The sequence below is a fragment of the Leptodactylus fuscus genome, chromosome 6 (assembly GCF_031893055.1).
Source record: "Leptodactylus fuscus isolate aLepFus1 chromosome 6, aLepFus1.hap2, whole genome shotgun sequence".
Lineage (NCBI taxonomy): Eukaryota > Metazoa > Chordata > Amphibia > Anura > Leptodactylidae > Leptodactylus > Leptodactylus fuscus.
In genome coordinates, this window is record NC_134270.1 from 153494778 (window position 1) to 153556927 (window position 62150).

General features: G+C 44.2%; 1 protein-coding gene across 1 annotated transcript; it reads left to right on the top strand.

The window, feature by feature from the left end:
- The first annotated feature begins 38577 nt into the window (after positions 1 to 38577).
- DDX6 (DEAD-box helicase 6) lies at positions 38578 to 54363 on the top strand. Its single transcript, XM_075277596.1, has 13 exons — positions 38578 to 39016; positions 42347 to 42410; positions 43789 to 43893; positions 43986 to 44115; positions 44784 to 44930; positions 45383 to 45477; positions 46554 to 46676; positions 46807 to 46935; positions 47659 to 47775; positions 48425 to 48488; positions 48576 to 48677; positions 49738 to 49917; positions 50851 to 54363. The coding sequence occupies exons 1-12, from the start codon at positions 38820 to 38822 to the stop codon at positions 49908 to 49910; spliced, it is 1446 nt and encodes a 481-aa protein (XP_075133697.1). The 5' UTR covers positions 38578 to 38819; the 3' UTR covers positions 49911 to 49917; positions 50851 to 54363.
- Positions 54364 to 62150: the final 7787 nt, after the last annotated feature.

Genomic DNA, 62150 nt, shown 5'->3' on the forward strand with positions numbered 1-62150 from the left:
GAGATGGGGGGACATGAATCTGGGGACAGAGATGGGGGGACATGATTCTGGGGGCAGAGATGGGAGGACATGAATTTGGGGGCAGAGATGGGGGGACATGAATCTGGGGGCAAAGATGGGGACATGAAACTGTGGGCAGAGATGGGGGGGACATGAATCTGGGGGCAGAGATGGGGGGACATGAATTTGGGGGCAGAGATGGGGGACATGAATCTGGGGGCAGAGCTGGGGGGACATGATTCTGGTGACGTCACTCGCTTCGTCCGGCGGCAGCGGCGCACAGTGTCCGACTCTCACCTCTCCTACAAGCAAGAAGGACAGAACTGGGCTCCTCGCTGGTGAGTATTCTTCAGGGGGGAGAAGGAGGGGGGAGAGAGGGGAAGAGGAGGAGAGAGGGGGGAAGAGGGGGGAGGGGGAGAGAGGCAGGGGGGAAGGGGGGTATGGAATTTTCAGCTGTTTTTATTAGGGGGTCTCAATACAGGCTATGGAGAGCAAGGGCCTCTGAGACCCTTTAATAGTGTCTCAGCAGAGGCTGTGCCAAAAAAGTAACTACTGTTAAAGATCTAGCAAAACTTAGCATAAAATGTTTAAAATTGTTTAGAAGTTTACAACTTACAGAGAAGCAAATTTTTCAAAAGTTTCCCTGATATCTTGCACTTTCTCTGTTTTGCACTAGTGTTTTTCTAAGTTTACATATTTTTATTTCTAAATAAAATATTTGGGTCTCTGTGGTACCTGCTTTTTTACTGTTGCCACATGATTTGCTCCACAAGGGGCCCACTGAGGGTCGCCCAAGGGCCCATAAAAACCTGGAGCCGGCCCTGGTACGTATGATAGGAAAATCACCGGCAGTCTGCACCTTCTTAGCACTTCCCCCTTTTGAAGACATTTTGGAAGATTTTGCAGGTATGATTTAAGGAAGTGTAGCCTACAAAAACTACTAAGTTGCCTCTTAGGGAATTATGAAGGGAGCATGGCTAAAAGGAAGGCTATGTTCACATATGCACCAGAGTCTCCGCCACGGTGCCTGCTGAAAATCAGTAGAGGAAAAAATCCTGCACATTTTGATTTTGAAGGGGAAATCATCTAAGTCCATGGGACCCCCTCCACTGGGGCTATCTGACCTGACAGGGACAGGAGAATTATAAATCCTTCTCCTCTCCCCTGCACATGTTCTCCAGCACACTGGTGTTTGCAGCAGCCATTTCAGCTTGATATATCTAATAACTGATGGACACAGTAATATTTCAGGATTGAAATGAGGTTTATTGTACTAACAGAAAATGTGCAATATGCAATAAACCAAAATTTGACCGGTGCAAAAGTATGGGCACCTCAACAGAAAAGTGACATTAATATTTAGTAGATCCTCCTTTTACAAAGATAACAGCCTCTAGTCGCTTCCTGCAGCTTTTAATCAGTTCCAGGATCCTGGATGAAGGGGTTTTGGACCATTCCTCTCTACAAAACAATTCCAGTTCAGTTCAGTTTGATGGTCGCCGAGCATGGACAGCCCGCTTCAAATCATCCCACAGATGTTCAATGATATTCAGGTCTGGGGATTGGGATGACCATTTCAGAACATTGTAATTGTTCCTCTGCATGAATGCCTGAGGATTTGGAGCGGTGTTTTGGATCATTGTCTTGCTGAAATATCCATCCCTGGCGTAACTTCAACTTCGTCACTGATTCTTGAACATTATTCTCAAGAATCTGCTGATACTGAGTGGAATCCATGCGACCCTCAACTTTAACAAGATTCCCGGTGCCGGCATTGGCCACACAGCCCCAAAGCATGATGGAACCTCCACCAAATTTTACAGTGGATAGCAAGTGTTTTTCTTGGAATGCTGTTTTTTTGGACGCCATTCATAACGCCTTTTTGTATGACCAAACAACTCAATCTTTGTTTCATCAGTCCACAGGACCTTCACCCAAAATGAAGCTGGCTTGTCCAAATGTGCTTTTTCATACCTCAGGCGACTCTGTTTGTGGCGTGCTTGCAGAAACGGCTTCTTTCTCATCACTCTCCCATACAGCTTCTCCTTGTGCAAAGTGCGCTGTATAGTTGACCGATGCACAGTGACACCATCTGCAGCAAGATGATGCTGCAGCTCTTTGGAGGTGGTCTGTGGATTGTCCTTGACTGTTCTCACCATTCTTCTTCTCTGCCTTTCTGATATTTTTCTTGGCCTGCCACTTCTGGGCTTAACAAGAACTGTCCCTGTGGTCTTCCATTTCCTTACTATGTTCCTCACAGTGGAAACTGACAGGTTAAATCTCTGAGACAACTTTTGTATCCTTCCCCTGAACAACTATGTTGAACAATTTTTGTTTTCAGATCATTTGAGAGTTGTTTTGAGTAGCCCATGATGCCACTCTTCAGAGGAGATTCAAATAGGAGATCAACTTGCAATTGGCCACCTTAAATACCTTCTCTCATGATTGGATACATCTGGCTATGAAGTTCAAAGCTCACTGAGGTTACAAAACCAATTTTGTGCTTCAGTAAGTCAGTAAAAAGTAGTTAGGGGAATTCAAATCAATAAAATGATAAGGGTGCCCATACTTTTGCACCGGTCAAATTTTGGTTTAATGCATATTGCACATTTTCTGTTAGTACAATAAACCTAATTTCAATCCTGAAATATTACTGTGTCCATCAGTTATTAGATATATCAAACTGAAATGGCTGTTGCAAACACCAAAATATTTAGAACAAAAAATGATTAAGATTAATAGGGGTGCCCAAACTTTTTCATAGGACTGTAGATAGATAGATAGATAGATAGATAGATAGATAGATGAGAGATAGATAAGAGATAGATAGAGACGTAGATAGATAGAGACGTAGATAGATAGATAGATAGATGATAGATAGATAGATAGATAGATAGATAGATAGATAGATGATAGATAGATAGATAGATAGATAGATAGATAGATAGAATATAGATAGATAGATAGATAGATAGATAGATGATAGATAGATAGATAGATAGATAGAATATAGATAGATAGATAGATAGATAGATAGATAGATAGATAGATAGATAGATAGATAGGAGATGGATAGAGACATAGATAGATAGATTATAGAGAGATAGATAGATAGATAGATAGATAGATAGATAGATAGATAGATAGATAGGAGATAGATATTTATCATAAAAAGATAACTAAACCACATGCAAAGGAAAGCATTTCTAAGTGAAATAGCAGAATAAATTATTCTATATCATACGTGGAAATTTTTTATGACTGTGGGTAACATTACTAAAAATCAGTGTTCTCTAACCTCCCCAGCTCTTGTGAAACTACAACCCCCACCGTACCCCGGTATTGTAGGTGCCATACACCTAACAGCTGTGAGCTGAGCACTCATTTGGCGCTGACACATCTCCCAAAAAGGTGACGAAATTCACCATGTCTGATGTGAAATGGTCGGCTGGCCACAACCAAAATAGGCACATTCAGAGGACACTAATCTAATGTATACGGCCACCTCAAGATCAAGATAGAAAACATCGTAATCCTCAAATTCCTTAATGGTGCCAATAATAGAAGATTTATGTAATAGTCACACGGCAGAAAGAGAACAAGAATTTGTGGCGTAGTCCTGCCTTACTTACGTGTTCTGGATGGGATTGAGCGGTACTATTTTTTGGAGTCCTGCCTATTTTTTAGTCTAGATAGATAGATAGATAGATAGATAGATACATAGATAGATAGATACATAGATAGATAGAAGATAGATAGATAGATAGATAGATAGATAGATAGATAGGAGATAGATAGATAGATAGATAGATAGATAGGAGATAAATAGATAGATAGATAGATAGATAGATAGATAGATAGGAGATAGATAAATAGATAGATAAATAGATAGATAGATAGATAGATAGATAGATAGATAGATAGATAGATCGGAGATAGATAGATAGGTAGAAGATAGATAGATAGATAGATAGATAGATAGATAGGAGATAGATAGATAGATAGATAGATAGATAGATAGATAGGAGATAGATAGATAGATAGATAGATAGATAGATAGATAGATAGATAGATAGGAGATAGATAGATAGATAGATAGATAGATAGGAGATAGATAGATAGATAGATAGATAGATAGATAGATAGGAGATAGATAGATAGATAGATGATAGAAGATAGATAGGAGATAGATAGATAGATAGATAATAGATAGATAGATAGATAGATAGATAGATAGATAGATAGTCATGATGATGATGTCACATGCAGGAATTATGATGTCATAGTAAAGTAATGGAGGTGCATTACATCACTGTTTTTCTTTGACATCACAGCTATTACTAAATATGATACAATCCCGAGTGGTGAGGTCAGATCAGTCTTATAACATATACACTTAAAGTCTATGACTTGCTACATACGTCATGATACTTACATAATACAAATTTGACTGAGCGTCAGTGTTCATGGTCAATGGAGACACTTGGTGCAGAATTTGGCTGCTGAAGGCTTGGAACACTTGTAACCACTGGCTCATGCGAAGTAGAATATGGTATATTACCGTCCTACCTTGCTGTGAAACGTGAAGCACTTTAGGGAAATTTGGCTAGTAATATTGATGAGCTACTATCTCCTGCTTGTATGCAAAGTTTGTGGGCAAGACTCTCATCTAGTGGAAGCCAGAGCAGAAGACGACTCCTTTGGTCTATTGTGTTAAGGGCAGAAATGCTAAGAATATTCTTTCCTTGTCTTCAGATCAGGGGCTGTCATAGTGATAGGTAGACAATAGCAGCGATGTCACAGCCGGTGGTAAACCATTGAATGACAGGCGCTGTTCACACCATAGTTTTTTTCATGAAGGTGAGGAAGAGGTTTTTGCAAGAAATAGTGTTTATTTACAAAGCGTCAACAATTTTCCCATTGTTTGTAATTGGTGAACAAGAATGACTACAAAAAAGTAGGAAGAATATACAAATCTGTCTCCCATGATGTTAATATAGGGAGACGGTGCCTCAGTCATGCAGCCCACTAGGGGCTGACGAGATCCAAACAGATAGAAACAGCTGTCCTCGGCTGAGAGACTGACTTGGTAACATCCCACATCATTGCAGCAAAGGCCTCTGGGAAGGTTGGACATGATGATATAGGGAGCGCCCCCTAGTGGGCTACATGACTGAGGCACTGTCTCCCTATATTAACATCATGGGAGACAAATTTGCATATTCTTCCCATGATCCCTCACAGTGGAGTGCAAATGGCTTAATAAGTCTCCACACACCTATATGGTGGTCTCTCCCTAAGGAGTGACAATATCCCCTACAAAAAAGTAGGTGACACTACCGTTGTTAATGTCCGTTGCTGTCTTCCTGAATGCACAACTTTATCTTCCATTACAAAAGTGAAGATACATGACGGAAGATAGCTTCCATTATGGTCAATCGGGACGGATATAGAATTAGTCTGTGACCGTTTCTCTGCCACAGTTTAATGTCCGTTGCCGCCATTCCATGATGGAAGACAGCAACGGACATTAATAAGTGGACTCCCTAAAGGGAATACCAAATGCAGATGTGAACCAGGCCAGATGTAATATTTAAAAACACAGTGAAGTACTGTATATTACCCGTGCATTAATAAGGCTCAATGGGTAGCACTCTCGTCTAGTAGCGCTGGAAACCTAGGTTCAAATCCAACCATGGACATACTGATAGGGAATTTAGATTCTGAGCCCTATATGGGACAGTGTTGACTATCTGTAAAGCGCTGTGCAATATGATGGCGGTATATAAGTAAGCTAAATAAATGACTGTATATTCTGTTGTAGGGATAGCGACATGTCTTTCTTGTGTCTAAGTGCAATCTCGGGGCTGAGAAGTTCACCTGCGTCTTTTATGTTTGCTGCAAATCACTGTCCATAGGACCAGTGGCGTAACTAGGAATGGCGGAGCCCGGTGGCGAACTTTTGACATGGCCCCCCCCCCCAATTGACACCGACATCGAAGACCTCGACTGGCCCCCTCCTCTGCACTCTATTATGTCTCTTAGTGGCCCCTGCACACAGTATTATCCCCCATAGTGTCCCTTGCACACAGTATTATACCCCATAGTGGCCCCTGCACACAGTATTATGTCCCATAGTGGCCCTTGCACACATTATTATGTCCCATAGTGGCCCCTGCACACAGTATTATCCCCCATAGTGTCCCTTGCACACAGTATTATGCCCCATAGTGGCCCCTGCACACAGTATTATCCCCCATAGTGGCCCCTGCACACAGTATTATCCCCCATAGTGGCCCCTGCACACAGTATTATCCCCTTAGTGGCCCCTGCACACAGTATTATGTCCCATAGTGGCCCTTGCACACATTATTATGTCCCATAGTGGCCCCCGCACACAGTATTATGTCCCATAGCGGCCCCTGCACACAGTATTATCCCCCATAGTGGCCCCTGCACACAGTATTATCCCCCATAGTGGCCCCTGCACACAGTATTATCCCCAATAGTGTCCCCTGCACACAGTATTATGTCCCATAGTGTCCCCTGCACACAGTATTATGTCCCATAGTGGCCCCTGCACACAGTATTATCCCCAATAGTGTCCCCTGCACACAGTATTATCCCCCATAGTGTCTCCTGCACACAGTATTATCCCCATAGTGGACACCCATAAACAATTATTATACTCTGGGGTCTTTTCAGAACCCGGAGTATAATAATCGGAGACCCGGGGGAATAAAAACATAAAAAATGACTGTTTCTTACCTGTCCCCCGGCTCCTACGCGGTCTTCTCCGCGGCCGGGTTCATGTGATGTCAGAGACGTCAGAAAGGACGTCAGGAAGGATCGTGGAGAGGTAAGTAACAGTGTTTGTTATGTTCCTTTACCTCTCCTGGGCCTCCGATCATTATACTCGGGGGTCTGCAAAGACCCCGAGTATAATGATCGTATTTGTGGGGCCCGCGGTGTCACTTGCCGATCCTGGCCCAGCCATGATCGGCAAGTGAATAGGGCCCGTAACGGCCTATTAAAAAAAAAAAAAAAAACGCAGCGGTAGCGGCTGTCACCGGGCCCCCTAATGGCCCGGGCCCTGTGGCAGCCGCCTCCGCTGCCTCTATGGTAGTTACGCCCCTGCATAGGACATATCAGTCTTTGTGTTTTGGGGGCAGCACTGGGTGGAGACCACAAAGGAAAATGTCTTCTCCTGCAGGTGTGACCACACCCTGAGTGCACTCAACATCTTATTTGCAAAAGGACTAAAAGCCGAATTTCTCAGCAGCAAGAAGAAAAGTATGTTTACTATGTCCCCGCCCGGCCCTGCAACAACATATAAATGGTTCAGAAGTAATTTTGGTAATAGCAAACTCCCTTTAATTTCCTTTATTTTTCAGCGAATTCTTTCATGGTCTGACCTGCTGTAGAAATCTTCCTATATGAGTCATCAAGTAGGCAGGAAAGAGAAAGTTTCAGGTGTGAAACATCTTTACATAGACCGCTAGAAAACTTTCATAAACATGTATCTATCGCTATACCTAATGGACTTAAAGGGAACCTGACACAGCGATTTTAGGCATTAAACCACCTACAAGTCCTTATAGATGGGGCGGGGGGGAGGGGGGGGCTTCACTGTGCATGTATCGGCGGTATAGCGCATGCGCATTGAAGCTGAGGTATACTCCTCTGCGCCGGCGTAAAGGAGTATAGCTTATTTACCATATTTTCTATGGTACCAGCATATTGTACAGCACTGTACTTGCCAATGTTTGCATTGGTTCCTAGGATAGCTCGCAATTTAAAGGCGCTTTCCAGGATAGGTCACCAATATCTCATTGGTGGAGGTCTGACATCTGGGACCCCCACAGATCCATTGTTTTAAGAGATCACAGTGTTCAGGTGAGGCCCAGGGGAGGTGAAAAACCCCCATTTAGGCTGAGGCCTCATGTTACAGAAACGCAGCTTTTTTTTGTTGCAGATTTTGAACCAAAGCCAAATATGACGACAAAAGCAATGGGACATAAATATAGGAAGTTCTTATACTTTTTGCTTCTGCTCAATCTTTTGCTGACTTTGACTCAAAAAAACACAGCAAAATCTGCAACAAAAAAAGCAGCATTTCAGGGCAACACGGTAGCTCAGTAGTTAGCATTGCAGCCTTGCAGTGCTGGAGTCCTGGGTTCGGATCCTGCCAGGAACATCTGCAAGGAGTTTGTATGTTCTCCCTCTGCTTGTGTGGATTTCCTCGCGTTCTATAAAGACATACTGATAGGCAAATGGAAAAAAAAAAATTAAAGGGGCTCTATCAGCAAAATCATGCTGATAGAGCCCCACATATGCGTGAATAGCCTTTAAAAAGGCTATTCAGGCACCGTAAATGTTATATTAAACTACCCCCCCCCCCCGTTTTTGAAAATAACACCCTAAAAAAGAATGTGATCTACTTACGCATCGTGCACTGTGGGCGGGCATTCAGGGTGTGTCTTCTTCATCCACGCCTCCTCTTCCTCCGATGTCCTTGGGTCCCGTCCTCCTCCAGCGCTCGCGAACTCACATTGATAAAAAAAAAATGGCCTGGGCGCGTGCGCAGTAGCATGCGGCTTCTACTACGGCTACTGCGCAGGCGCCCAGGCCATTTTTTTAAAGCAATGTCAGTTCGCGAGCGCCGGAGGAGGACGGGACCCGAGGACATCGGAGGAAGAGGAGGCGTGGATGAAGAAGACGGCGTATCCTGAATACCCGCCCAGCGTGCACGATGCGTAAGTAGATCACATTCTTTTTTAGGGTATTATTTTAAAACGGGGGGGGGGGGGAGGGTAGTTTAATATAACATTTACGGTGCCTGAATAGCCTTTTTAAAGGCTATTCACGCATATGAGGGGCTCTATCAGCATGATTTTGCTGATAGAGCCCCTTTAAAAAAAAGCAGTGTTTCCACAACGTGGGGCCTCAGCCTTATACTTACCCGGGGACTTCTCCCAGGACCTGCACAGATCTTCAGGAAAGCCAGAGCATCATACCTTCAGTGCACACGCACGTGCATTATGTTTATTCCAGTCATGATACAAAGAGCCACTGGAAGGTTTCGGGGAGAGCCCCTTTTATTTGTTACAGACTAGTTTTCGTAAGTAGAAGAAAAACACTGATGTAAATGTCTATTTTCGTCAAAACATCTCTTTCCTATAAGAGACACAATAGGGCAGACTTACTAATGCTGTTTATGGCTCCGTGTGCACAACCTGATTTTTTGCCATTGTGTATCTGTATTTTAAATAGAAAACACATGGACTCCATTTCTATGGCCCTATGCAAATTACAATATTTTGGGATCCAAGAGGTCTGTGAACCCGGACCTATTTCTGTCCATTTCGCTGTTTGGACGACTTCATTCATCCACGGTGCATATTGTGTGTATGGAGCCTTAAAGCAAGACAGTCTTATTGTGTGGTCACATCTTCATCTGAGTATGACCATTGCAAAGTCCGAAAAAAGTTCAGCATGCCCGACTTTTTCATCCAGATATGTCAGGGAGAGAATAACCCCATAGCATTGGGGTCCCTTTGGATCTGTTGTTGTCCGTCAAAAAAGGATCTGTTTAATTTGTCCTAGTTCTATAATGGACCAAAGGAATGACTTAAACAATGTTGATGTGAACAAACTCTTTGGCCCCGTTCCCAAGGAGTAATGCGCCACTCATTTAAACACATATACACATGTCAGAGCGAGGCGCTTCAAAACAGATCCTATTGACTCCAATGGGTGCCGGTCTTACGTGCGCTACACTTTGAAATCAATGAGTTATAAAGCCTCCCATTGATTTCAATGTGGGATCTGTTTTGAAGCACTTCTCTCTGACACATGTATACATGTGTAAATGAGCGGCGCATTACTCCGTGGGAACGGGGCCTTAGGCGGAGACCCCATGTTGCGGAAACACAGTTATTTTTTGTTGTTGATTTTGCTTTGTTATTTTTGAGTCAAAGCTAAGAATGGTTACAAAAGGAATTGGAGAGATCAAGAAAGTTCTTAGGGCTCATTACACGGCGGGTGGTCAAAACCCGCCTGCCACGACTGTCGCGGTTTCCCCCTCCGGAGTTGGCTCAAATGAATGAGCCGACTTTGGAGGTTGCTGCCGCCAGGCAGAGGCCACGGCTCAGCGAGCCGCAGAATCCGTCTAAAGAAAGGGCAGCTCGCTTCTTTTTTCCGCTAGCGGCATGTTGTAAAAATGGTTTTAGTTTCTCAAATTACTCTAAGTATACTATGATTTTGTAAAGAGAGATGCTTCCCCCCTACTTCCAGCTGGTCCAAAGGGAGGGAGTGGCTTAGACTACCATAAAAGCTGGGGGAGTGACCAGGCTACCATAAAAGTAGGGGGAGTGGCTCAGACTACACAGCGGGGGGAGTGGCTCAGACTACCATAAAAGCAGGGGGACTGGCTCTGACTACCGCAACAGCAGGGAGAGTGGCTCAGACTTCCACAACAGCAGGGGGGAGTGGCTCAGACTACCATAAAAGCAGGGGGACTGGCTCAGACTCCCACAACAGCAGGGAGAGTGACTCAGACTACCACAACAGCAGGGAGAGTGACTCAGACTACCACAACAGCAGGGGGAGTGGCTCAGACTACCACAACAGCAGGGGGAGTGGTTCAGACTACCATAAAAGCAGTGGAGAGTGGCTAACACCACCATAAAAGTAGGAGGAGTGTATCAAACTACCAAAGCACTCTGTGCATAGATCAGTCTGAGAAGCTGGTGGCCATTTTACATAACTTGAAAGGGGACTGAGAATTGAAGGAAGTGTGCCAAAAAGATTAAAAATGAAGGCATTCATTGTGAAATTTGTATTGCTTACTGGAAGGTTGCTTTACATCCCAAATGTTCCTGGAATATCCACCTCTGGGACCCGCACCTCTCTCAAGGGCCTAGACCTCTGTTTTGTGGCCGCTGATAATGGAGAGTGCACAGATTTCTCTATTCGTGTCTATGGGAGTTCTGAATAGCCAAGCAGGGGGTCTCATCTATATTCAGAGCCCCCGAAGAAATGAACTGAAACGGTTGCGCATATTGGTAATCTCTGTATTCTTAGCAGCCATGAAACAGGGCTCCGGGCTCTCCATCCTTCAGATAGGTGCAGGATACGCCATGAGTGTGTGAGACATTGCCCACTTGGTTACGTCACCAACGTTGTATATTACGGTTTCCAGTAAATTTGTTTGCACTGAGTCTGAGATTGATCTCTCTGCAGATACAGAATGTAACAGATACATTCACATAAAAGTTACACTGTAACAGATATGCAAAAGAAGTGTAAGACAGAATTGTGTGTAGGTGTTGTCACAGGAAGTTCTTCATACAGGATGTACAGTAGTGTTACATGCCAATGTGTATCTCTGTGGTCAGGGCACAGAATCAAATTTGTTTACTAAAATATATTTTAGTTCTGTAATTTTCATGTGGATACAAAAAAAAAGCAAAAAACACATAAATATTCCCCTAATCTAAGGCCAACCAAATTGTTGGACTAATGTTATACATGAGTTAGAGACGTTATGGTGGGTGCAGCATTGGCTTCAATAAAGGGTGTGTGTGATGGTCTATCCTCAATATCAGATCGGTGGGGGTCCTATACCCGGCACCTCCACCAACCAGCTACTGCGACCATTGGATCTGTACACTGTACGGAGCCAGGACCAGACAGCTTTGTACACCGTGTAGAAGTCATGTCATGCTATTGCAGCTCAGACCCCATTCACTTGAATGTACCCTGGCACAGACACTACACTGTATACAGAGCTGACTGCTTCTGGATCTGTATACTGTATATATCCTGCAATCACATTAGCTGATCGGTGAGGTTACCAGTTGTTGGCCCTCACCAATCTGATATAAATGACCATGGCAGCCAATGGCTTAAAAAAATCGGATGATGCCAAACCCATGCATTAAATGTTTAGATAAAGGGCCAAGATTATGTCTCAACCCTGTAAATATCTTTCCAGCACTGCAATGGTTAAAATGATTGCAATTTTAATTTATATTTTGACTGACTTCTCAGGAGGTTTCACTTCTCACTTGTTACCTCCCTTGGGAAAACTGGCTGCCATATCCTTGTTGATCTTACAACTTTAATTTTTTTTATATAAAAAGATTGAAGTCTTGTCCTTTTTGGGTTCCTATAAGACGTTTATAAAATCTTGACTTTGTCTTACTTTTTTTCATTCCGTGCTTCCAACATAGGACTAACATATTTTGCAGAAATGGCCATCATCTGCAAGACCCCAACAGGGCTCAGAATGTAGTTTCCAATTAGGGCAACTGCAATGAGCGCCGAGCCGTAGACATCATTACAGGTCCATAGGAACGAGGATAAGTGAGTATTCTACTGTATATTTTGTGTGTGTAACATTGGTGGTTTAGGGGGCTCTATGTAGAGCTTGGGCAGCAAAAATGTAATTATGTGGGGGAAACTTTGAACAAGGCCCCCTAATCTATGAAAACGGCCCTGGGTAGAGCATTCTAGAGAAGTGGTGCAACTCGGGAGAAGTCTTGGAGATGAGAGTGGAAGGTTCTGATAATAGAGGATGTCAGTCTTAGGTTATTGGATGAACCATACAGTTTTTTATGATCTGGACCACTAGGGATACTGATATTAATCCCTCTGCTGCCCTAGACCACCTAGCCTCATGGATGTTACTATAAACCCATTGAGTACCCTAGCTAAATATGGCATATTAGTTGTTGGTTCATGTATACACCAGTGCTTGTGCTGTTTTGAGTCACCAAATCTCAAAGGAATAATGACCAAGTTCCCAGTGACTACCTACAAAGACTTAGAGGATGATACATACACAACTGCTTCTCCATTTCAACTAGGGATGTGGGATCAATGCTTTAATAATTGGTGGGAGAGTCCTAGCGCCGGGACACTATCTACTATCCTGTGTTGATCTTAGTACAAGAGTGATTGGTTATGGGGAGTGAAACACAACCCCGAGGCAGCGGGCCTATTGTCTAGGAGTTATAGTAAGGCCAGAGACTGCAATGGATAGATCAGGGACAGATCTATTAGATGGTGGAAACAGTAGTAGTTCAGTCTTAGAGAGATTCAGTTTCAGATAGAGCGAAGACATGATATTAGAGACAGCAGAGAGACAGTCACTGGTGTTCTGTACTGTATTGTTTAGGTAAATATGTTTGTGTCATTTCCTAGCAAAAAGTGCTAGAATTAGTGAGTACAAAAGATGGTGGGTTGTAGACACTTTTTACACTTACTTTGACATTCTGAAAAGTGTGTAAAGTGATGCTGTGGTTGTAAAATGCAAAAAACTTGTGAAAAACTCAAGACTATTATCCAATACTATACTACATTAACCGAAAGTTGTTATATTGCTCCAAGCCATGTGAAATTCTGTCTCACTGCTCAGGCATTGATAACATATCTGCCCTGAACAATGTAGAAGGGTCCTCTGGCAATATCCGGCTGAAATCGGGTTCTGCATTGCTTCTCACAAATATTGCCCACAACCCCAGAAACATAAAGAGGTTGGCTAATTTATATTCATTTTACATTAATAGGGTTGTTAAAAGGGATGTATGGTTTAGATAACCTGTTTTCAAATACCCTATTATGAGTTCATAAAGGGGTCCTCCAATAACCATCTATTAGCTAGAATGGAGAGTGGTTACAAAAAGGAGGACCTGGCATATCTGTGCATTACACATACGGTACATACTATTAATAATTGTGTAATACTTAAAGAGGACCTTTCACCACCTCCATCAACTCCAGTTCTTAGCATTGATTATCACTCCACTGATTTTGACACAGTTGCAATTTTTGTCTCTAGCCCCCACCATTCCTGAGCAATCAGTGCAGTTAGTTTTGATGCCTGATATGCTACTTAGGCTCTCTACTGAGTGTCAGTCAGGAGCAGACAAGGGGTCTTGATAATAGACAATGTCAGAGCTCAGAATCACATCTTTCCCTAATCCATCCTGGCAATATCCATCACAACTAGCAGCATAGATTAATCAGGAATGGTGGGGGCTAAAGAAAAAAATTCAACTGTACCAGAATCAGGGGAGCAGAATCTATTAAATGATGCAAAGAAGTGGATTCGGTGGAGGTGGTGAAAGGTCCTCTTTAAAGGGGTTTTCCAAGGCTATATTGACCACCTTTTCTTATGATATATCATCAGTGTTGAATTGATGAGGGAACGGCTCTCAGTACCCCCACAGTTCAGCAAGTAAAAGGCCACAGTGTTCAATCAAGCACTTCAGACCCTTCAATTGGTGGTATGCATGTGTAATGTCAGACATGCCAAGTCCTCGAGAGGAAGAGACACTGCTTCTGGTCTTCAGGTCCACTTGAGGACCCAATCTTATCTTATCTTATCTTAACTTAAAAGTTTGTGTGTTTGGATGTTTGTTCCTCAATCACAGCCAAACGGCTGAATGGATTGGTCTGAAATTTCACACATGCCTACAGATTGTGCAGGAAGGAAACATAGGCTACTTGCCATCTTGCTCAGTCCACCAAAATCGCCACCGTGAACGGGTAAAATCAACACCGTGAAGGGGTAAAGTTGTGGCCGCCTCTGCTGCAGGAGCTAACATTACGTCAGCGCAGCAAGTCGGCGGCCCTCCTATTGGTTTTCGCCGGTGTGTAGGCGGGCCGCAGGGACAGCAGCGCGGCCCAATACGTTGCCGGGGATGAGTGGGCGGGGAGAGTCATCCTGTGCGCGGCCAAGCAACATGGAGGCTGCCTGCAGCTCCGGCCCACTGCTGACATGCCAGCGGGGAGAGAGGGACCCAAGCCCAACGTAAGCCGCCGCAGTCCTAGCACCTGTGCTGCGGCGACTGACCGCAACTCCGGACTGCCTCTCCCGTGCCAGACGTGTCTGCCGCCGCCGCGCTCCCACCTGTACAGCGGCGAACACTGACTAGCCTGCAGAAGAGCCGGCTGCGGAGGGAGAAGTCCTGGCGGCTGCAGTGACACGCCACCCATCCCTCGCCGGCATGTACGTGGTAAGTCACCCTGGCGGGTGGGGGGGTTAATGTAATGGTGGTCACGGGGGGAGGGGGGTGATTGTAAATGTGGTCGGGGGAGGGGGTTTCTCTGCTGCACAGAGGGTCGCAGAGATGGGGGGGAAGGAAGGGGTGCTGTGAAGGGGCCCAGGGTTTTAGGAAGTGGAAAGGGGGCCCGGGTTGTGGGGGTTAAGAGGAGGTCGCGGGGGTAGGTGGGGAAAGCGTGCTGTAAAGGGGGCTGGGGTATGGGGAAGAGGAGAGGGAGGCAGGGTCATTGTGGGGGGTTTGGGGTAGCAGAAGAGGGTGGAAAGGGGGCCGGGTTCGCAGGGTGGGGGGGAGCACGGGGTCACGGGTAGTGGTGGGTGGTGAAAAGGGGGCCGTGGTCAGTGGAAAGAGGGTCGGTGGGGGGGGAGAAGTCATGCCGGACAATGAGAGGGCCGCTGAGCCGCGCTGCAGGAGGGTCGCGCAACGCGACAACGCTGCCGCGGACGAAGTCACGGGTACTGCTAGTTATACTATAATGGGGCCCACTGGGCTTCCTCCTGAAAAATGCTGAATTTTCAAGCGGCTTCTGAATGGAATTCCGGAACGAAATCCAAGCATTGGTGTGGACCCAGCTTCTTTTACTTACAGCTTACAGGTTAATCTGTCTTCCCTGATGTAATTAGGAAGAAAGAATCTTAGTGATATGGGCCATATCACTGAGATTCTGTCTTCCTAATTACATCAGGGAAGACAGGCTTGCACATTCCAGTGAGCGCCCTCTATTGGTTTGCAACACTGAGGTACCTGACTTCCTAATTACATCATGGAAGACAGATTTGCATATTCTTCCCATGGTCCCTTGCAAAGTGGAGTGCTAAAGGCTTAATAAGTCTCCACACACCTATATGGTGGTCTCTCCCCAAGGAGTGATGATATCCCCCTAGCTTACAGGTTGTCAGCCTAACCAGGACAACAGCTTTGTCCTACTTAACCGGGTAAGGGAGAGCTCAGTGTTTCCTTCAACTAACTAGGATGTTCCATCTCTTCAGCTCAACCAAGTGGTAGGTTCAACTTAAAGCTACACAACACTTATAAAGTGCCAATAAGTGCAAATTAACCAGTTCCTCTCCCAGTTTTTTCCACTGCAATGCCATATATGGTTGACATTCTGTGGATACTATGGGTCATCAGTGTCTGATCAGATGGGGTCTGACAGCCAGATCCCTCATTGATCAGGTGTCGAAAAAGCTAGCAGTGCTTGTGTAAGCACCATTTTTGCCTCACAGTCCTGTGATGTCATGTTCATTTATAAGGGGGCCGACAGCTAGTGTCCGATGCTAATGTCCGCGCAAAATCCGAACAGTGTTCGCTCATCTCTATTCATTATACACTTATAAAATTGTATTCATTTGATATTTATAAACATGGATTACTAGTCAATAGACAATTTTTTGTTTGGGGAATGAAAGTCAGAATGACTCTTTGTGCCTCAGGCACCAATAAGTTTGACTTTAACACACGGTCAATCTTACCGATTGTTTTTCAATAATTTTACAAATGTTTTTGTTTTATATTAATAAAATTTACAATTTTTTTTTTAAAAGTTTGGATGTGCGTTTCTTTTCATGTTGGTCTATTTACTGGCGATTTCGGATTGTGGTTCGCAGCATGTTTACGGTACTCCAAGTGATATGATCATACATAGTGGTGCCCGTCTTTATTATAGGTCATCGATATTCAGCTATCAGAATTTCCCAAACGGATTACCAAATGCAGATGCGAACGAAGGGTATTAAGACTGTGTCTCAGCTATTAGAGGTCTCACTTCCATATACAATGTCCTGCGTTCAAGACCTAGAACAGACCTAATGGAAAAGGAAATATATCTTAGACACAACGTAATGTCAAATTTTGTCTCAGACATGTTATTCCTACACAAGGGTGGATCTACCTGTCGTCTTGAAAAAGACTCTTGTAGTAGATTTCACCTGCGTGAAACCATGTATAATAAAAGGAAATGAAAATGCTCAAAATAGCCCAAGACATTTATTGACGGAGCCACCTAATACATGCAATGGCAATTGTAAACAAACGTCACCCGCTTTTAGAAGCCTGGGTTTTTACACATGGCTGTAGGTGACTTCAGGGGATTTCAGTTCTGCTTTGTGAACATTTTGATTTACATTAAGCTCTTATTTTCCTCTACGCTACGGTGTATACACAAGTTACATGGCTGATCAGTGACTATTTAGAGGGGTTTTCCAGAACTATAATAGCGGTAGGGGTCCAACTTCCAGGAACCCCTGAAATCAGCTGACTAAAAGGTGTTTTCCCATCTCATTCATCTCACCTCTATATAGCTAAAGATATGAACAGTAGGATGCTAGGCTGTATAGCTAGAGGTATGACCAGCAGAATGCTCAGCTGTATAGCTATAGGTATGACCAGCAGAATGCTCGGCTATATAGCTATAGGTATGACCAGCAGGATGCTCGGCTATATAACTATAGGTATGACCAGCAGAATGCTCGGCTATATAGCTATAGGTATGTCCAGCAGGATGCTCGGCTATATAGCTATAGGTATGTCCAGCAGGATGCTCGGCTATATAGCTAAAAGTTATGAGCCGCAGGATGCTCAGATATATAGCTAAAGTTATGACCAGCAGGATACTCGGCTGTATAGCTAAAGGTATGACCAGCAGGATGATTGGCTGTATGGTGGGAGGTAAAACCAGCAGGATGCTTGGCTGTATAGCTATAGGAATGACCAGCAGGATGCTTGGCTGTTTAACTAGAGGTAGGACTAGTAGGAAAAGACAGATTAGGATCCCACTGTGTAGAGCACTGGTGAGACCACATCTGGAATACTGTGTCTAATTCTGGAGACCCCTCCTAGAAGTAGACAGATGAAACAGAACAGGTCCAAATGCAGCTACAAAAATGGTAGAGGGTCTGAAGCACAAATATATATCAGGAAAGGCTTAAAGAAATGAATATGCATAGCCTTGAGGAAAGAAGAGAAAGGATCGAAAACTTTATATATGATAAAGGTATAAATAAGGTTCAGCAGTATAACAGGCAGTGGATTGTGAACCCACCTACCTGTTTGACTTTGGGCCACTCCTAAGGGTGTTATCTAAGTAATCACCTGGTTTTCAACCTTTAACCTCCATAAGGGGGATATGATCTTTGCTACAGGGAGACTACCAGGTTACAAACTCTCAAAGTCATCCCGCTGTAAGTGTCAGCTGGTCAAAATCCAGAGAGATGTTGGTGCGAAGTACCAGGGAAGGGATAGTCCAATATGGGCTGAAGGACTATGGGAGGCAGCAGGAGAGTAAGGTCATAAACAAAACAAAGGGTCAGGATGGGCAGCTCAGATTCAGAAGTCGAAAACAGTCAGATGTCCTACGTTGGAAGACACCAGAACAGGAACTGGGTTAATAACAAATTTGGGTACTTTTCCTTTATTGGGCTAGCATCGCAGTTCAGCACCAGCATTGGGACAGCAGTCAGCTGTTCAGCATCGGGTTCAGCATCAGTCTCTGTTATCGGGCCAGCAGTCAGCAGTTCAGCATCGGTCTCTGTTATCGGGCCAGCAGTCAGCAGTTCAGCATTGGGCTCTGTTATCGGGCCAGCAGTCAGCAGTTCAGCATTGGGCTCTGTTATCGGGCCAGCAGTCAGCAGTTCAGCATCGGGCTGTTATCGGGCCAGCAGTTCAGCATTGGGCTCTGTTATCGGGCCAGCAGTCAGCAGTTCAGCATCGGGCTGTTATCGGGCCAGCAGTCAGCAATTCAGCATTGGGCTCTGTTATCGGGCCAGCAGTCAGCAGTTCAGCATCGGGCCAGCAGTTCAGCAGTTGGCGCTATTCTGGCAATTGGCGAACAAAAGAAATGAACGCGCCCATTCTGTGTGTAGTTTTAGGCAGTAGTTTTGGCGAACGAAAAGTAGTGAAAGAAATGAACTCGCCAATTCTGTCCACTGTCTTCATTTCGGATAGTCTCAGTAGTTTTAGTCCCAGTAATTTTAGTCACAGTTGTTTTGTTTTTTTTAACATGGATTACATGCTTTGGGATTTACCTGTAGATGAGAAATCAGCAATTGAACTGTTTCAAGCAAACGGGATCATCCATACGACCCGGTTTTGTGCTAGAAACCACGAGATGAAACTGTGTTTTTTGGCCAATGCATCACCAAAACGGCGGTGCAGCAAACGATCGTGTGACGAGAAAAAGGGCGTGAGATCGCAAAATTGGTTTGCAAACTCACGCATTCCTTTTCTTACGGCTGCCCGTTTCATATATTGTTAGTGCCAAGAGCTGACATCCGTTGAGTTTTGTGAACAGCAATTGAAGATGAATCACAAAACCTTCGTGGATTGGAATAATTACATCTGAGAAGTCTTCATAAGTGCGTTAATATCCCGACCTTCTACAAAGATAGGAGGTGTAAACAAAGTGGATGAAAACCTGTTTTACAAAAAGGAAAAACAACAGCGGGCGTGTTCTTCCACCACAATGGATATTTGGAGGATAGTGCCGTGAGACGAAGGAACGTAAGGGTGCATGCACACTACGTAACGCCGGGCGTGTATGAGAGCCGTACACGCCGGCATTACGGCAGACTGCCGAACACTTCCCATTCACTTCAATGGGAGCGCTCGTAACAGCGGCGTTTACGAGCGCTCCCATTGAAGTGAATGGGAAGTGTTCGGCAGCCCTGCTGTAACGCCGGCGTGTACGGCTCTCATACACACCCGGCGTTACGTAGTGTGCATGCACCCTCATACATTGAAAGCAATAGGGAAAAAAGCCTCCAATTGATTTCAATGGGGAGCGCACAGATGCCGGCTCCCATTCAAGTCAATGGGAGCTGCTTTTTACGCACTCATTCTGAACGTGTTTTTACGATCAGAATGAGCGCAGCGTTACACCGTGTGAAGGCTCCCCAATGAATTATCCTCTTATTAACTGAGTTGTTTTAGTATGAACATAACCAGATTAAAATTTGAAGACAATTTAATGATCAACATTTTTGCAAATATAAAGAACAATTTTGCAGAGAATGGTCACAGACTAGGGTTGAGCCGATCTTGAGATTTCAAGATCGATTTTAAAATCCGATTTCCGATCATTTTCCAGCCAATCTCGATCCCGATCGTGAAATTTGCTCGATCGCGATCTTCAACCCTAGTCAATGCCTTTCTATGGGAAAAGTCACTTTTAGGGTTGAGCCGATCTTGAGATAACCTCCGATCTCGATCCCACTGGAAAAGATCGGGTCGGAATTCCGATCTCGATTGTGAAATTTACTCGATCGCCGATCGGAATCCAATCTTTTCCGATCCCGATCGCTCAACCCTATCACAAACTGATTCTATGTCCGGTCCCATTGACATTACTGTAAACAATAGCAGAAGATGAAGTCCTGCATGCACAACTTTATCTTTCCTTACAAAAGTAAACGTGAGGGAAGTGTGCAATGTGTGGATATGAGTAAACAAAATCTCATTCACTTTGTTGGTACAATAAAGTGCAGTGGGTTTTTTTTGCAGCCAAAAACATGGAACTCTTTCTGCAACGTGCTACATCTTCACTCCCTACTACTACTACTACAAAGTTATGAGACAATACAGGGAATTGTGGATTATAATATTCTCTCGTGAATACATTGCCCCTAGTCCCCGCAGCTGTAGCTTCAGTACTAGACTGTTATGTGATACAGTGAATCTAGATATTTCACATCAGACACATGACCAACATCCAGATTTGCACTTTCGGTAGACACAACCTGCTGTTCGGGAGTGAATCGGTTTTTAGATTATGCACCGCTATATACGTCTATGGTTACACTCTTACCATATCTTGAAATATTTTACATACTACAGATGTCAAACCAGGCGATAGTTACACGGTTCCAAATTTTTATTGAAGGAAATGTGTACAGTTTTCAAAATTAGCACAACTTTTACTTTGGCCACTAATCATAATAATAGATGGAGGTTTTAATTTAGTAAAGATTTTCTTTTCATAACAGACGGGATTACAATAGAAGATAACACCTTTATCATTAGCTCCTATAGTACCCATCTATGCATTCAGGAGACAGGAAGAGGCCCAAAGAAGATGAGGCCCTGTATCGGAGTGCAGTGTCGGAGCTCAGTAGAGGTGTAGAAGACTGTTTCATATGTTTACACCTCCTCTGGGTGTCCATTTATTATACTCTGGGGTCTGAACTGACCTCATCCTATTAATATTATAAATGTGAAAGTTTGTGAGTTTGGATGTTTGTGGGTTTGTGTGTTTGGATGTTTGTTCCTCAATCACACTTGAACGGCTGAATGGATTTCCTATAAATTTCACACACACCTACATATTGGCCAGGAAGGGGTATTAGGCTACTTTAAAAGTGTCTCACTCACCCCAAAATGCCACCGTGACCCTCCAAAGTTGTCGCCTGCTCCACTATTAGACGCCACTCCTATTGGTGCATGGCGGTGTGTGGGCGGGATAGGGAGCCAGCACAGTGGCCCATAGGTTGGCGCCGAATTGTGGGCGTGGCCAGCACACGAGGACTCCTCGCTCGACATGGCGGCTGCCCGCATGCTTCTGAACGCTGCTGACATGCCGCCCGGCCACATATTGCCTCAGGCCGGCGTAGCATGCAGCAGCATACCCGGCCCGAACAAGCCCAGCCGCACCTACCCTTGAACTGTGTGACCGGGAACACACACAGCACGGAAAGGACCGCACACACGGAAAGGACACACAGCTCCCCAGCATCTACATGATGAGTGCTGCGGAAACAGTGATCGCCGGTTTGCTTAAGGGGGAGAGGGGCGGGGGGGGGGGGGCAGGGCTGATCGGTAGGGGCCGGGGGGGGGGGGGGGGGGTTGCACACCAGAGGGTAGAAGGCAAGTAGGGGGCAGGGGGGCCAGATTGCACATGTGGAAAGGGTGGGGGAGGGTAACCAAGGTCACAGGTGGGTGGTGCTGGGGGGGAAGGGGTAGATGTAGGAGGTGACTGTAACTCTGAGGGGGGCTGGGGACGCGGGTGGGGGGTAAGGGGAGAGGGGAGGGCCGGAGGTGACGACGCTGTGGGAGGTGACCGCGCAGGCCGCAAGGAAAGGGCCGTGGGGGGCCACGGGCCGCACTGCAGGTGGATCGCGCAAGGGTGAGGGGACAGCGGACGAAGTCGCAGGTTATAGCTAGTTGTATAATAATTTCACATTCGTTTTGGACCCAAACGGGACTGTCAGACAAACGTCACGAATATTCATAAAAAGCCATAGAAGTCATTTTTTTCACTGCAAAGTCCTTAAGAGTTTAACAATATAACAAAATAAGTAATATAGCCATGGAGTCGGACATAATATGGCTCCCTGGCAGGGGGGCTATCTTAGTATACTCTCATCCGATAATGAGCGGCAGAAGATTTCCGTCCTCTCACGTAGCGTTCCAGACAAAGGGGTAGAGCTCCGTCCATGAAATCCTGCCCTGTTCTTCTCTAGCACATTCCAGAGAGTCCCCGCACCAGCCCGTGTGAGCCCTCTGCTCCAGCACAATCCAGAGAATTCGGATCCCGGTCAGTCTGCCAGGGAAAGAGTGTTGTCTATGTTCACGAGGGGTGTACACTACATAATACTGTCACACAGCCAATAGTTATAACGTCACATCTAAACAGAAGACCCCCGAGCTGTCTATAGGAATGGGGGTAGTACATGTACACAGGGAAAGCAAGATAAGTGACAAGACACTAAGAATCCTGCAGCCCTAGCCTTAGACAACTATACAGGTATATACTTACATACCGGGATGATCACAACTGACAGTGAATGGGCTACGCCAAAGTATTAAAATGTCCCTATATAACTGAATGAATACAAAGTATACCCCAAAACATGCACAAAACAATATGGCTATACACTCAAATTGATATAAAACAACTCAGAATTATGGAGATGTTAGGTCCATACATCATTGCATAAGTTATATTAACTTCTTCATGACCAGGCCACTTTCCGTGGGTCCAGACTGGTCACAATTTCATTTTTCTGGCAATGTACTCATTGAAGGATATAACATTTTTGCTTGGGTTTTATACAGTACAAATCAGTGGCTCACAACCTGCGATACGTATAAACCCCACAGTCCTCAGGGGTATGTGTCGTGGCTAACAACCACTGGTCTACATTACATGCTGCATTGCCTACAGGTACCCCCTGCCCGTGGCATACAATGACTTTAGGTTCACACCTACGCTTGGGTTTCCATTTTTTTTATTCCACTTAGGGACCTGAAACCTAATCTGCTTACAAAACGGAATAGAGTCCGCCGGGTCCCCCCCCCCCCAATCTACATAAAATAAAATAAAAATTGCAGAGATAAAAGTCCTGTTTGTAGGTGAGTATTGGTTGTTTTTTTATCCCATAATTAACTGCCAAAAAACAGATTTTTTTTTTTACAAAGCTGGACAGATCCTTTACTATCTCCCCTTTCCTCCACGGCAGCTAAACCTGCATAACACTACCATAGCCACACAATAAGGAAGTACAACTCATACTACCGCCATATGCTGATTGAGGTTACACTCGCTCCAATTATTGAGAACTTCCTTGACATGCTGTGCCCTGCCCGTATTTTTTTCAGTAAATACTCAATGGTGCATGACAAGGGAAGCAGATGTCCCAGCACCTCTAGCATGAATGGGACGCAGCCGCCTTGCTTGAGCCCTGCTAGTTCTGTATACTGTATAATGTATCACAGTCACACCTTTGGTTTCTCCAGTCGCAATACAGAGGAACTGATTGTTTTATTCAATAGTTTTGGCGCACTGAGGGCATGTATTTATGGCCTGGAGCATTGTCCCTCCAACACTATTGCAGCCCAGCCTCGCCCCTATTGCTATTGATGGATGCCTCTTTTCTTCTGCCCGTCCCACAGCTTTGAGCCAAATTCCATGCCGGTGACATGTTAGGTGCAAGCACAGCACACTTGCTGAGGAAGCTGAGGATTGCCCAAAGCTTACCTGTTGTCTGCTATGCATGTACATGAGGAGTACATTAAAAAGAAAATTTGATCTTCTTCTCACACTCTTTCTGCCCATGATAAGACTACTGCTGATATGACTACAGTAAGAAGAGGAGAATCTACACCCTCTCTCTTTCACTTAGAAACCGCTCCCGATCCTGCAGCACATATACAGAAAACTGCTGTCCTGTTGTAGCACTGCCAGGTCGCAGTTGCTGGCCTTCACTCTATGCCTACCACCCTGCTCTTGGGGGTCTAGGACACTGTACTCCATTTCCTGCCCATAGCGTACATGCACTGGTTCTTCAGGAACCAGCCTCTACGCGTCGTCTTCCCGCCTGGCTTTCAACGTTCAATTCAGTGTGACTGCACCTGCGCAGGGCAATTTTTTGTGGCCGCTTACTACAAGAGCTCGTGTAAGCGTCCACAAAAAAATGGCTGCGCAAAGGTGCAGTCAGCTCAGCCAGAGGCCCTCTGGCAGAGCCCACTGCGCATGTGTAGAACATTGAAAGCCAAGCGTGAAGACGAAGCGTAGAGGCCGGTTCCTGAAGAAAATGGAGGCGGCGCTGGAGAGTTCTCTCGCAGCACTGGGGATGCCCCCAGTGCTGTTTGAGGGCTGGGGCCCGCCCCCAGTGCTGCGAGAGAACTCATTTGATTAAAACAGAAAACTGAATATCTACCGAATGGTGGCGTGGAGAAGACATCTAAAGGTAGGAGAAGGCTATTCCTACATGTTAGTTAGAAAAAAAGGGATTCCAATGATAGTATCCCTTTAACAATTTTGCTATAATTGTGTTTACTGTTACTTTAAGCAGTTTGTTGAAACAACTGTGACTATTTAAGGCATCTTCTCTCACAGGGAGATTCCTGAGCTAAAGGTTCCTAACTTGGTAGTCCCTGCTCATGTTGATCTGTTTTGTTCTTCATTATTAGCATTGTTTTATCTTGGCTTGTTCATCTGACTATGAACCTGTTCTGCCTTCCCAGACAGTTATGGTTGTGAATACAACAGGCCACCTAACCAGATTAATATTGACCACTCCCAAGGGTATTGTCTATGTAGCTTCATCAATGTTTACCCTTCTCACCAAGACATTTCACCATGTCTAAGTCAATATGCTAATTGGCCTCTATACTATGAGTAGCCAGTACTGAGCTGGAGCAGCACCTATTGAAGGATGAAAAAGGATGGAGCAGGTAAAAGATCCTCTTTAACCTCTGTACAGGGATCTGGATTTTGGTGCATGGAGACTACCTGGTCACTGCTGGAGTGGTCCCAGTTTAGGTGATGGCTGGCCTGGGGCTACAGAAATGCCAGTGTGGAGAACCTGGCAAAACAGTGGACCAGGATTGGCTGAAGGTCTAGGGTCGGCAAGTATTCAAGGCCGTTCACATAGAAAAGGCAAGATAAGCAGCAGCTCAGGTTCAAAGGTCAGAGACAGACCAGGGTCCTGCATAGAAGGTCAGCAGAATAGGTGCAGGATCAACAACAAAGACAGGAACAAGCTCTTTAGGAACCTATATTGCTCAGGCATATGGTCAGGGGCTTATTAGTCTTATACGCATACTGGTAAGAGAACGAGAAAGCCAATGCAATGCAATCTCAAGGAGGAGAACTGAGGGGGAGAAAAGAGCTTGAAAAGGACAGTCCTAGGCTAAGGCCCCATTCACACCTGCATTCGGGTTTCTGTTCGGGGACCTCCCAGAATGGAAACCTATAAGCATTAAGAAGCGGTTAACTAAGGAAACCCGCGCACCCCATAGACTATAATGGGGCCCATGTGATTTCCACTTGGTTTCCATACAAAACATGTGGAAAGAAATGTCCTACAAGCAGCACTTTTCTCTCCGCATATTTCGTGCGGAAACCACACGGATCTCATTATAGTCTATGGGGTCCTTAGGTTACCGCTTTTTAATGTGTATAGGTTTCTTGTTCAGGGGGTCCTCAAGTGGACTCTCTGAATGGAAACCTGAACGCAGATGTGAAAGGGGTGTAAGGGAGGTGCCGATGCAATATACACAACCCATATGCGGGGACCATCACGATCGTCAGAAGGACCCGACACCATTATTACATGGACTTTTGTCCGTTCCTTTGGTGCCACACACTGACATCCCCTGACCGACCTGTGACTAACATCAGGACTACACCTTTTTTTTAAATTATTTGTTAAACATGTAACCTGCAGTCCGTGTGGAAATGGATATAGCAAAGATTTCAGAGTGAAAGTCAGTTTAAACGAGAGGCGAGGGCGCAAACCCCCCCAAAAAAACAATGATAAAAAAGAAGGATTTTCTCTGATAACAAGCACTAGAAAATTTCTACACAATAGCCTGCACTATTCATTTATGGATCAGAACAATAGAAATTTAGCTGACAGTGTAAACAAATCCCAAATGTGTTATCTGAAACTTTTTTTTTTGTTTTATTGGTAATCTGTGTGAACCTTTACATTGTGAATTGTACATAAAACTTACAGGGTTCATGCGAATGAACTGGGTCCCATTCATGCTCAGAGCGGTGCAAAGACATCTGTTTCCCTTTTTATGCATCACTGAGTATGTAATTTACAGTCAAAAAATAGACAGACACAGCATGTAAATCCTGCCGCAGTGTGAATGTGACCTTAATGGGGTTTTCCCAATTTACACCTTTACACAGTGGTTAACACAACTTTGAAGGGTTGGGGTCCTCAGTTTCAATCCAGCCAAAGACAACCTCTTCATGGACTATACGTGTCTCCCCCCTTCCCCGTGTAAGGGTGGGTTTCCTCCGCATACTCCAGTTTCCTCTAAAGGGGGCAAAATGGAGAGGATTTTGACACGGAATCCACCTCAAAATCCTCCTCCTCACAATAGAGTCCTATGTCCACTAGCGGAAAAAAGAAGCAACATGACTTTTCTTCAGGCGGATTCCACTGGCTAAAACCCAACGGGAGTCAATGGGAGGCGGAAAAACCGCTAGCGGTTTTGGCAAAAACAAAAACGCTTCAAAAACCGCTAGCAGCTTTTTCAAGGTCCACTACACTGTGCTGGAGGAAAAAAAACAAAACTAAAACTGCCTCAAAAAAACGCCTCATGTAAAAAAAAAAAAAAAAGCTTCAAAAAATAATTTCCTAATTCTGAAGCGGATTTTTTCCTGACCAAATTCCTCGACACCTAACTACGTGTGAACTAGCCCTAAGGGTAAGTTCACACAGAGTTTTTTGGTCAGGGTTTTGAGGCCGTATCTGCCTCAAAACCCTGACCAAAAATACGGCTCCCATTGAAATCAATGGGAACCGCTGAGGTTTTTTTTCCAGGAGCTGTTTCTTCCAGCTCCCAGGAAAAAGAAGCAAGGTGCTCATTCTTCAGGCCGAGTTGCCTCACGATTTGGCCTGAAGACACTCCCTCCTCCGGATTAGGCCCATTCATTGGGCCTAATCTGGAGCAGAGTGTGCGGGTACCCGGTTTTCGGATTGGAACCTGAGGCGGAGGCCGCCTCAGGTTCCGATCCAAAAAACCCCACCTCAGGTTCCGATCCAAAAAAACCCTGTGTGAACTTACCCTTAGGAATAACACATGGAATCCACCTGAAACCTGCCTCCCATTCATTTCAAAGGGAACCAGCAGCAGATTTTTTTTCTGCTAGCGGAAAATATACTTTTTCCGTCGGTGCAAAATTTTAAATATATGCCTGCCCAATAAAGGCAAAATACAATGGCCCTCTTCTCCAAATTCTGCATCAAAATCCTTGTCTGTTTTTGTCAAGAATCAGTTTCAAATTCCTGAAGCAGAAGTTTTCTGCTTGGCAAATTCAGTGCCAAATTTCTACGTGTGACCTTAGCCTAAGTCTAGGTCCACAAAAATAAATTCCTCTTCATTTTCTGCCACCATATTCGGCTTTGGGATTGCCACAACGGGATGCTGATGCCCCTTTGCGGAGTAGGCCCAGATGAGGGTATGTTCACACGGTGGAAACCTTTGGGCGTGACTTTCCGTGCGGCTAGACGCAACAGGATCTCGCTCCTGATTAGGCCTAAATGAATGGGTCTAATCAGGAGTGAATCTCGAGTCGCAGCTCACTCAATCCGCGGGAAGATACGGCATGTCGCTTCCTTTTCCCACTAGCTGAAAAAATTGCTAGTGGGAAAAAAAGCGAGTGGATCCCATTGAAATGAATAGGAGACGTTTTTGCAGGCTTCCGCCTCAAAATCTGCCTGCAAAAAAATCCGTGTGAACATACCCTGATTGAAACTAATCGGTAAGGACTCCGGAGCTGTGGAAACCCTGCCAAAATCCACGGCAGTCGGATTCGGGGTAGATTCTTAAATCCATGGCAGTTTCCTCCAAGTGAACATGCCCTAACACTCTCGTTCACATGGAGTAAATGCGCATGTATTTTGGCAAAATACACGTATAAAAAATACAAGTTTAAAAATAAGACTCCCATTGACTTCAATGACATTGTACATGTGTATTTTGATGTGTTTTTTTTACACGTGTATTTTGCCAAAATACACGCATGTTTACTCTGTGTGAACGGGCCCTCATAGTGAAAATTCCCAACTGGGAGAGTGGGTGATATAAAGTGCTGTGGAATAATATAAATGAATAATAAACGTAATAAATAATTGATTTCCTTACCCACCTTATATTAGCTCAGCTAGCCCCCTTCTTGGCAAAGCTCCAATTTTTCAGGATGTCCAAGCATTTATAGGTAGTTGACTATCCTGCGTTCAATGGGGGGGAAAAAAAGCACCACACAAATAGAGATTTTATCGTACAAACGTAATTTAAAAATGACCCATTATTTCCCTTCCATTGTTACCCATTCATTGATCATTGCTTCTTCTCAGATTTACCTGCAAAACATGGACTGGCTGCACCGGGCGTGTTCACACCATGTTTATACCATACGTGCCAAGAAAGTTCCCAGGACATACAGTGAGCAATTCAACAGACCCCTTCACCCCTGTTTGGGGGAAACCAGTGGGGTTTGCAGTGTTTCACCACCCACAGACAGGCGGGATAAGGCCTTATTCACACAACAGTGCCGTTTTTTGATGGGTCTAACATCCATTACAAATGGCTATGAACTCCCATTTCCTACATGCACTGTAATAGCACGTCAGGACTCTAAAAATGGCACATGCTCAAGGGCTGAGCAGGCACCATAGCTGCGATTTCACAAGAGATAGATAGTGGACTTCAAAAACTTCCATCCACATGCATGTCCATTATGGCTGAGGGTTTTACCCCACAGAGCTCAGCCATTGCAATACAAAGGTTCAAAGCAGCGAGGGAGCTGCAGAGACATCTACAGGTGAGCTGCAGGTAAACCCTCCCCGTTTCAGGTGTTTTTTGCTGTGGAAAACAATGCCCCTCTGGTCACTAAACTGGGTTTGGTTCTGTGTGCTGCCTAAGGCCTCATGCACACGAAAAGCAGATGAGTAAGGGACGTTTTCTTAACGTCCGTCCGTTACACGTCCTTCTGTGTTAAGAACAATAGGAGTCAATGTGGACAAATGGGAGTCAATGTATAGACCCCATTCACATGTATAAACATAGTTTAATGGAAACCGGATGACAAAAACCGGCAGTCTCATCCATTTTTAATGTTTTTTTTTTTTTTTTTTTTACTGTCGTGTGCGTGTAGCCTTAGCCGACACTCATGGCAGTCACATGACCACATTAAATTCGCTGTTCTCATAGACTCTTAAAATATAGAACATTTCCTATTTTTACCCATTTTCACATATTTTCAATATGGGCCCACACAGGTGCAAAATTACCAGAAAAATGGACATTTTTTTACCATGGTTTTGCAAAACATTCGGGTGAAACTAGGCTAAGGGTAAGTTCACATGGGGTTTTTTAGTCAGGATTTTGAGGCCGTATTCGCCTCAAAATCCTGACCAAAAAGACGACTCCCATTGAAATCAATGGCAGCCAGGCAGGTCTTTTTTCCGGGAGCCGTTTGTCCCGACTCCTGGAAAAAAGAACGGACATGCTCATTCTTCAAGACACTCCCAACTAGGCCCATTCATTGGAAGGGGGGGGGGGGCATTCCTATTCCATATTTTGCAGCCTGGACTGTCTGTATAATTCACGGTCATTTGTACGGGTCCATAGAAATGATTGGGTCAGTGTGCTATCTTGGAAAAACCCGCATAGCACACTGACCATTCATACGTTCATGTGTAAGGGGGGCTTACTTGCATGTGACTGCAAAAACTGGATAACCGCGACTGAAAGCCGGTCACTGCACCGGCATCCAGCCGCGCACTCCGCTCCGGATTAGGCCCAATGAATGGGCTTAACCCGGAGGAGGGAGTGTCTTAAGGCTGAATCGCGAGGCGACTCGGCCTGAAGAATGAGCACCTCGCTTCTTTTTTCCGGGAGCCATTTCTTTCGGCTCCTGGAAAAAAAAACTCCTGAGCGGTTCCCATTGATTTCAAATTTTGGATACGGCCTCAAAATCCTGACCAAAAAACTCGATGTGAACTTACCCGGATGGTCTCAAATGATGTCCTTATGCCTCCCTGATTACAAGGTACTGGCCAGTCAGTTTAAACTGGGGGATCTGAACAATGAAGAGGCGGACCACTAAAACACACAAGGAGTCCGGCATACCTTATTGCAGTCCCCTGAACAGGACTTTTACCTCTGCCGATTTTTGACAGAGTCTCCGACGGATGTGAATGTAGCCTCATTGGTGTAAATGATGCTTGAAATCTACAGCAGCTCTAAGGCGGCATGTTTTAATGCAGGCACACGGCCTAGAAGACAGCACCTGATTTATAATCAGGCACATGCTGGTCTATATCAAATTTGCCAATATCTAGCTGGGGCTCGAAGGCAGAACGGCCTGGGCAGCATGGTGCCAGAATTTTCAAGTGATGTGGGAACTAAGGCTATGTTCACATGGCATAATTCAGCACTGATTTTGACAGATTTGGCAGCAAATTCTGCCCTGAATCTGCTCCCCATTGTATTCAAAGGGAGTCAGAGATCAAAGTAAGGGAGCCTTCACACGGAGTAAACGTGCATGTATTTTTACAAAATACACGTGTAAAAATAAGACTCCCATTGACTTCAATGATATTTTTTACATGTGTAAAAATACGCCTGTAAAATGTCATTGAAGTCAATGGGGGTCTTATTTTTACACATGTATTTTGCAAAAATACACGCGCGTTTACTCCATGTGAAGGCTCCCAAAGATGCAGAAATAATAAGCGCTCTGCTCAATCTTGCTGAGGCTCAGGAGTCCCTACTAATTCGGCCCATTCATCTGCGCAGAGGAATGTGTTGCGACATACCCATGGGATTTCTCTTCATTTTCCACTGAGTGAACATACCTTTAGGGCTTGTTCACATGGGGCAAGAGGGGACGGATTTTGGCGCTGAATCCACGTCAATCCACAATGGAGGTCTATGTAGACCACGAGCTGCCCTTTCTTCAGGCGGATTCTGCGGCTGATTCAGCCCTGGCGTCCGCACCCTCCGGACTAGGCCCATTCATTTGGGCCTGCTCCAGAGTGGGAAGCTACGACTGTCAGAAGCTGCGACAGTCGTGGCAGGTGCATTTTGACCCTATTGCGATGCGGCTTCCCACGTCACAATCAGGACAAAATCCGCCAATCCGCAACCCGTGTGAACTAGCCCTTAGGCAGAAGTCTGCCTCAAATTTCTCTTTCATTTCCGCTGTGTGAACGGCCCCTAAATGTGCTGACTATTTCCCCCCTTTTGGACGTGACTGGCATGTAAAGTGACTGCTAGCCCAGTGGGCCAGAGATTTGCTTCGGGATAGGACTACACGGTGACTTTGGCTGCAATTGGCTTGCGACCAACAAGAGTGCCGCGACCGTGACTTCTAGTTTCGAAAATTGCTTGGACATTTTTGCGACATGGCGATATTTTTGTTGCACACAACCAACCAAATTGATCCATCGATAATAAATGGGTAACCCCAAAAACCAATGCAACTATACCATAACAAAATTTGAGGAACACAAAAAAAATTAGATAAAAATATCAAATATATTTATTGAAAAATAGTAAAACACATATTTTTATCAAATTTTTTGTGTTTCTCAAATTTTGTTGTGGGATATTTTTGTTGCGGCCAAAGTCTCTCTGTAGCCCCAGCCTTATTCAGTAGCCTCATAGATAGTTGGCAAGTATGGGCTTCAGAAATTTTCCCACCTTCCCCCCTTTATAGTAAGTTGTTGCCCAAACAACCAATCACTGCATAGCTTTCATTTTTTGTGCGAAAATGAAAGCAGTTCTCTGATTGGTTGCTATGGTTAAGTCCGTTTCCTATGTGCAGTACAGGACAGTCCACCATATTGGGCAGCCGCCATTAATGTCCTTCCTTAGCGTATCCATATATTTCTTTAAAAAAAAAACGTTACACAAACTGCACGAGCGATAATGTGACTGAAACAACAACTTATTATTTGCCGTTGTCACCGTAAAACGAAAAAAAAACAAACCATTCGTCATAAAAACCCCTCCCCCCGAAACCTTCCTTGGTTTGCCCCGGAAGTGTTTTCCATCTGAAAAAATAGTCCGCGCTGCCACTTCACTGCTGACGCGCCGCCAATCCAGCGAAGCCGACCTCACGGCGGAAGGATCCAAACGCGCGGCGCGGGGAGGGTTTAAAGGAGGAAGGAAGCCATTTTGGAGCTTCGACTTATTAGAAAAACGCACGGAGAGGAAACAAAAAAAAAAAACACAGACGAGAAAAAAAAAATAATTAATAGTGGAAATAATCCGTCAACGACGAGACACAGTCTGAAGACCGGGACATCGCGGCGTGAGGAAGCGGAAGTGTTCGGCCGCGGGGTGCGTTATGTGAGGCCTGTGTTGGAGGGGATGTCATGGGGGAGCGGGTGGGGTGAGGGCTCGGGCCTGGCTGCTAGAGCTTCATGGGCCTGATGGATGGCGGGGGGTGGCGGGTTATGTGTGAGGGGCTTCACGGCCCTGCTCGTGGTGGGGAGGCCGCGCGGGCCTTGCGGGTTGGTGATGACGTCGTTCGGTAGAATGGCGCAGTTTATTGTCTATGGATGTTATATAGTTGTGTTGTAGTACTACTTCTCCCCGCATGGTGGTGCCTGATGGGAGTAGTAGTCCCCCTATACCATTACATTGTGTATGTGATCAGTCCTCCATTATAGTCTATGCTCAGGGTCCTGTATGTTTACTCTAATGTGCTGAGGCCTCTTAGGACTGTGTTCACATCTGCGGTGTGCGTCCGATATCACCAGACGAAAAAAAGTGCTGCTAGTCCAACTTTTTTTTTGTCCTTTGGTTTTATAGGACGGACTCCGATGGATCCCCTTATAGTTAATGGGGTCCATTGGCCTCAGCGTGTGACCGCTGACGTAGTGGTCTGCAAATCCGTTGTTGTGGTCCTCAGGCCGGCGCTAGTGTAACATGTAAACATAGGGCTCATCCCTTTTCTGGTTCTCTTTATATAGGGTCAGTTCACCCATTCCAGTGGCAGCAGTTTTGGTTATATGTATACAGGTTCCTGGGCCGTTTGTTTTGGGTGACGGTGGCCTCAGTGGTCACCTCTTTGCAAATAGCGCAGGATTAGTCGCCGCTATGGCTTGTGAGCGGTCACCTAAACGGCCAGGGGACGTGTATATGGAAGTCCGCCGCTGCAAATGGAGGACCAGAGAGAGGGGAGTAAAGGTCGGTTCAATCTAGTGTTTAGGAACTCTTAAAATTGGCAGACCCCATTATAGTCTAAATGCGGGCTGCAGGTAACCCCTTTTTAAGCGGACAGGGTTTCTGTTTTTCGATTCTCCAAGCAGACCCCAAGAACAGAATCCTGAACGCTAGTTTGAACTTGGTCTCGATTCACATCTGCGTTTGACGGGAGCCCCTCAATGAACCTAATCCCTATAAAACTTTTACCTTAGGAACCTGTGGACCCCATTGACTATAATGGGGTCTGTGTGGTCTCCGCACGAAAAATGCAGAGAGAAAAGCGCTGCTTGCAGGAGAGGGGAACGGAATCCCCAAACGCAGACGTGAAGCGGCCTTAGTGTAAGGGTCTATTTTTATTTCGCTCCTAGCTGCACTATTGCAGTGTTACTCTGGTACATCGCAGGACAACGCTCTATGCAATGACGAATGTGAACAGATCCCAAAGGACCGTTTGTTTTCGTGAAATCTCCAGGCTTCGAGAACATCATCGTCTTGGGTTTCGGACTGGTTTGTATCGGGTGGACAAAACTAAACTTTTGGGCAAACTTACAGTTTCTGGCAGTATTTGTGTCACTGATAGATTTTGTTTAACACATTTTGGATCCTCTCTGTGAAATCCTGCACATGTGTATGGAGTACAGGCTTGGGGGAGGGGCTGTGTAATGTAGCGAAAACAAGGGGGGAGGGGTCACTTCAGTTATATGGGATCTGTGGGTAACTACTTTCTAAGCGGATTGGGTTTCCATTTTTTGGGGGGTTTCCAGAGAACGGAAACCAGAACCTAGAGTAACACTGCAACCTTAGTGTCATATGAAAGGGGAGAATCTTGCAGTTTTATTCTGTCGTGAGATATAACTGAAGTGACCCCTCCCCCATTCTCCACATATTACACAGCCACGCACTCCATACACAGTAACATTCAGTGAGAAGCGGGAACAGCTCTCAGTACAGTAGCCAGGGGGAGAGTGACAAATGCTGGATTTATCAATGATACAAATACTGCAGGAAAACCAATCGTAGTCTGAGGGTTTAGTTCCACTCTAAAGGGGTTGTTCAGGTACTGATGATATACTTGCCTGTCCCAGGTTATTGCTGCCGATGGGCCATGTCACCGCCCCCAGACCTTGTGATCCAGAGTGACCTTAATCCTCTGGGGTCGCTCCATCTCCCACACCCATCTGCCCCTGTGTTCTGGGAATTCAGTGGAGTGTCCTCAGAGGCTAAAGACTACTTCTGATCTCGTGAGCCAGGGTTAGGGTCTTAAAGGGGTTGTGCAGGATAACTAGAGATCCTTACACTAATCTAAACCCCCTCCATCTCCTACCTTATAAATAACATAATTAATCAAAAATGTATATTTACCCTGATATATCCTGGGGTGATCATGTGACGGCCCCAGGGACATTTTCTGATTATCCGGTGACTATCAGTTTCCCCGTTTTTGGAAACTGATTGTCACTACTACTGCCCCGCAGAAGGAAGATAGGAAGACGGGTAAAGTATAATAGGGTTCGGTGGGCTGAGTGAGTTGGAGGGGGTGGAGTGAGAGTGTGAGAACCTATAACTACCAGAATGCATTGCAGCAGGAAGCTACACCAAGTAAACAAATGCAGAAGATGCTAGGTTCTCCCAGAGGAACCCCGAAAAATCTCTCAAAACTCTTAATGGTGTATGGGTGCACTTAGTAACCCATTAATAGCACTAACAGGATTTAAAAAAAAAAAAAAAAATCCTTACCATAAAACCCCTTTAAATGTAAAAGTTGCGGAGACCTTTTTAACTTCTGTTCTGTCATAGGCTGATGTACAATGTAGCAGTGCTGGTCGGGCCTCATGGGAGACACAATGGCGTAGTATACACACAATAGAGTTGGTGGTTTGGCCTACCCCGGCTCCCCAGCCCTGCCTTTTGTTTTCTAGGCTTGAAAGTATTCACAAAGTGGTGTAAATAATGTGAGGAATGCTAAGCCTAAGACTGGCAGGCGACACTTGTAGGTTCACTCTCAAGACTTCTCAAGTGCTTTGGCCCATAATTGAGAATGTTGGGGATGGACCCCTACCAGTGATGACCTAGCCAAGCAAAGTGTGGGGTTTGAACCCTGGGACCCGCTCAACATAGTACAAATTGTAGCGTCTTTGCTGTACCATGTGACTTGTGTATATGACGACCTCTCAGCCGTTCAGTGCTGATCTCTAGGGGTCCTGGTTGTCTGAACCCCACTGGTCACATATTGGTGACCTTTCATAAGGATAGGCTATGTAATATGTCTTAATTTTTTTTATGTAGATTGTGAGCCCCATATAGGGATCACAATGTACATTTTTCCTATCAGTATGTATTTGTAGAAATCCACGCAAACACGGGGAGAACATAACTCCTTGCAGATGTTGTTCCTGGTGGGATTTCAACCCAGGACTCCAGCGCTACAAGGCTACAGTGCTAACCACTGAGCCACCGTGTTGCCCTATATGTCTTAATTCTTGTTATATCCCATTACTAATATTCCACGCTGTAATGTTTGTTATGCTCTTCGGTTGATATCGACCTATTTGTGTAATGTGATCACATTCCGGGGGAGGGGGCCGGAGCTGTCACCATGGTTAGTATAGCAGCCAAGGCAGCCATTTATTCCACTGGTGTCCAGCCTGTCGTCACGTATTCACAAAGGCTGGTATCTTGGTGTAAGAACCTAGGTGTGACCTGCAAACAAATGCACCGAAGGTTAAAATCATATAAGAAAGGATAAGGGGTAACTTTCTGAATGTTGGGAATCTGACTGTGCAGAACTCCACTGACCATGAAACCTGGGGTGCGCCGCTCCTTTAGTTTTGAGTAGAGCAGCGGTTTGGGTAGTGTGCGCCTCTCCAGTCATGTCATAGGAACCACCAGCGTGATGCTAACTTATTTATATGGCGTATTCTGACTGACTGCTAATGGCGGATGGGGCTAAAGAAAGATTAATCTGTTTATTTCAACATGTCTGGTCCTTTGATTTCCACAGTAAGAGGTGGCATTACATACAGGAAGAATGAGGAACTTCAGTACATAGTCATATATTTTTTTTTTTATATATATATATCTGTAGCAGGTTTTTACTGTGTTTTTTTTTTTTTATCAGTTTCACCCTATACATTGCAAAGAGCAGAATGGCAATTGAACATCTGCGGTGTGAACAGATTTGCTGCTTAACAGTCACATTAGCGGGAGCTCCAGATTTTCTGCACACAGAAAAGTGCCTTTGGGTACATGCGTGTTACTAGAATTTGTCTAGTTTGTCCCCCAACTCCTTGCATTTCAATGGGGGCTCTGTGGGTTCCCTGCTTCGGTCACCCTCTGTTCAAACTGGGAAGCAAAATGCCCCCTGTTCTTGTGATCATTAGTCTCACCCCCACTGATCTACAGGTTGCCCCCCTGTCCTGTGGATAGGGGATAACGTGGTCAGAATACACCTTTGAGATTAGAGTTTGACTTAGACCACCCACTCCCCACTGGTGGCTAAAAGCGCTCTGAGCTCCATGCCATTTTAGTTAAGGTTATGGTCATTTTCTGGCAATAAAGTAGCCGGCTCGTTTTTTTTGGAGTATTGAGATCTCCTTACTATTACAGAGTGAGGTGTGATTGAACCTTTTCTGCACCCTGACTGCTCTGCATGGACGCTAGACTGTAAATATTCGCTCTGTCACAGTAATGGAGAAATAAATATTGCATTACCTCCATGATCAAAACTGACACGGCATCATTCACTACATGAGGTCGCAGTGTCGCCTGCACAGGCGTCAGACGGTATATTTACATGGTGAGAATAGTCCCTTGCCTAGACCCAAACAGTGATATGCAGCAGCTCTGTCCATGGCCCGGATCATCAGAGCTGCTGCATGTCTGCGAGAAATCCGTAGCAGCACCCATTAACCTGCTCCTAGTCCATGGCAGAGAACAGGTTAACATGCTGTAAATCTTACGTCATCTGGCGTCCGATTATGGACACTTGTCTCTGCCGCTTTACATTACACAGCACTAATAGATTGTGGCCACTTAGTACAATTTAGGCCCCCTGATCTACCCCAAACTGAGCCCCCCACCTCCTCACTTAAGTATGTTTTGTTAGTACTGCTCCTGTGCGGTGTGTATGACAGCCGGGAGCTGAAGGCTCCCAGGCCTGTGATAGGAAAAGAACCACTAAGGCTTGCCTGCTTTAAAAATTCCAACTTCTTTATTTTTTAAATATTTTACTAAAATCGAATCGCTCTCACTCTCCCTAGTTCACAAAAATAAAAAAACAAATTGGGATCCCCATGTCTCAAACTCTAAAAAATATTTTTTCAACATTCTATATGGTAAACACCATAGCAGTAAAAAAAAAAAAACAAAAAAAAAAACCCTTCCCAATACTGGCCTATGCTTTGGAATATGGACTATCAGAGCAGTCTGACAACCTGGACTTCCTGCTGATCAGCGGTGCTCTGAGTCCTGCTTCACAAGCCAATGAATGAAGGGGACTGAGCTGCCGTTAGCAAACAGCTGATCGGTGGGAGTCCCAGGTGTAAGGACTCTACCATTCCGTACCTATGCAAAGGATAGCCGCTCCCACCCCAAGGGGAAATTGGTTTACCCTGCATATACCTTACATCTGTGTGTATATGTAATATATTATAGAATTTATCTGCGCGTGTCCTTGGCTCTACCGCAGCTTTTGGGGTAAGTTAATACAAAGGATCCTTTTGCGTTCCAGCACTAATACTGTTTTTTTTCTCCTTTTCCTTCTAGGTTGCTTTGACAGATCTTAAGTCAAATCTACATCCGAGGGCTTTAATTTTTTTCCTTTTTTTCTTTTTTTTTTTTTTTTTTAAACAAAGAAAGTTGATTTGGTGCATCAGAACAAGTGACTTCACAGTTCAAAGACTTTCCCAAGAACAAGCACTTGTTTGCGTTGCAATAAACAAGGACTCATTTATTGAGCAAGACTTTATCTCTTCATTTTGAAGAGTCCTATAAACTGTTATTACAGTCTCTGTACTGACTCTCAAACTTTGAAGTTGAAAAAACCTTCAAAGGGACAATTTACTAGAAAACAAAATGAGCACCACAAGAACAGAGAACCCTGTTTTAATGGGTCTGTCCAGTCAGAATGGGCAACTGAGGGGCCCCGTGAAAGCGAATCCAGGGCCCGGAAGTGGGGGAACGCAGACGCAGCAAATAAGCCAGCTGAAAAACGCCAGCACAATCAATAATGGAAGTCAGCAGCAAGCACAGAGCATGAGCAGCGCTATTAAGTGAGTATACGCTATATACCGACTTACAAACGCCAAAGCCGATGGTAAAGCTGGTCGCACAAGGTCCAATACGACTTATTGAAGTATGATGGTATATTGTAAGTCTGACAGATCTTCTTCTGTTGTACAGCATTACATGGGGGGAGGGAGCATATGGGGTAGAATACCTCTAATATGGAGCTTGCTGTGATCATAGTCCAGATGTATATGGAGGCCTTTGTATAGACTATAGATACAGTATGTCCACATGACCTCTGATCAGTTTCTAAAGAGTAGACAAGAACTGCTTCTCACTGGTCGACCCCCCCCTCCCCCACCTTATACCCGCCTATCCTGTAGGTAAGTGATAAATGTCCATTGTGGGACGGCCGCTATAGTGTTTATTTAGTACTACTATAGTATTTTACTTCTGAGTAAGTAAATCCTGCTGCACCCTCTATAACATTCAGAAATGGCCCTGCATCCAACAGGGAGAGGCTAAAGTATGTTTAGGGTTTAACCAGGGAGACACACGGGTCTGCATAGGCACTAGAGAGACAACTCTATTAGTAAAACTAGACAACTTGCATGACTCTTGTTTTTCCCTGTTTCTGAATTTTTTAAGATGGGGGGGGGGGGGGTTGTGCCATGACAAAACCGTATTCCCTAGCCATAGGATAAGTGTGAGGGACCCCCGCTATCGGGAGCAGCAGCCAGAAAGTCTCCCTGTGGGTGAAACACCAGGGAAACTTCTGTGGGGCACCAGGGACACCAATATCTGGTAGCCCCATGATAATAAGTGGTCCACCAATCGTGCACTGTGGCTTCTGGGAGACTTTTGGGCCTGTGTTTTTCTGATCACTGGAGTCGCAGCAGTCAGACCCCTGCAATTGTAATGGCACAACCTGTTTAGAGATTTTATGTACATGTATATCAGGACTTCAGAAAGGTGTTGGTCAGTAAAGATGGCTACTTTACAGAACAGTCCCCCATAACGTGATCGCTGGTGCTGTTTGGTTACTTAAAGCTGCCAGGCCTGCCAGTCATTCTGAGCTGTGTGGCGGGGCTCAGTAGTAATAAAATGGTTTCCCATAGACGACTGAACAGTTGTATTGCTGCAATTGGGTTAGTTGTATGCTCAGAATATAAAAATTGAAGTCGCCCCACCTATTCTCGATTTTAAATAAAAAAAATGATTCCATACGGCAAATGTCTTAGTGGGAAACTTTGCCCATATTCCCCATGTTTTGTTTTTTTTTTTCCCACTGCCTCATCTCCTAAAAATGGTGTTTTTTTGTTTTTTTTAAATAACAAAAATCCTTCAAATTAGCTTGCAAAAATACCTTATACACAGACATATAATGTTTGTGTCAGAATATTTCTAAAAGTTGGGATGTAGGTATTAATTTGTGTGTGGGGGGGTTCTGCTTCCTTCTAACCCTTACATGCTCCTCCTACTTGCCTCTCCTTTGGCCAGGGATCCAGCGGAGAGTCTCCATTCTGGTTCCCTGTGTTAGACTAGAGATGAGCGAGTACTGTTTGGATCAGCCGATCCGAACAGCACGCTCACATAGAAATGAATGGACGTAGCCGGCACGCGGGGGGGTTAAGCGGCCGGCCGACGTCAAAGTGGAAGTACCAGGTGCATCCATTCATTTCTATGGAGCGTGCTGTTCGGATCGGCTGATCCAAACAGTACTCGCTCATCTCTACTACAGACCTTCTGACCTGCTTGTGAGCAACACAGCCAGGATCATATTATCCCTGGAACCCCCCCCCCCCCATTAAAACAATATAATTCTGGTATTTCCACGACTGTACCACCTCTCAGAATATGAACCTTACTGCGTAGTGAACGCCATAAGATAATGGTACAACTGCTTTATCTCCAACTCCAATGTTTGGGAATTTTTTTTCAGCTTTCCAGTACATTGCGCCACGTATTAATTGGGAAGACAAACCCTCATACTGCTAAGGAGAAAAGGGGGTTAAATTGAGTTTACTGGGGTTTCATTTTTTTGGGGGGAAGGGGGGGTTGTTGTTGAAGGCTTTTTTAATAAGTGAGTATTTTTGGTTCCGTTGAAGTCCTTCCTTTCTGAGCAACCTGTTGAGGACTGTATTACAAGGGCTTTCCAGTCCCATGGCGTTTGAGACCTACACTGTGAGATCAAAAGTATCCGGACACCTGGCTGAAAATGACTTACAAGTTGGTGGCGCCCTCCATCGGTAATGCTGGATACAATATGGTGTTGCCCGACCCTTAGCCTTGATGACAGCTTCCACTCTCGCAGGCATACGTTCAATCAGGTGCTGGAAGGTTTCTTGGGGAATGGCAGCCCATTCTTCACGGAGTGCTGCACTGAGGAGAGGTATCGATGTAGGTTGGTGAGGCCTGGCACGAAGTCGGCGTTCCAAAACATCCCAAAAGTGTTCTATAGGATTCAAGTCAGGACTCTGTGCAGGCCAGTCCATTACAGAGATGTTATTGTGGTGTAACCACTCCGCCACAGGCCGTGCAGTATGAACAGGTGCTCCATCGTGCTGAAAGATGCAATTGCCATCTCCGAATTGCTCTTCAATAGTGGGAAGCAAGAAGGTGTTTAATACATCAATGTAGGCCTGTGCTGTGATAGTGCCATACAAAACAAGGGGTGCAAGCCCCCTCCATTACCGATGGAGGGCACCACGAACTTGTAAGTCATTTTCAGCCAGGTGTCTGGATACATTTGATCACATAGTGTATACAAAGCTTATGCTGTGTATAGGTCTCAAACGTCATGGGACTGGAAAGATTACTTATGTAATCTCAATCTGCTCAGTGAGGAGAGGGGGGTCGGACACACAGACCCCACACAGATCAGCTGTTCATGCCACTTCCCAGCAGCTGATGCACAGGGCAGGTCTAGAAGCCCCTCTACTCCAATTCAGGTAATAGATTTGGAGCAGAGCTTCTGCCCTGTTCACAGTATAGCAGTGACTCCAGGGTTCTGCAGTCTTCTACCTATTGCCTGAGTAGTAAATCTGCTTCTTTTCCTCATGCTTTGCAGTAGGTTCTTGGATGTGGCTGGGGCAGGTGATAAATGCAGGGTCGAGGTGTTAAACCCAGTATCTATCAGACACTGATGACCTATCCTGTGGATGGGGTCTTCAGTATATTTAAAAAAAAAAACCTTTAACGTTGGTGCTTGTTGATTCTAAATGGTAGTTCTTGCGACACTTGCAAACACTTTACTTTGGGAAAATCTATAGTTTCACATGGTTTGCTCTGAACCACTGGGTTAAAAATGGCCTGAAGTTCTTGAAAAATTTCTGAAAACAAAAAAATCTAAGTGCTTTTGTTCTACCTTGTAGACCTGGTGATGACTGGAAGAAGACATTAAAACTCCCACCAAAAGATCTTCGAATAAAGACTTCGGTAAGGTTTTTGTTTTTGTTTCCCCCTTCTCCTCTGCCATCATATTTAATAATGTACATTAGTCACTGTAATTGTTACTGTTCCTTTATTTGCATGTATTTAATTTGACACAGATATATACTTTGGTCAATGTAGTGAATATGTCGCAAATGTCCTTAGTTTGCAAAAATTAAAAGCAAGAAGTCCGTGTCCCCTGGCAGGCCGAGTGCTGCTGTGTATTGGAGCAAAACATCTTGTACTGTCTCACACCACAGCTTGTCTACAGAACTCCCGAGTATGCAAGTCTCTTCTTGTTCTCCCTGTCCCTCCAGATTTATAATCATGTCCTCCATTTGAACTGTCCTGTCTGATGGTTGGCAGTATATGGTTTCTGTCGAGTCTCCTCACAGCTGTCCTACCATTTGTAGTCGTCGCTCTTGGCTGCTGTTACAGAAGGTTCTCTAAACCCTCGTGTGTAATGTTTCAGTGTCCTCTGTATGAGGGGAGTATAAGGGCGGGTTCACACCTGCGCCCGGCCTCCGATTTTTGGGCTTCTGCCTGAGAAACTGGATAGGGGACAAACCGGCAGTGAGTGTCCACCTGTGAGCATCTTCTGGTCTCTGTGGCGAAACCATTTTTTTTTAATTTTTTTTTTTTAACTGAACACAAAGTCCTGCATGTCCCACTTTCTGTCCGGTAAAAAAAAAGCATTTCCCCGCAGAGAAGAAGATGCACACGGGCAGACACTTTGCACCCATTCAAGTGAATGGGTTTAAAAACTGACCGCCGGGTTTCCATCTCCTCTCCAGTTTCTCGGGCAGAAGATGGAAACCTGCAAAGCGGAGACCGGGCACAGGTGTGAACCTGCCCTAATTATAATTTTTTTTTTTTTTTTTTTTTTTTTTATTGATACAGCGCCAACATATTCTGCAGCACTGAACAATTTGTAGGGTTCAAGTACAGACAAAAAAAAAGATACATTACAAAAGAAATGGTCAATTCACACAATGGGTCTAAGGGCCCTGATCGCAAGAGCTTACAATCTATGAGGTAGAGGGGGAAACACAAGAGGTAGCAGTGGATGTGTTGGAAATAATACATTACAGTGAGAAGATATTGGTTGGAGGAGTTTGCCAGTGAAAGAAAGGCTCAGCATGTATAGTGTACACGTCACAAGACGTCAGTGTATCTGGCTATAGTGCAACAAGTTCTGGCCACACTGGAGGCAACCAGTAGCATCAAAGCCACAAGCAATTGTTTCAGATTTTAGTAAAGTGAGGGGTATTTTGGAGAAGAAAAATGGCTTTATTCCCACTCACAATCACTAAAACTAGATAAAAGGAGAAATTAAAATCTTGTAAGGTTTCTTCTGACTGAACGGAGTTTCTTGTCTTCCCAGGATGTCACCTCCACAAAAGGCAATGAGTTTGAAGATTATTGTTTAAAGCGAGAACTGCTCATGGGGATTTTCGAAATGGGATGGGAGAAACCCTCTCCAATTCAGGTTAGCTTAATGGCGAGCTTCTCTGTGCCAAAAGACGGTGTATTCGAAACAAACATCTTAATGTATGAATTTATTTATTTTTTTCTTTCTAGGAGGAAAGCATTCCCATTGCATTGTCTGGTAGGGATATCTTGGCTAGAGCAAAAAATGGAACTGGCAAGAGTGGAGCCTACCTCATTCCCTTACTTGAACGGCTAGACCTAAAGAAGGACTGCATACAAGGTCAGAATCGCTGGAAAATCATGCCAAAACTTCTGCATACTGAAACTGCATTTGTGGCACTTATTAAAGGGCTTATATTAACTTTCAATGTTATTCCCTATTGATGGGGTAGGGGTCTGATTTCCCCCCCCCCCCCCCCCCCCCACCGATCATGAAAACTGGTGTCCGGTTCCCCCATCCTGATGGTGTGGTAGTTCGAGCCTGTTCTCTGCTACTCCATTCGTTTTCTGTGGCAGTGTACATTGTATTGGGAAGTCTCCTGCGCTCCCATAGAAAATGAATGGAACAGCAGGGCACATGTCTTTGCTATGAATACGCTCTCTGTTCATAGTAAGAAGAATGATGATGGAGAAAGTGGATTTTACTGAAGGTAGCCAGAATTCAATAAAGTGTATTTACATCATTAACATATGCTGCCAGAAAATCAAGTATTTGAAAAGTTTAGGTACACTTCATGCTTCTCACTGTGGCTATGCAGTGACTTGTAGCCATAATGCAACTAGTCACGGTGGATACAGTCGCGTTACAAGTCGCACAACCCAACAATAATAGTCTGGGCCTGCTGGATTTCCCTATCATTAGTTGTTGGCAGTGCAGCATTTTCTGTCGTCGTATTCTGGGACCTTGACTTTCTAAATCGACTAATTTTGTCTCCCTTCTGTCTACAGCAATGGTGATTGTACCCACTCGAGAGCTTGCACTCCAGGTCAGTCAGATCTGCATCCAAGTCAGCAAGCATATGGGAGGGGTTAAAGTTATGGCAACCACCGGAGGCACCAATTTAAGAGATGATATAATGAGGCTGGACGACACAGGTAAGGTCTATAAAGCAAGGCTGCTTCACTTGTTTGTGTGGACTCTTTATTTCATATGCTTGGCATTTTTTTTGACACTGCTAGTAAATACTATTACATGACAGATGTATAATTATGACGGCGTATGTAATCCAGTGGGTGTACATATCTTATTGTAATGTATAAATATAATGGACCAAATATAGAAAATGATGCAGATGGTTCATATGTCATGGCACTTCTTCAAGCAGATTTACAATGCTCTGCTGTTATGTTCAGTCCCATAATCATTGAAGGTAAAATGCAATGAATATCCTTCTCCCTGGCTACATTTACCATCCTATGGTCGTGCCATGAAGAGGGATGAGGAGTTAGGCCCCCAGTGATTGATCAGATGGCCTCCTGTTAGTGTCTTTGTAGTAAGCTTGTCACATGCCGGTTGCTCTAACGTTTGCTGCTTATGTTTCCCATAGTTCATGTGGTGATCGCTACTCCAGGGAGAATTCTGGATCTTATCAAAAAAGGTGTAGCTAAAGTCGACCACGTTCAGATGATAGTTCTGGATGAGGTAATTACCATTGTGATATCTGGTCACTTTTTTCATGGTTCTCTTACATTGCCCTATAATGAACATGTTTTACTGTAAATGTATCTGCAAATCTTCCATTAGTCGTCAGGTCAGTTCCAGACAGCTAAAAACAATAGAAATTGTTCAGTTTCAGGGCCCCCCCCCCCCCCCAGGCCCCTGACTTGTCCTGCAGTGATGTCACAAACTTCTAAGTGACAGTTTCAGCCAGTGGCTGGCTTTATTGGCCCTGTACCATACCTGCGGGCCTCACGGCTGAGGCCAGTGGTGGGTGACGTGTAGAGATGAGCAAGTACTACTCGAAACAGCCGTTTCAAATAGCATGCACCCATAGGAATGAATGGAAGCAGCCGGCACACAGACTTTGCCGGCGGATAACTGCTTAACCCCCTGCGTACCGGCTGCGTCCATTCATTCCTATGGGTGCATGCTATTCGAGTAGTACTCTCTCATCTCTAGTGACATGTCCATGTGGATGTGTGGTGTGTTTGCCTTTGTCTTCTCGCGCACGGATCAGCTACAAACCTCGTGAACAGTTCTGCTGTCGTCTTACTAGTTCAGTTTTGTTAACAACAAATTGGCTAATAAAGTTGCATGCTTTCAGTAGTCATCATGGCTGCCCGGAGCCTGTTTCTACCGTTTCACTGGCTTTGCTATTGGTTTTTGCATGCACACGGCTGTATTAGGTCTCCATGCAGATGTGTTATATTTGGACCCAGTTTTCTGCACATTACTCTTAGAATCTCTATTAGAGCGCATGTGATTCTGTGGCGCCTCGTAGGTTCACACTAGAGTTCGTTTTTTCACTTGGGAACCTGAAAGATGGAAACCCTATTCGCCAAACAAAAGCAGTTACCTGCGGAAACCCACAGACCCCCATAGACTGTAATGGAGTCCACCCAGGTTTCAGTCCGGTATTCATGGAGAGAAAAGTCCTACCTGCCTATTATAAGTGAATTGATGGGTCACACAACACTACTGACCGTAGCCTTACTGTGTTTCATATGGTCTTTAACCTAAATGTGACTTTTTTTTTCTTTCCTTCTTCTCCTTTCTAGGCTGATAAACTGCTTTCCCAAGATTTTGTGCAGATAATGGAAGATATAATTATTACGCTACCTAAAAACAGGCAGATTCTTCTTTATTCAGCCACTTTTCCCCTCAGTGTACAGAAATTTATGGTAAGTGTCTGGAAGCGATGACTTTCTCCTTTTCTGTAAATACCTTATGGAAGAGCCAGGTTTGCACTTGTCATTCGTTCTCCCCAGCCCCCACTTTATCGATCTCTGTGCTTTTTTTTTCCCATTACAGTCCTCTCATTTGCAAAAACCATATGAAATTAACCTGATGGAGGAGCTAACACTGAAAGGGGTAACGCAATACTATGCCTATGTGACCGAGAGACAAAAAGTCCACTGCCTGAACACACTTTTTTCAAGAGTAAGTATCGCTGTGTCAGCACTTGTCATTCCTTTCTTGTGCGAGGACGTATGCAAAGTTGTGTTTTGCCTCTGGTGATAACATCGCCGGGTTGTGGAATTTGCATACTCTTAATGGGAAATGGCTGCATGTCCTAACCGTTAGAAAACGAGCTGATCTTGTTTCCTGCTACAAGGCCCATGCAGGAGATCTGCTGTGTAAGAGATTGGGTGCAGCGCACCTCTGCCATCTCTAACTACTAGTGAAAGTTGTGCTTTTATGTGGCATGTGAAGGAGGAGCGCATAGACCCGTGACCCACATACACATCCAAAGCACCGAAATGTAACAGGCCTATTGTATACCCCAAGTCTGCCTCAGTAAAGGTCTGGTCATGTAGTGGGGACACGGGTACTAGAACTGCATTTGTCAGAGCCGTCCCTCTCTGAGGGATTAGCCAGGATTACAAAATTTGGCTGCTTTCGTGTGCTGGTCATATGAAATCAAACGAATGGGACTGAGCTAGAGCAAGTCCATGTCGCCGACCCAAGTGATGTCACTTACTGAGAGGAAAGCAGCCATGTTTTCGAACACTGGTTAATCTCTTTTAAAGGGGACCTCTCATGTACTCTGTCATTGGCAGTGTTATATACCATTGTAAAGCACATTGAATTCAGCGCACTGTCCGCTTCAGATTGTTTGTTTATTCCAGACCACAACTATATTGTGTGATTTTTGTTTTCTAGCTCCAGATAAATCAGTCAATAATCTTCTGCAACTCCTCTCAGCGGGTGGAGCTGCTGGCCAAGAAAATCTCCCAGTTGGGCTATTCCTGCTTCTATATCCACGCTAAGATGAGGCAGGTCTGTATTAGTGCTTCAATATAGTATCTGGTTACCTGGCGTGTTACGTATATTGCGAATGGACGGACAACAGAAATTTGGGAGTGAATATGGATCTAGGGCAATACTGGGCTCGCTGACATGTACAGGGAAGGTGTTAAGAACAGTTTTGCTGACTTGAGTACTACCAAGTTGTGAAGTTTACCCCTATCCTGGGGATCAGACCACTGGTACCCTCCCAAATCCTGAGAATGAGGCCCCCAATGTTCATGCCATGCATGTCCCTGCTTCTCTTGCGCCACCTCTGGCTGTCCCATAGAGATAAGTGAGGCGATAATACACGTGTGACCTTTTACTTCATTCATACAAGGCAGTAAACTCCCATTTCTTGTCATCGCTGAGGGTATCAGCAGTTGGACCCCCACCGATCTAACCATTCCTGTAAGTGAAGGGATAATGTCATTACTGTAATATCCCTTTAAAGGCTAAATCACAAGTGGTTAGATGTAGACGACCCTGTTATCGATGTCATGAAACAGCAGACATGCATGTTCTCACTGCTCATAGGACACCCCTATTAAAGGTCAGGGGGATTTCAGGGTCTTTAAGCGGCATATTACATCATTAGTAATGTATCCTGTACGTCATAGTCTTCTATCTTCTTCTACAGGAACACAGGAATAGAGTTTTCCATGATTTCAGAAATGGATTGTGCCGTAATCTTGTTTGCACTGGTAAGCTATATTCCCGGCCTCGTCCCCTCACCCTATTTTACTGCATAATCCATGGTTTCTTTAACACGCCTAACTATCTTTCACCAGATTTGTTTACCCGTGGTATTGATATCCAAGCTGTGAATGTGGTGATAAACTTTGACTTTCCAAAGCTGGCAGAGACCTATCTTCATCGCATAGGCAGATCAGGTAAGAAGCGACACAATTCAGGCTTATGTTCTAACAGTCCGACTACAAGATGTATTGTGAGGGGTTTATCTGATGCCCATGTAAAAGCCAACATATTAAATATATGTACACAAACTTATGTAGATCCAATATATTTGACGTGATCTAGTATTGGCGACTGTGGCAGTCTTGTGCATCTGGCCAGTGTTGGTCTGGAGGGCCCATCCCTTAGGGAAATGCAAGATTTAAATAGGTTTTCCTGGCTAAAAAGATTGATGTCCTTAATGTCAGATCTGAGAGTACCTGAAAACCTTCATCAGTCAGCCGCTGATTCACACACTGGAGCAGGAAGCAGACAGCGCTGTTCTTTGTAGTGGACAGATCAGGTAGTGCAGCTCGGCTTCCATTCACTTGAACATTGGAGCTGCTGTGAGAACAGCGCTGTCTGCTTTCTGCGCCATTCTTTGTATCCATAGAGACATAAAGGTCCATTATGGTATGGCTGTCACTACTTGTGTATAACCTCAGATTCTCAGCTTAACCCTTTACAAGGTGCCATATCCTCCACCTCTAGCTAAGCTGGAAAATCGTATTCCAGGGCTCACCATATGTCTTACATGTAGTGGAATTAGAGCTGAGTAAATTTTACTTTACCCCCCCCCCCCCCATTTCTCTCCAGTTCACTAGACTTGCACTGTCAAATAATTCACAAAGTTTGATATTCCCTTCTGGAAAATGTCACCTCCATGGACCAGTAAACTTGTCTTCTCAACCAAATTCCCGGCCAGATCCCAGTCCCAAAGCTAAATTTTTAGCTAGTGTATTTGCCATGTTGTATTGGGCCGTCCCACTAACTTCTAGATTGTACTGCCAGAGAAGTCAGCAGGCCATGTTCAGACTTGGTGGCTTCTTAGTGCAGATTCTGATAAATTACTAAGTATAGGAATAAGCATACCTGCAGTTGTCCCTCAGAGGACTCTCTACTTCTAGATTTCCTGACATTTTTCTTTGTTTCAGCCCTGCTTACCTTCAGTAGTTATACATTTTTAATTCATGCTATTTTTTTTTTTTTCCCCCTCAGGTCGCTTCGGCCATCTTGGACTTGCCATTAACTTGATCACCTATGATGACAGATTTAACCTTAAAAGTATTGAAGAACAGCTGGGAACAGAAATCAAACCCATACCCAGCAGTATCGACAAAAGCCTGTACGTGGCAGAATATCACAGCGAATCTGGAGAAGAGAAGCATTAATCTGCATGTGAGTAGCGGCCTTATGTCTATGCTATACCTTCTACTAAATCAGGCCCTGTATATGGTTACTTCACACGTAATGGTGCAAAGTATACACATGCATCACACCTCTAGACCAGGGGTCAGCAACCTTCGGCTCTTCAGCTGTTGTGAAACTACAACTCCCAGCATTCTCCATTCACTTCCATGGGAGTTCCAATAACAGAAGAGTAAGTATGCATGCTGGGAGATGTAGTTCTACAACTGGAGTGCCAAAGGTGCCTACCCCTGCTCTATATACACTGCGACTGAGCTCTGTTTAAAGGAGCCTTCCAGGATTTTAATATCCTTGAAATAGGTAAAAAATGTTAGATTGGTAGGGGGTCTGACACATCAATGAACTTGAAGGGGCTCTAATGCTCTGCTAACATCTTTGGCCTGTGAAGTTTCCTTCATCTGTCACCTGCAGCACTATCCAACTTGGGTGACGTGGCCTCTACACCAGGGATTAGGCTCTATAAAATGCATGACATTCTGTTTGTGCTCATGTTAATCCTAGCCGGCTTCAGGCCTATTTGGTAATATCCCAGATGTCACGTGGTCTGGGATATTACCATATAGGCCCAAAGTCTGTGGTAGTAGTAATAGCCTGTTACTGCTAGCACAGGCTTTGGGCCTGTATGTCAACAGGCTGTTACTGCTACCATAACGCTTTGGGCCTGTATGATAATGCTCCAGACGTCTCAGGGCACCCCAGCCAAATATCTTTTATCAAATGTCAGAAAACACCCTAGCTACATAAGATAACATTGCATGAATGTATGTGGTCCAACCAGAGTCTGCTCGCACCCCTGCTGGGAATCACTGCTCAAAAATCAGTCTATTTATTTTCTTAAAATGTTATTTTAATTTTTTTTTTTTTTTATACCTGTCCACTAAATGAGGCTTTTTCCTGTTGCAGGTTTTGACTGACCCCTCCCAGAAGAGTTTGACATGCATCCTTTATTCTCGATAAAGGTTTCTTTCCCACTCACCTGCCTCCCATTATTTTTTTTCCCCCTCTGCCTTCTGGAACATTGACCAGCAGAATCTCAAGCCTGAAATTTTTTTTTTTTTTTTTCTCTCCCCTCTCCCCTTTTTTATTCTTTTTACCTTTGAGCCCCATTGTTTGCACTGTGCACTCACAGGATTCACGTTGTTGCACTTTTCTCACGTTTATTCCCACAAAAGAAGGAAAGCATACTGGAATCCGCTATTCGAATTTTTTCTGCTGAAGACCCTTGCACTATTATAGGCTTTTCATGTGTGCATTCCCCCCTCCCCCACCCATTAACTTCTAACTGGTTCAGCAATGCAATACTCAGTTTCAGTCCCTTCTCTTAGAAGTTACAAGTACCGAAGTGTGAAGTTCATGTCCAGTTATTTTATTTTTTTTCCTCCCCATAACGCAAACTATTTTACGTGTGCGAAGTGCCTTATGCTACAAGACCATTCAAGGTTCTCTTCACTGCAGCCCTTACAAGACAATACGTTCATTTCCTTGCATTTTTTTTTGTTTTTCTTCTTCTTTAATCCACATATAACATCTGCAGATCTCACTAAGCTGGTGCTTTTTAGATCAAAACTGCTAGCCGTGAAACTCTTCCACTTGTATATTTGTCCCCTCACTCTTTTCATCTGGAATGCAAGTGATCGCAACCACCGGGGGTTCCAATAGCTTGTAAATACGTATACCTGTCATTACACAAGCAAACAAAACAAAAAGCCAGTCAGAAAAAAGGCTTTTAAAGTGCAAGTTCCAGACACGTTCTCCATCTATAAGGCAGATGCTGGTTTGGTTTTTTCATTTCCAGTTAAACACTAAAAGGGGTGTTTTTTTTTTTTTTTTTTTTTTTTTTTTCTTTCCAAATTCGCAGCGACATTTTGTTTTCTGATCGATTCCAAAGCCATACCCCCCTCTAAAAACAAAAAATAAAAAATTCCCTTGCATGAGGGGTATGGGGGTAATCTAGGAAATTTGTTGTGTATACTTGTATAAAAATGTAAATATTTTTTGGTTTCGTGAAGGGAGGGGGGCGGAATAATTTCTTAGTGTTTTTTTTTTTATTTTTCTTTGTCGATGATGGTTGGTTTGAAGGTTTCTTTGTGTTTAGGGTTGCAGCGTAAGTTGAGAGAGGTTCAGTTTACGGCAACATTTTTTTTTTTTTTTAAATTGGAGGGCGTGGTCTAAAAATGGATTCAATCCTTTGTCACGTGGAACGATTCGTTCGACCTGCGTAGGGTTTTTTTTTTTTTCACCTCATTAGACCGCCCAAGGTGAGAACGAAGTATATATGTATAAAAGACGCTCTGATTTCAGATACAAGAACATGGCACTCGGCAAAGTTTTCTTTATGTTTTTTTGGGGTGGGACGGAAGGGAAAACCAAAAATGTTATGTTGAACTGAGCCTCTCCCAGCATGCTAGATGCTTGGCCTTATCTACAGGCAAAGTGAGTGAGGAACCATCACGCGTTCATTTACTTTATTCGTCCCCCGACATTGGAGCCACCTGGGTTGTGCAGTATTATCTAAAAATATTCATCGTGCCTGTCGACCGTAATAAAGCTTACCCCTCATTTGTTTTAGTTTCGAAGCCCGCTAGCACAGACCCTAGCCTTTAATATTGCACATCCAGGGGCACATTAGAAGCACAGAGACTTGTAAAAGTAAAAAACCTTCAGTAACGCAAGAGAACAATTGGCTTATTTTTAAGAAAAAACTAAAAATTTACGTTCAAGCGCGGGGTAGATTATTTAATGTTGCTATTTAACAGAATTATTCGATGGCTCTGCTACTGAAGGGGATTATTCCGCGATAATTTCACGTCGGATCATGGTGCAATAAATCTCTTCCTCCGGCCCAGTTCTAGTCATACCGCACCTGTCATTGTGCAAGTCTGTGCCACTGCAATTGTGAAACGCGGCGTTGCGCTGGTGCTAAATCCATGATCCTTAGATGAAATTAGATCCTAGGTTTTTTTTTTGTTTCTTTAAAGCCAATACCCTTCATAAGCTTCTACATGGCACAGGAGGGTTTGGCGTTTCGAGCACCATACCGGCAGCGCTTTGGATACAGCTGCCCGGAGTCAGATCCGCGGTGCAGGTCTACTACGATTCGGCTCAGATAAGAATTGAAAGATGCTCTGAAATACTTCAAATTTTATTTTATTTTTTTCTCCCTTTTATGTCTAAAATACCTCAATCGTATTGGTTGCAGTCTTCCAAACTTTGGCAGATATCCATATATGCATCTTGCAAGTGAACATAACTGCAACAGGTTAACTGTGAAGGGGCAGCATGAGTTACAAAGTTGATCCCAGGTCTGCCAGAGGAGCTTCCAAAACCTGAATACTGTCATACAGCTCCATGTTATGCCACCAAAAAAAAATTAAAAAATTTAATGGCTGAATTTGATGAATCCCAAAGTTGGGTATGGGAGAAGGAATTATAATTTTTTTTTTCCCTTTTTTTTTTTTTTTTTTTTTTTTTTTTTTCCTCCCAGGATGAGATGGGAGCATCTTTCAATTATAGTAACTAAATTTTTTTTTTTTTTTTTCTAATCCTCCTTTACAAAGCGTTTAGTTATTAAACAAGTATTACTGTTCAGGGTTGAGACCGGTTTTAGGTCTCGGCAATGAACAGATTTGACATCTCATTCTGTGGTTTTTGTTTATTTTTGGGGTGGGGGGTTATTGGGGCAAGATCTGACACTAAACATATTAGGAACAGTTTTCAAACCGTTCTGCTTTTCTTTTTTTTTTTCTTAAATTTTTTTGATTTTTCAGCCCCGACGTTAAGCTTGGAATGGTTCCAACCAATTGAATTTTATTTCAAATGAAAAGTGTGGACGTGGTTACTATTTTTATTTTTCGTCTTTCCTGACTAAGCAGTGAGAACTCCTTTACATATCAAACTTTTTGGTATGTGGAGAAGCAAAATGAAATTATTCCTAATATGTTTAGATGGATCTCATGGGCCAAGACGGGGGTAGGTACAGCGTTAGTTTGTACCCTTAATTCGGTGGGTGGGGGGTGGGCAATAACCATTTGTATGTCAGCAGGTTAACCTCTGATGGCAGACAAATTGTAAACCCTGATTTCGGTAACATCCTCTTGCTGCTGCCGCTGCCATCTTGTTGAGTAGCAGCCACAAGAGGATATTGACGCCATTTTCCGGTCAGACTTTTACGATGGGGTAGCCGCTTAGCCGTGGCCTCCTGGACAGTCGGGCATAGTCCTGATGTGAGTTCAGTCTCCCGTCTGGGGTTACCTAAACGGCTACCCATCCATTCTTCCTATAGAACATGAGAAAATGGCCCAGTGGGACTTTTTTTTGTTTGTTTGTTGGTTAAGATGGTGAGACCTGTGTATGCAAGAGAAGTGATACAATCTGGAGGTTTTTCTGTTATCTTAATAAATTCCCACTGGAAATCATTATTTTGTGTTTGTCTTTTATGATTGGGTTTGTGTCAATCTTTCGGCAGCTACGGCCAAAATGGGGCATGGAGGGAGCGAAGATCAACTGGAAATGCACTGGATGGCCTCCATTATTGTGCTTGGAATTGGCTGGATGGATAGCTTTACGATGGGGTGTTTGTCCTAAATTCACAATTTACAGGGGTATTCCAGTCACTTGTGGATAAGGGGGTAACTTCCTGATGGGTTTTGGGCTGATTTCTTGGATCTTCACCGTTCATGAGAATGGAGGGTGGTGTACCCCTGCCTTCGTAGATAGCAGAGTAGAAGGCTTGGCCATCTTCATCAGTCGCATAAGTTTTGAATGTAATGGCGGTGTACTAGCATGGGAACACGTCACAAATTATTGCGACTGAACATATATATGTGCAGCTACTCAATTGTGTGCTCACTAGAGATGAGCGAGTACTGATGGTCTCAATTCCTTTATCTCAGCGGGGGGCAGGTCACATTACCCATTCCTAGTTATTGGTGAGGAGAAAAACAAATGGGACTTGCACATTGATTATAAATTAAAAATTTTGGAAACTTTGGTATACGGGCATCAAGTCAGTGACGTCGGCTACTTCTCGTAGCTTCCAAGGAGCCCTGATGTGTACTCAGGAGCACATAGTATGACAGCCCGAGTCACAGTTTTCCTAAAAGTTACTCGACTTTCCACTAGAGCTCTCTAGGCCGTGTGTTTCATCTTCAGTTCATGGCGCCCCCATTTGGTATTGAATCAGCTCCCAGAATTTCCGAAAGTAGTGATAGAGGGGTGGTCACATTGATTAGGAAACAAGGAGTCATCATCATGCCGTATTTAGAATTTCTTATAGTAGCAGGAGACAAGAAAACTTAATACACCGCAGAAACTTGGCGATAAATTGTCTAGAAAATTTACGGTGTGATAACTATCAAAAATCAGATGTAGTGTTATCCACAACTATGACATTTTTGGGCGTTCTCTGAGACTCTGCCAGTATTCTTCCAGCATATTGTGCCTGCTGCTTGAGGGAAACAGTGTATACAAAACCTTAGAGATGAGCGAGCACTATTCAAAATAACACACACCCATGGGAATGAATGGAAGCGGCCGGCACACAGACTTTGCTGGAGGCCGGCAGTTTAACACCCCCCCCCCCCCCCCCCCCCATGCATCGGCTATGTCCATTCATTCCTATGGGTGCGTGCTATTCTAAACTGGAGTTTTGACTAGTACTCGCTCACCGCTAAAAACCTTCTACCCAGTTACTATTAGCAGCGAACCATATTGTAAGTTTGAAAGATAACAGGAGGCAATAATCTTTCACCCGAGTACACAAGGCAGCATTTCATGTCCTGAAATTATTTTGAAGCCTTTTTCAGTCCTTCATGATAATCATTATTTTTATATGAATAATTATAATACCGCCGCATTAAAGTCATTAAACCGCCAGTCATACTTACACATTGATTTATCCTTCAGCGTGTGCTTACAAGTGCACTTTAACTTGCTGTTTATTGCTCCTAATTATTACTCCGATGCGATTTCTTCAGCACTTAATGTACTTTGTCTTGAGTTTAAAAAAAAAAAAAATTCTGTAAAAACAGCCAAGTGCTTTGGTGGCTATAAACATTAGAGGAACGCTTGCTGAACCTACTGATTTTAGGGAGCGTTATCCCGACTCTCCTCATGTATGGCCAGTGTTCTATGCCAGTACATGCAATTTCCTTAAATTAATTAAGCAATGTTCTTCTTTGTATATTAAATCATTGATAATAAGTAGGCGGCACTATAGTTAGTTGAGCCGATCTTGAGAATTGAGGATCGATTTTAAAATCAAATTTCTGATAGTTTTCCAGCCGATCGTGAAATTTGCTTGATCGCTGATCAGGATCTGATCTTTCCTGATCCCGATCGCTCAACCCTAGCCAATGCTTCTTTATGGGGAAAAGTCACTTTTAGGGTTGAGACGATCTTGAGATTTCAAAATCCGTTTTCCGATCATTTTCCAGCCAATCGCGATCGTGGAATTTGCTTGATCGCTGATTGGGATCCGGTCTTTTCCGATCCCGATTGCTCAAGCCTAACTATAGTGCAACTTTGTCCTGTACAAAGCAGTGGTGAACTTAAAAGACCACTATACTTTGGCATGACTAATAAAAGTGAATGAAAGGTTATTTGCCAATGTTTAATTTGCATATTTCTTTACCACTTCTGGACCACCCATAGATTATATATGTCAAGGAAGTGGTTGCCTTATTCTGACAGGACGTACCGGTACGTCCAGTCAGAACACAGCAGCTGCATGGGAGATCGTGCAGCTGCTTTCAATGGGAGCCGGCTGTCACTTCAGCCGGAGCTCCCAGAGAGAAGACAGGGAAGATTTATTACCTCCCCTGCCTTCTCGATCACTGTGTATACAGTGCTCAATGAGCGGTGTATACACAGCTATGGACACTGCCATAATTCAGCTGCCCTCTGACCCGGTGGTCACTTGATCCGCCTACAGGACCCAGATCAGCTCAGTAAGCTGTGTATACAGTGTGCAGGAGGCTGTATTCCTCCTGCATCTGGGGTTAAATGTAGCAGCCTCAGTTATACCGTAGGAGAACTCAGCCTCCAGTACAAAAAAAAAAAAAATTCAGATGTCCCCAAAGGTCTCATCACTTTATGGGGACACAATCTGGAAAAAAAAAAAAAAAAAATATATATATATATATATATATATATATATATATATATATATTAAAAAAAGTTTTAAAAAATGTAAATAAAATAATAATAAAAAAAGCTAATAAAACGCTGTTATTAAAGGTTATAGCTCCACCCCCGACGACACCATACAAAATAAAAATTACCGTAACGGAGAGGAAAAACTATATTATAAAGTTTTTCTGTGACACTTTGTGTTATTAAATAAAAAAATAATAAATTGAAAACCAGACACAATTTCCCTCCTATTTTGTTTATATTTTCCCGGATATAAAAAAAAAATAAAAATTAAAACACATTTGAAAATAAAAACATAAAAATAAAGCCCTATGTGTCCCCGAAAAATGACGCAAAAATTAGTTGACTGAGACATACGAGAAAAATGTTAGACCTCAAAACCGCACATACAAAATAAACCTAATATGTGTATGGTCCTGGACCACAAATTGGCCCGGTACTGAAGTTTAAGTCTTTTCTAGACATCCTACTGAGAATTGAGGTGTTAACTGCAAAATGGTGGAGAATCAGGGTTTGACAAGGGGTTAGAGCTTAATATTTTTCTATTGCAGGCACAATCTAGACATTGGATGTTAGGGGTGAAGACTTGGACACAGAGACAATGTACAATATACCCCCCTTCTCTCTGAAGGGATTGTGTTTCACATGCTGAGCATCTGATCAATCGAGTCAGTGAAACACCAAATAGGAGAGCGGTGAAAGATTTATCAATGGGAGTTTGGGCATCTATAGATGTGACTGCAGAAGGGGCAAGGAATCAGAGAAACTTTATTTGTTCACATTTGGCTATCCAACCCCCAACAAACGACGGCAGCATAAAGATGTCAAATACTGTAAAAATGGAGGATAATTACTGAGCCTTAGTTTCATTATGTGGTGTTTCATCCAGACTCGTAAGTACTTTGCAGGGTACGGCAGCTTAACCAGAAAAAAAAAAATTAAAAATGGCCTGGTCATGGTGTAGTTAAAAATTATTTTCAAAAAAATTTCACATGCCCAGACAGCAGTCAAACTTTGTGACTGTCAACTCTATCTGTATATACAAACATAGCTGTCAAGGTTATCGGTCACAAAATAGGATTAGGCCCTGGACGAGTGCACTAAATTTTATATCCAGCATGAGCCACTGGGCTACATTGGGCACAATTTTAGACTACATGATTTATTTGTACGTTATAACTGTTAGGGTGAATTCACACTGAGTAAACGCTAGCTTATTCTGAACGTAAAACACGTTCAGAATAAGCGGCGTCTAAAGCAGCTCCATTCATTTCTATGGGAGCTTGGATACGAGCGCTCCCCATAGAAATGAATGGGCTGCTTCTTTCACTCCGTGCAGTCCCATTGAAGTGAATGGGGAGTGCCGGCGTATACGGCAAGCTCTGCTCATGCCGGAGCGTACACGCCGGCACTCCCCATTCACTTCAATGGGACTGCACGGAGTGAAAGAAGCAGCCCATTCATTTCTATGGGGAGCGCTCGTATCCCCGCTCCCATAGAAATGAATGGAGCTGCTTTAGACGCCGCTTATTCTGAACGTGTTTTACGTTCAGAATAAGCTAGCGTTTACTCAGTGTGAATTCACCCTTAGACTGGGTTAGTACATCAGCCCCAATGATGTGAGTTTCATTGGCAAAGCCCCTTCCCTCTAAAACTAAGGAGGCTCATTTAATTCCAATATGGAGCTAAGTACAGAACCAAAGGGGTTGTGCCATTACAGACACATTCCATTTGAGCCTTGTAGTTAGAATGAGGAACAAACGTTCCCCTGAATTTTCCGTTGTGAATAAAGTTCTAGTTTACTTATGTGAGTGAAGCTCCACCCACTTCTATGGGGCTACTGCATAGAAGTCAATGGAGTGCTGGCCAGGCAAGCACACAATACAAAATTCACAGCGTGGATTTAGAAGACATTTTGGCCCGTTTTTCTGATTGCTCTGGGTCCTAGTAGTTGGACATCCAGCTGTCTGACACTTCTCCTCTATCCTGTGGCTGTATTGTCACAACCCCTTTAAAGGGATTCTACCATTAAAATGCTTTTTTTTTTGTCCCTAACACGTAGGAATAGCCTTAAGAAAGGCTATTCTTCTCCTGCCTTTAGATGTCTTCTCCGTGCCGCCGTTCAGTAGAATTCCCGTTTTTTTCTCTGCATGCAAATTAGTTCTCTCGCAGCACCTGGGGAGGTCCTCAGCGCTCAAACAGCACTGGGGGCGTCTCCAATGCTGTGAGAGAAATCTCCAGCGACGCCTCCATCTTCTTCTGGAACTCCTCTCCGCGTTTTCTTCCGGAGCTGGGTTTCAATCTTCTAAGCTTCGGGCAGAGCAGACTGTGCATGCCCGCGACCACAAGAAAAATGGCCGCTTACACTGTAAGCGCAAGTGGCCATTTTCTTGTGGCCGCAGCATGCACAGTCTGCTCTGCCCGAGGCCTAGAAGTTTGAAACCCAGCACCGGAAGAAGACGCAGGGAGAGGGCGTTCCAGAAGAAGATGGAGGCATCGCTGGAGATTTCTCTCACAGCATTGGGGACGCCCCTAGTGCTGCGAGAGAAATCATTTCCCTATGGAAGAAAAACGGAATTTCTACCGACTGGCAGTGTGGAGAAGACATCTAAAGGTAGGAGAAGAATAGCCTTCTTAAGGCTATTCCTACGTGTGATCTACAAAAAAAGCATTTTAATGGTAGAACCCCTTTAAGACTAGCCTTGCTGAACTGTATATTTTTGTCTGAATATAGAAACACTCAGTGCCCATATAACATGTAGCTGACCTAGTGAATCCGTGAGCTAAGTTTTACTTAAAAATGGTCGAAATGTCTCAGGCGACATATAACAACAGTCAAGATATTCAGGTTCTGAAAAGTGATAAGAAATGAGTAGAAAATGTGAGAATTATTATCTTTTTACTGCAGGTCGTGTAATACCTAACAGTATTAACATATGTGATAGCGATAACAGGAAGATACTAAGGCAAGGCCTAGAGGAAAGAGAAACCTGAGCATTTTATTATACTAGAGGTAGATGACCTGGCCTTATTCACATGTACGGGATACTAAGTATACGGACGTTCCAGAAGATTCTGCAATGTATCTGCTCTGTGTGATTATAGTGGAGCAGATGTATCACAGGGGTGGATGACGGGTGGTGAATATGGTGAATTTCTAGACTACTTAGTCTACATTTATACCACCTATTAGTTGGCAATAGAAATTCGGGTTGGGGACGGGAACTGGTTTCCTTCTGAACCAAGATGCAGAACCTCCAGATCCAGCAACAAGAAACCACCAGAGGAAAGAAGGTAAATTTAAGTCCAAATCTGCTCCCACTTCTACATCTGTCCCCTTGTATTTGAGCATATAAGGTAAGATCACATAATGGAGGTTTGATGACCTAACTGAGGCCCAATTCACATCTGTGTTCAGGGAGTCCGCCTGGGGCCCCCCTCCAAATGGAAACCTATCCACATAAAAAAGATGAAACCGGTGGACCCCATAGACTATAATGGGGTCCATGTGGTTTCTGCCCAAAAAATGCAGAGAGAAAAGTGCTGCTTGCAGGACTGACCGGAACGGACCGAACGCAGATGTGAACCATGACAGAGCATCACTTAATACTCCCCGGGGAGTCAAAAGTTCAACAAAGAAGAGGTTCCACATAGTGCCTCAGTTGTAGTCGTAGTCCGTCCCCGGAGGAGGAGATCAATCCAACTATGGTCACAGAGTGCATCCACCATTACACTAGTCTACCTTTCAAGTGGTAATATTAGATACATCAGGGTCTGAGAGTCGATGCCGGAGTACCACTCCAGAGATGACACTAAGACTCTGACTATGTGCGAGAGTGTCCCATGGTGACTAAGGCTTAGTTCACATTTGCGCCAGAGACTCACTTGGAGGCTCCGTTGCAATGTCCGCCTGAAATCCGCAAATGAAAAAGTCCAGAACAGAGACATTTTTCTTCCACCGGTTTCAGTTTTAAGAGGACCCTTCAGGTCCTCCTGCACATGCGGTTTTATTTACTGCTAGAAAGCCGACAGTGCGCTGAATTCAGCTTTCCTATTATGTGCCCCAGGGCAAGAGATATCGGTGCTGTTACTGACATGTCTTCACTGTCAGAAGGGCAGAACGCCCTTCTGACAGTGGGCCGAGATCGGTGCCGTAATAACGGCCACTATATCTCCAGTCCTGGGGCACATAACGGGAAAGCCGACAGTGCGCTGATTTCAGCACACTGTCTGCTTTCTATTGGTATATATAACCGTATGTGCAGGAGGACACGAAAGGTCCTTTTTTTTAAAAAAAGCGGAGACCCAATGAGCCCCATCATAGTCCTTGTGTAATCGCTATTACAGTGGTCCATCCCTCCTTTGTACGGGTCCTCCGACAGACCAGGACAACGGACAGGCCAACACTAGTGAGAAGCTAGCATCAGATAAACGTAGGCCTACACTACTCTGCTGCATAACAGATACCCGGTGGGGTCCATCCATCATAGGACAGATCTGCCACTGTCCGGATTTTCGTTTTTCCATTCTTATACCAGTGGTGAAAACTAAAATCCATTACACTGTGTAAACTTTATTCAGAAAGCTAAGTTCAATACCACGTACAACAATGTTCACTAGTCTAGATCAAGACTGCTAGTTCACAAGATACATAGATAGCGGCTATAGTGTGTACTCCACCCAAGCGATTACATGTAGATTACTGAAATAGTGGTATGATGTCATAGCCGCAACCGCTGTGCATCATAATACGCTTAAAGGGATTGTCCCACTATAGACACGTATCTCCTATCCACAAAACGTGATTTGGCGTACATGCTCAAGATTTCACAACGGTCTGCGATACTCTGTCACCAGATGTCTATCCTATTTGTATCTATGTGCGCCACCTAGTGATCGTGATCTGAACTGCACACTGTCTAGGATTTTTATACTATGTTGCAATATTGTATTGAATTTGTTTAATGAGAAATCCTTATCAAATTTATGGGCCACAATAAAGGTGGACACATCTGTATGTTGTGGACTCCGACAATATAGAAGTTTCCCAG

What these genes read in the sequence shown, in the direction of transcription:
- DDX6 (XM_075277596.1), top strand. Translation starts at nt 38,820, where the DNA reads ATGAGCACCACAAGAACAGAGAACCCTGTTTTAATGGGTCTGTCCAGT. An exon ending in ATCTTCGAATAAAGACTTCG is followed by an intron (nt 42,411 to 43,788) that starts GTAAGGTTTTTG and finishes TTGTCTTCCCAG; the next exon opens with GATGTCACCTCCACAAAAGG. An exon ending in AAAGAAGGACTGCATACAAG is followed by an intron (nt 44,116 to 44,783) that starts GTCAGAATCGCT and finishes TTCTGTCTACAG; the next exon opens with CAATGGTGATTGTACCCACT.